We start from the raw sequence: 72,089 nt of genomic DNA, 5'->3' as shown, positions 1-72,089 counted from the left end.
AAAGTCAGCATGAAAATGTCTCCTAATTTGCATATTTTGTATGCAAATTTGTCTAATATACACATTTTTGCAGGCCATTTCCCCTTATTTTCACTAATATCTGCATTTTTGTGTGCACCTTCCCCTAATATACACATTTTGGTAAGCATTTTTAATTGGAAAATTGTATTGCAAAATTCAGAGAAGTGTGAATATCGAAAGATAGGTGCATTTTAATTCATATATTGGTATGGGAAGTGTGAATTAGGTAGGGTCACATTAAAATTTGAAGTGAATGAATTTCTTCCCCATCTCTAAATAAGGGAACCCTCCTACTACAGCCTTTTTTGTCTCCACATATCTAGGGATATACGAAAGTCACTTACCTTGAACGAAATTTGATTCGCGGTGGGGGGGAGGCGCTCCGTCCCTCCCCCTGAAATTCTGGCCGGGGGGGAGGCGCTCCGTCCCTCCACTCCTGAATCCTGGCCGGCCAGGCTGCAAATGGCGGCGGCCATAGCCGCCGCCATTTGCGTCCCTGCAGTCAGCCTTGATAGGCTACATAAATGTTTATGTAGCCTATCACGGCTGAGTAAAAAACAAACAAACAAACCGCGCGTACGCAAATGGCGGCGCCCATGGGCACCGCCATTTGCATTCCTTATTTTGGCACATCTAGTCTATGTAAACATTTACGTAGACTACAGCGAAAACAAGGGGAACGCAAATAGCGTAGACGCTACGCTATTTGCGTTCTCCTTATTTTTGCCGTAGTCTACGTAAATGTTTACGTAGACTAGATGTGCCAAAATAAGGAACACAAATGGCGGTGCCCATGGGCGCCGCCATTTGCATACGCGCGTGTGTGTGTTTTTTTACTCAGCCGTGATAGGCTACGTAAACATTTACGTAGCCTATCACGGTATTTTTTAAAAATCTAGCCGTGATAGGCTACGTAAATCTTTACGTAGCCTATCACGTTGTTGTTGTTGTTGTTTTAATGGAAATGGCGGTGGCAGCGGTCGGTCGGAAGACCGGCCGCCGCCGCACCGCCGCCGCACCGTCACCACACCACCGCCGCACCCGCCGCCACCAGGAGGATTCGCCCAAGTCCCGTCCCGGGGGGGGGGGTAGACTGTTTCGCCACCAATTTTGGGGGGCCGAATGTGCTGGCATTTGGCCTCCCCGAGATTCGTGGCGAAATTCTCTGATATCCCTACACATATCAGAGGACAAAATCATGTTCAGACTTACTGGACGCAGAGTGCAAAGAGAGCCATCCTCAATAAAAGAGGGTAGATGGCTGCCCTTGCACCTGTAACAAGAAGCAGTCCTTCCAGTGTCTTCTTTCTCACCTCTGTTGCCCCACAGTCCTAATTCGTTTTAATTCTTCTGTGCTCAGAAGGAAGTGAAAAGAAAGGGGGGGGGGAGGCACAAGGCCCATTGAATGTTTCAGTTGATAAAGCTGATTTCAGAAAAGGGAAGCAGCAGCCATGCAAAGGAGAAACAGTCTCTCTCAGAGTCCTCTTCTATAGCCCAAACTCCTCCAAAGTCGACACTGTCTCCTGCATACCTTTTCTGCTGAGGTTGAAAACATTTTACTGCAGAGCTGCACACAGCTAGTAGCATTGCCCTCCCCTCCCTCTCCCCAGCATCATTTAGGTGTAATTCTGCAGTGCTCATTATGAAAGGCCTGGGAATGATCAAGAACCCTACAAGCAGGGGAGTTCAAGGGGAGGAACCAGAGGAAAGTCCTAAGAAGTACCTAAGAAATAAAGAGATAAAGTAGCCAAAAACCTTGGCATAATTTGACCAGGAACATGGCAGGAATGCAGACCTAGGGATGCTGTCAGTGCAGCAAACTCCTTCTGCCTGGAGATTTTTGAGGTCTGGCAAGGTAACCAGTTCACAATTTGCACAAAAGTTGGAAACAGAGCTTAATCAGTACCAAGAAACTAACTTTCATATGGCCCTGGTGTCCAAAATAAACTTTGGTCTACACCATATCATATATATCTATGAGTGGGGGGACTGTCTCTATCTTTATAATCAAATTCTTTCTAATCAAAACCAGTGTTTTTGTGTAATGCTCTTTAATGCATGATGACCCCAAATGACAACTGTAAATAAGGAACTGTGAACCTCAGACTAAGCTTTGGGCTACCACAGAACAGGACATACACTCACATCTGTGTATGTAGCTGGAAGAAAAAGTAAGTGGACTGGAGTGGCGACTGTCGACCCTCTGGGGAATAAGAGAACATGAAGAGTTCTTGGACAGAATGGGGGAACTACAGCAGCAAAGGGAAGACCAGAAGCTTGAAGAGCAACAACAGCAAGTTGAGGCAGTGGGAAATGCTGAGGTGAAGAAAAATGGAGTCGAGGATACTCCTTGGAAAAGGGTGACAGTTAGGAGAAGAAGAACTAGACACCACTCTGCACCAGTGGAAGCAGTGGAGCTGTGGAACCGATTCCAGGTACTTGCGGATGAGACTGGAGGACAGCCTGCAGAGGAAGAATCACAGGGGAACCTACATGAGAGTGAGCAAGAGGCTGAAGGTCAGTCAAACAGAGGCGATGAAACCCAGGCCTACAACAAGAAGAAGAGTGGTAGTAGTGGGAGACTCCTTGCTGCGTGGGACCGAGACCCAAGAATGTGGCAAAGACCCATGGACTCGCCAGGTATGTTGTCTACTGGGAGGACGAATTAGAGACGTGACTGAAAGGTTGCCTGCACTCATAAAGCCCACTGACAGGTATCCCTTTCTTCTCATCCATGTGGAAACAAATGATACTGCCAAGCGGAGCTACTAAGAAATCACATCAGACTTTGAAGCTTTGGGAAGGAAACTCAAGAACTTTGGGGCCCAGATAGTTTTCTCATCCATCCTTCCAGTAGTTAGAAGAGGGATAGAAAGGGAACGAAAAATACTCCGGGTGAATGACTGGCTACGAAGGTGGTGCCGACAAGAGAGATTTGGATTCTGGGACCACGGGCTATACTTCCTGGAAGATGGGCTGTTGGCAAGGGATGGGTTGCACCTCACAAAGGCTGGGAAGAATGTGTTTGGCCACAACATGAAAGCCCTCCTTCATCAGGAGGGCTTTCAACTGAATCCTATGGGGAAGGGAGATGTAATGTTGGGGGTAACAACGGACATAGGCGCATGCACTGCAACGGAGAGAACAGCTCTGATAGTGCCCAATAATAGTCTTCAGACACATGTAGGAAGAAAGCCAGACAATGAAGCACATGGTCTTCGATGTCTATATACTAATGCCCAGAGTATGGGAAACAAACAGAACGAACTTGAACTCTTAATACAAGAGGGAAATTATGACTTAATAGGTATAACTGAGACTTGGTGGGATGACTCTCATGACTGGAATACAGCAATTGAAGGATATAACTTGTCCAAAAAGAACAGGAGGAACAGAAAGGTAGGTGGGGTTGCACTGTATGTGAAAAATACATATCTCTGCACAGAAATACAGGAGGATGAGCTTGGAAGCCCCATCGAGAGCATCTGGATCAAAATACATGGAGCAAAGAATAAAAGGAACCTGGTGGTCGTAGTCTACTACCAGCCACCCAATCAAGAGAAGACGAGGATGAAAGTTTTAAAAAGCAAAAAGCCAATGTTTTAAGGAAGCATGATGTATTAGTAATGGGGGACTTCAATTTCCCTGATATTTGTTGGGAGACAAATTCTGCACATCATGGCCCCTCCAGGAAATTCCTGACTTGTGTGGCGGATAACTTCCTCCTACAAAAAGTAGAGGAAGGAACTAGAGGATCGGCTATCCTTGACTTGATCCTAACCAACAGAGATGACTTAGTGGATAAAGTCGCAGTTACAGGAACTCTGGGGGAAAGCGACCATGTTGTACTTGAGTTCTTGGTTCTAAGGGAAGCAAAAGCCGAGTGTAGTCAAACGCGTACCCTGGATTTTAGGAAAGGTGATTTTAATAAACTCAGAACAATGATCAGTAAGATCCCATGGCAAGCGACGCTAACGAGAAAAGGAGTCCAGGATGGGTGGGAGCTTTTAAAAAAGGAAATTCTCAAGGCACAATTACAAACCATTCCAACAAGAAGAAAAGGTGGAAGACAACAGAAGAAGCCAATGTGGCTTCACAAAAAGCTTAGGGATGACCTGAAAACAAAAAAGCACACATATAGGAAATGGAAAGAAGGCCAAGTAACAAAAGGAAGAGTACAGGCAGGTAGCACAGAATTGCAAGGATGGTGTCAGGAAGGATAAAGCTGAGAACGAGCTGAGGTTAGCTAAAAACAACAAAAAGGCTTTCTCCAGCTACGTGCATAGTAAAAGGCAGAGGAAAGAAATGGTTGTTCAGCTATTAAATAAGGATGGCAATACGATAACAGATGACAAAGAAAAGGCAGAGGTGCTCAATTCCTACTTTGGCTCAGTCTTCTCCCAAAAGAGGGTCTATGACCCGCCCTGGCAAAGACGAAGTACAGGCTGAAGAGGCGGGATTGCAGCTTGAGATGGATAGGTATATGGTCAAGGAACACCTAATTACTTTGAATGAGTTCAGATCTCCAGGGACAGATGAACTGCATCCTCCTAGAGTAATAAAGGAACTGGCAGAAGAACTCTCAGAACCACTGTCTATTCTCTTTGAGAAATCATGGAGGACGGGAGAAGTGCCAGATGACTGGAGGAGGGCTAATGTTGTCCCTATCTTCAAAAAGGGTAAAAAGGAGGAACCTGGGAACTACAGACCAGTCAGTCTGACATCAATCCCTGGGAACATTCTGGAGCAGATGATAAAGCAATCCATCTGGAAGCACCTTGAAAACAATGCAGTGATTACTCGAAGTAGGGATGTACAAAAATCACTTACCTGTTCGCGGATTATGCTGATGGTGGGGGGGGAGGCATTCCGTCCCTCCCCCCGGAATCCTGGATGGGGGGGAGGCATTCCGTCCCTCCCCCCGGAATCCTGGATGGGGGGGGAGGCGCTCCGTTCCTCCCCCCCCCAGGAATCCTCCTTGGTCGGCTGTGTGTAAAAAAAAACAAAAAACCTGCAAATGGCGGCAGCAGCAGCCGGTCAGAAGACCAGCCTCCGCCACCGAAGCCGCCGCCAGAGCTGCTGCCGCCCGAAGATCCGCCCCAGGTAAGTCTCGTCCCGGGGGGATCCGCAGGGGGTTGGGGGTGGCAGGTCGTTCCGCCACAGATTTCGGGGGGCCGAATGCACTGGCATTCAGTCTCCCCGAGATCCGTGGCGGAATTCTCTGCCATCCGTAACTCGAAGCCAACATGGATTTGTCAAAAACAAGTCCTGCCAGATGAATCTGATCTCATTTTTTGATCAAGTAACCTCACTTGTGGACGGTGGGAATGCTGTAGAGATCATATACCTCGACTTCAGCAAAGCTTTCGACAAAGCGCCCCATGATATCCTGATGAGCAAACTAGCTCCAAGTGGGCTAGATGAAACAACGATCCGGTGGATCCATAGTTGGCTACAGAATCGGACCCAAAGAGTACTTATCAATGGGACCTTCTCAAACTGGGGAGAGGTAACAAGTGGGGTACCGCAGGGCTCAGTCCTGGGCCCAGTGCTCTTCAACATTTTTATGAATGACTTGGAGGAGGAGGTGCAGGGAATGCTGATCAAATTTGCAGATGACACAAAATTGGGCAGGATAGCTAATACTTTGGAAGACAGAAACAAAATTCCAAGTGATCTTGATAGACCGGAGCGTGGGGAAAAAACAACAGAATGACATTTAACAGGGATAAATGCCAAGTTCTGCACTTCGGAAAAAGAAACCAAATGCACACTTACAAGATGGGGGATACGTGGCTCAACAACACTACAAGTGAGAAGGCTCTTGGAATTGTTGTCGATCACAAGCTGAATATGAGCCAACAATGTGATGTGGTTGCAAAAAGGCAAGTGCTATTTTGGGCTGCATTAATATAAGCATAGCTTCCAAATCCCAGGAAGTACTAGTTCCCCTGTACTCAGCACTGGTTAGGCCTCATCTGGAGTACTGTGTCCAGTTCTGGGCACCACACTTTAAGGATGCAGACAAAGTGGAGAGGGTTCAGAGGAGGGCAACAAAGAAGATCAGGGGCCTTGAAACAAATCCCTATGAAGAGAGACTGAAGGAACTGGGCATGTTTAGCCTTGAGAAGAGAAGACTGAGGGGAGATAGGATAGCGCTCTTCAAGAACTTGAAAGGCTGTCACAGAGAGGAAGGCCAGGATCTTTTCTCAATCATCCCAGAGTGCAGGACACGGAATAATGGGCTCAAGTTACAGGAAGCCAGATTCCGGCTGAACATCAGGAAAAACGTCCTGACTGTTAGAGCAATACGACAATGGAACCAATTACCTGGGGATGTGGTGGGCTGTCCCACACTGGAGGCGTTCAAGACAAGGCTGGACAGCCATTTGTCAGGGATGCTCTGACTTGGATTCCTGCATTGAGCAAGGGGTTGGACTCGATGGCCTTGTAGGCCTTTTCCAACCCTACTACTATTCTATGATTCTATGATCTCCCACAGTGTCCTCTACAAGGGGCACCTATCTGTGTAAAACAGGCTCTCCCCTTAAGACATTCCCTCCAATGCATGGATGGCAGTTGGAACAGAGTGATGGGGATGTGATAGAGTGGGAGGGCCCAGCGAGCACAGCACTGCTGACCTCATCACATGATTGCAATCACAGGAGAGGGGAACACCGGAATAGGGCTACTCTTTCGAAACAAACTCCTACAAAAAGTTTATGGTAGTGAGTGCTGTGTGGACCATAATTATGGGTGTGCTACAGGCAGCCACCTACTAGCAAATGTCCATTACATCACATGTGACATTTCTTAGTTCTGCTGTGAGATTCCTAATTTGTGTTCTTAGGTTAGCCTAAGCCAGTCTCTCAAGGAGGAACTACTGGTGTGAAATTAGCTGGCTAAGACAGTGTTGAAATGCAGTTTCTCCCTGCCTATTCAGTGGCTGTTTGGGAGAAAGGGCTCCTGAAGTCACATGCACATCTAGAGCACAAAGACTAGGCCAAGAAAGACCCAGTGAGGGAGCAATCCTATGGCCCCTAGACAGCAGCTAGATGGCCATAGGGTATGGTGTTTTGTGGGAACCGACCCTGGAGCCCACGCTCCAAGGTCAGTTCCCGGAGAACCGACCTCTCCCCACTTCCACGCTGCCTTGGAGGCAGCACAGAACAGCCCCATCCTCCACGCTCACAAGAGGAGCACGGAGCGGCCAAAAAAGGGCGTGGCTGGGAGCGTTCCGGGGCAGGGAGGGCGGGTATGCCTGTACAACACATCCAATGTGTTCTACAGCAGCCTCCTCCCCTGCCCCCCCCCCCCGTGGCTAGGGATGTCGGAGAATTCCGCGACAGATCTCGGTGAGGCTGAATGCCAGTGCATTCAGCCCCCCGAAATCCATCACAGAACGGCCTGCCACCTCCCCGCCCCCCACGGATCCCTACGTAAAGACTTATGTAGCCTATCAAGTCTGGGGTTTTTTTTAAAAAAAAACCGCGTACGCAAAAACCGCGTAACCCACTATGCTATTTGCGTTCCCCTTTCTTTTCTTCATCTTAGTCTACGTAAATATTGATGTAGACTATGACAGCGAAAAATAAGGAATGCAAATGGCGGCGGCCGTAGCCACTGCCATTTGAGTATGCGTTTTGTTTTTTTTTACCCAGAGCCCTCCGCGGCCGGAAATCTGGCTGCGGATGGCCCTGGCCTGGGCCTGGCCGGCTGCTCCGCGGAGCCGCTGCGGAGCACAGCCGGCTGTCGAGAATTCCGGGGGGGAGGACCGGATTGCCTCCTCCCCCGTATCGAGGATTCCGGGGGGAGGGACGGAACGCCTCCCCCCCATGAACAGAATCCGCGAAAAGGTAAGTCACTTTCGTACATCCCTACCTGTGGCTAGACAGCCAAAATCGGCTGTCTAGCAGAAAATGCAGGGCAGGAGAAGCATGGAGGGAATGATCCCCTTCATATTTCTCCCGCCCTACTTTGGATAGGCGGTCGCCTATCTGGCTTGGATTGTGCCCTACGTGAACTTTCTCAAAGCACATGGGAAATTACTGGCCTTTCTAAGAGAAATGGTCTTCCTGCTATTTAAAGTACAAAGAGGCAATGGATAGTGTGATGGAATGGGATTTATATTCTTCACATTCCACCTGTGAGGGAAATTCCATTCCGGTCCCAAATTACTGGATCACAATGAATACAATCCTATCCTTTCGTTAGGGATCTGCAAATCAGCAAAACGTGAGCTCGCTGAAGTTCTCCAAATTCCATCTCAAAACTCATTCCAACTCAAATCCATATCAGATTGTGAGCTTTGTTTTTTTTTCTTTCACATGAAAATCCGTGCACATTTTTCATGCATATTTTTCCAACTGTATGCATCAATACATTTGGTCTGGTGGTGAAAAGAAAATCCGATGCTGTAAAGAACAGTATTGTTTAGGAACCTGGAATGTAAGATCAATGAATCAAGGTAAGCTGGAGGTGGTCAAACATGAGATGGCAAGACTGAACATTGACATCTTGGGAATCAGTGAACTAAAATGGACAGGCATGGGCGAATTTAATTCAGGTGACCATCATATCTACTACTGTGGGCAAGAATCCCTTAGAAGAAATGGAGTAGCACTCATAGTCAACAAAAGGGTGGGAAAAGCAGTACTGGGGTACAATCTCAAAAATGAAGACCTACAACACCTTCTAGAACTAACACCAAAAAAAGATGTCCTCTTCATCATAGGGGATTGGAATGCTAAAGTAGGAAGTCAAGAAATCACCGGGATAACAGGCAAGTATGGCCTTGGTGTACAAAATGAAGCAGGACAAAAGCTAATAGAGTTTTGCCAAGAGAACATGCTGATCATAGCAAACACTCTTTTCCAACAGCACAAGAGGTGACTCTACACATGGACATCACCAGATGGTCAATACTGAATTCAGATTGATTATGTCCTTTGCAGCCAAAGATGGAGAAGCTCTATGCAGTCAGTAAAAACAAGACCTGGAGCTGGCTATGGCTCAGATCATGAGCTGCTTCTTGCAAAATTTCGGCTGAAATTGAAGAACATAGGGAAAACCACTAAACCATTCCGGTATGACCTAAATCATATCCCTGATGAATATACAGTGGAGGTGAGGAATAGATTTCAGGGATTAGACCTGATAGACAGAGTGCCTGAGGAACTATGGACGGAGGTCCGTAACATTGTTCAGGAGGCAGCAATGAAATCCATCCCAAAGAAAAAGAAATGCAAGAAAGCCAAGTGGCTGTCTGAGGAGGCTTTACAAGTAGCTGAGGAAAGAAGGGAAGCGAAAAGCAAGGGAGAAAGGGGAAGATATATCCAACTGAATGCAGAGTTCCAGAGAATAGCAAGGAGAGACAAGAAGGCCTTCTTAAATGAACAATGCAAAGAAATCGAGGAAAACAACAGAATGGGAAAGACTAGAGATCTCTTCAAGAAAATTGGAGATCTCAAGGGAACGTTTTGTGCAAAGACGGGCATGATAAAGGACAAAGAAGGCAGGGACATAACAGAAGCAGATGAGATTAAGAAGAGGTGGCAAGAATACACAGAAGAACTATACAGGAAAGATCTTAATGTCCCTGATAGCCATGATAGTGCGGTCACTGAACTTGAGCCGGACATCCTCGAGAGTGAAGTCAAGTGGGCCTTAGGAAGCATGACTAACAACAAAGCTAGCGGAGATGACAGTATTCCAGCTGAGCTATTTAAAATCCTAAAAGATGATGCTGTTAAAGTGCTGCACTCAATAAGCCAACAAATTTGGAACACTCAACAGTGGCCGCAAGACTGGAAAAGGTCAGTTTACATTCCAATTCCAAAGAAGGGCAACGCCAAAGAGTGTTCAAACTACTGCACAATTGCGCTCATTTCACATGCCAGCAAGGTGATGCTCAAAATCCTACAAGCTAGGCTTCAGCAGTATGCGAACCGAGAACTACCAGAAGTACAAGCTGGGTTTCGAAGAGGCAGAGGAACTAGAGATCAAATCGCCAACGTTCGCTGGATCATGGAGAAAGCAAGAGAATTCCAGAAAAACGTCTATTTCTGCTTCATTGACTATGCTAAAGCCTTTGATTGTGTGGATCACAACAAACTGTGGCAAATTCTTAAAGTGATGGGAATACCAGACCACCTTACCTGTCTCCTGAGAAACCTGTACGAGGGTCAAGAAGCAACAGTAAGAACCAGACATGGAACAACCGATTGGTTCAAAACTGGGAAAGGAGTACGACAAGGCTGCATAGTGTTACCCTGCTTATTTAACTTGTATGCAGAGTACATAATGAGAAACGCTGGGTTGGATGAATCACAGGTCGGAATTAAGATTGCCGGGAGAATTATCAACAACCTCCGATATGCAGATGATACAACCCTAATGGCAGAAAGTGAAGAGGATCTCAAGAGCCTCTTGTTGAGGGTGAAAGAGGAGAGTGCAAAAGCTGGTTTGAAACTCAACATTAAAAAAATGAAGATCATGGCATCTGGCCCCATCACTTCCTGGCATATAGAAGGGGAAGAAATGGAAGCAGTGACAGATTTTATTTTCTTGGGCTCCAAGATCACCACAGACGGTGACTGTAGCCATGAAATTAAAAGACGCTTGCTCCTTGGGAGGAAAGCTATGGCAAACCTTGACAGCATAGTAAGAAGCAGAGACATCACCTTGCTGACAAAGGTCCGTCTAATCAAAGCTATGGTTTTCCCAGTAGTAATGTATGGCTGTGAGAGCTGGACTATAAGGAAGGCTGAGCGCTGAAGAATTGATGCTTTCGAACTGTGGTGCTGGAGAAGACTCTTACGAGTCCCCTGGACTGCAAGAAGGTCCAATCAGTCAATCCTAAAGGAAATCAACCCTGAGTGCTCATTGGAAGGACAGATACTGAAGCTGAAGCTCAAATATTTTGGCCACCTAATGCGAAGAGAAAACTCTCTGGGAAAGACCCTGATGCTGGGAAAGACTGAAGGCAAAAGGAGAAGGGGACGGCAGAGGATGAGATGGCTAGATAGCATCACCGATGCAATGAATATGAACTTGAGCACACTCCGGGAGAGAGCGCAGGACCGGAAGGCCTGGCGTGCTATGGTCCATGGGGTCACGAAGAGTCGGACATGACTGAACGACTGAACAACAACAATGCATCAATTGTGCACATCTTTGAAATGTACACATTCTTCTCCCATTGATTAAAGCATATTTGTGCACATTTTTCAAATATAGAACAGATTTTTTCGGTCTGCAAATCACATTGCAAGCTCAGGAATGTGAGGACTTCAACCACAGATTGAGTCCATGTTTGGTCTGGGTAAATCCTGGTAAAAAAACCTGAAAATAATTTCTCATACATCCCTACCTTTCGTTCACAAATAAAGTAAAATAAACTGGGCATATTACATGGTTTATGTGATTCCATTGCTTGGTATGTCACAAATGCCTCTTCCACCTATATGCACCATTTTTGAAATATACCAATTCCCCACCCCCACCTTTGGGGCCAGTGCAGTCTTCCTCTCTAGCACATACCTGAAATACGTCACTCTTAGCATCACTGTTAGCCCCATCTCCCATCATGTAGGGATATGAATATTTTTCCTGGTGTCCATCATTAATAGAACACTAAGGGTGCACAACCCTACGCATGTTTAGACAGAAAGAAATCCTATAACACCCAGCATTCCTTAGCTACCATGCTAGCTGGGGAATGCTGGGAGCTGTAGGATCTTTTTCAGTCTAAACATGCATAGGATTGCACCCTAAGTGTATTACCCTTGGAGCTGAGTGTCCAGAAAATCTCTAAGACAAGCCAGCGGTGTTTTAATTACCTGAAAAGATCCTAGGTTACCTCCGGTAGGAAGAGGCAACTACTTCCTTTCTACTGATAACTGCAATGTCCAGTGTGAGCAATCAGTGAAGGTTCAGATTGGATGCAACCAGCAAATGAGAAAAATTCTAGGATACTATCATGTGACTTCTCAAGTCCTGGCTCCCTTCATCTTTCTTCTTCCCTGATCTTTAAAATCTGTGGGTGCCACCGTGCTCTGTAACCTCTTTGGTTTACTGACAAATAAGATTGGCTGGGACACTTTTGGTGATTGTGACTACATCTTGGATCCTGCTTCATAGGATATCTGCAAGGCCCCTCTTTTACCTCTCCGCCATCAAATTAAGAGCCTTCAACCAATGAGTCACGATTTAGATATGATCCTATTTATTATGCTGCCTGCTTTCACTGTTTTAGACTATGTATGCAGTTTTATTGGCATTTATCTCTTAGTTTTTATACCCCCTGGACAATATTTTATTTGTGTACATCTATGTGTGTATCCTGTACATAGCTACTCAGAAGTAGTACAATGGAGCTTACTTCCAGGTAAGTGGGTATAGGATTGCCATTTAAGCAAGCTTCTTTCTTTGAAAGATGTCTTTTGATTTCAACTTTTATAATGTTTTATTGAGTAGTGAAGTATCACTTACTTTGTAACTATTAGAACTGTTTATATCTGTTACTAGATATTATCTTTGATTAGGTTATGTCTTCCTTCCTTTCTTATCATTTTATCAACCCATAGACTGATTGCAGCCCCCTTCATGAATATTTGTGCCCCTCCTCAAGGAATTTTAATTATCCACAGTTTGAAGCTCACTCCTGTGTGCGCGGCCTGTTTAAATTTCAAGCTGCTCAGTGCATTTGCTCTCAGTACCCAGCACGCTGTTAAAGGTGTGTGTGGGAAGAAACCTAGCGCCATTTTATACAAATAGCACCAGAGAGTGAGGGAGCGTAATCAACCTTGGGTAGCAGGGGGTGCATTGACCCACTCACCTGCTCCTTGACTAACAAGCTGAGGCAGAAATGGAAATGGCACCTAAGAGGAAGAGATCATGATGTACTTACTCCATGCTGCAGAGCACTTGTTGGCTCACCTCCAGCAGGAGCAGTGCAGACTGGCTGGTTCTCTTGTGCATCTGCCCCTCGCCTGATGCACTGTGGCTGAGCTCTGCCTAGACAGTGGCAGTGTTTGGATTATCAGATTTCAGTTTAATAAACTGAGACATGAACAAGACTTAGTCATGCATGCAGCCTTGGCTACGAAGTCTAGGAATTAGGAAATCTTTCATCAATTATAATTTCCTGTTAAGTGTGAACTGGAAAACTATGGTTAATGGCTGTGTAACAAGCCAGGATATGAAGCCATAGTTTAAAGTAGGCCTAACGTTCTGGCTTGTTCCAAAGCTTTGCAGCTTGAACCAAACAAGAAACTATAATTAAGGGAAAGATTGCTTGTTTGTTTGTTTCTGTTGTGAAGCGAGGAGCAAAGTGGCTGTGTGTGCGCCCACAAGGCTTGTTCATATCTCGGCTTGATTAAACATAGCTATGATCATCTAAACCAGCCTCTTTTACGGAGGATTAAAAAGTTCCAGGTTCTGCAGGGAGCACTTGGAGAATGAGGCTTCAATGTCAGGCAGATTCCCTCCTGCCCCACCCCCAAATGACAACACAACTTTGATTTCAATGCAAAATAAGGGATCTAAGCTAACTGATCCAGTTCCTGCCCTGCCCCCCCTCCATGTTTTTTTTTAAATTGCTTATGTGGGGAAACTAACTAGAAATCAAGTGTATCCTTAGTTGGTAGGTAGGTAGATATTAAGAGGAAATAACTAATGGTTTTGTGCACTGTGATTTGCACAAAAATTCTCTGTCCGCTTCTCAGTGAGAATATTTACTCAGCAGTAACACTTGCTTGTGCATAGTGCTGTTGAATGTCCAAAGCACTCTGCATAGTCTTGTAATTCTAGAAGGCTAAGGCTGAGAGGGAAAGAGGGTAGAGCAATCTTGCCTGAGGTCACTCAATGAGTTCATTGGAGAGGAAAGATTTGAATTCAGGACCTTCAGGTTTGTAGCTCTTCCTCCATAGTACACCAGTTTTCATTGTCCATGTGATTATAAATAGATCACCAGTTATATCCAGCTAGTTGGCTCCACCTTATATGTAGAAAAGACAGTCTAAGTTCCTATAATATGAAAATAAGGGAATTGATTTTATTCAGAAACCTCTCTCTCGTTCTCACTAAGGCTGCAATTTTATCTACACTTATTTGGGAGTAAATCCCACTGAATCTGGTAGGACTTACTTCTGAGTACACATGCATAGGATGGCCCTGTGTATGTGCTTGGGTGAAATATGTGACAAAATTCTATTCTGCAGTAAATTTGTGGCCCTTTTACATTAATTAAAGTATAAACATGGTTCTCAGAGGTTTTTGTGCAGAACAGGAGGTAAAGAGCATTAGGTTAGGCTGAAATTGCTGTTCATGTGATGGGGCCAAAGATGAATTTGACAAGCTCTTCTCCCTCATTGCCTAGTCTGGGTATTTGGGACACACTACCAGGCAAGCAGAAGGAGAGGAGCCATCATGACGACCAGGGTGGGATGACATAAACTAGGTTCCTCTGTTGCTCCGTCCAGACAGATTGCTATTCTCTATCTGACTGCTGACCCTGCCCAACTGCCCTGAGAGGCTACGGGATTGTGTGTGGGGTGGTCTATCTTACTTTGAAGCTCTTGAGAGCCTGACGCCTGGTAATAGCACATTGGGGTGTGCAGCTTAGCACAAACAACAGCTGTCTGCGTCTTTTCAAGTCTCACTAAGTCCTCCTGAGTACCTTGCAAAGCACTTTCAGTCCCACTGGTGTCTTTGCCCATGTACTGCCTGAATGAATGGATGTCTGCAGCATGTCTGTCCTGGCACAGTCTGTCCATCCTAGCCAAGAGAATGCCATGGCTGGCAGAAGCTGAGAGGACCAAGTCTCCATGGGCAGGCTGAGTGGGGAAATATATATTTCTACCACTGTTGCTGCTGTTTTGTTTTTTCCCCAAGATCAGTCTGCAATATTTTCTGGGATTTTCCCCCCTTCCTCTTGTCATTAAGCCAGTGCCTTGCAAATGATGATGCAGCCCCTATGTGGGCCGCAGAAAAGCACTTCGAGCGGGGCTGGAGTCGTGCTGGGTGGCTCTGATAGCAGAGCTAATGGGAGCGAATGGGATGCAGCGAACTGTTCTAATGATAGCAGCCAGGGAAGAGACAACAGTAAGAATAAATAAATGTTAACTATTTTCCTCTTCCAGACATTTGCATCTACTGCCATTAAGTTCATTTAAATAAGAAATAGAGGGGGAGAGGAATAGAGAGAGAACTAGAAGGGGGAAACTTGCTAACACTCTTAATAATGAGTGCCTAAAAATAAATTAGTATCTTGGGGTGCACTTAAGGCATTTTAAAAATAAGCGTGATCTCGCCCCTCCAGACACAGACATACCTCCTTTTCCTTTTTGAAAAGTGTTGGAGGGTTTTAATTTGGGCCGAGTAATTTTGGTGCGAACGCTTGGGCGCCTTTCGTTGGGAAATTGGGAGAAATGCAAACAAGAATTCACTTCATTAAACAGGGGCAAACACTAGAGAAATTGCACTTACTTATGGAAATGACTTTTAAACATGAACAGCATTTGCTTGCATCGCTTTGCGCAGGAATTTTTGAAAAAGATTATACATGTGAATAATTCACTGCAGGCCAATTAGATGATGGCTTCGTTCTTCCTCTCTTGCTTCTGTTCATCCGCTTGCTCTCCTTCTGCCTTTCATCTGAACTGTCTGTTCCCTCTTTGCAGTATTTTACACAAGAAATGAATAAGCATACCAAAAAAATCAAATAAAAAAAATGAAATACAAAACTCTGAGAAACTGTGACAAAGTTGAAGAAATAACAATTACACACAAGAAATTTTATTTTGAATGGTGATATGAATCTAATGTCACTGAAGAAGGAATCAAAAGGAAATTTTGGAGGCATTCAAGACGAGGCTGGACAGCCATCTGTCAGGGATGCTCTGACTTGGATTCCTGCATTGAGGAGGGGGCTGGACTCAATGGTCTTGTAGGCCCCTTCCAACCCTACTATTCTATGATTATATGACCTTTTCCAAGGGAGAGATGTGATTGCTTTCTAATGGCCTAACCATAAGTGGAAACCCAACACCACTCCTAAACAAACCTATTCAAAGAAGCCCTCTTGGATTCAATGGGATTTACTCCCTGCTAAGTCTGGTTAGGGTTGCCCCCTAAATGTAATCTGAATAATAGCTGGAGGGAGCATTCCTATGGCCGCTAGTCAGCGGTTAGATGGCCATAGGATGTGTTGGTTTCTGGGAACCGACCTTCCCCTACTCCCGTGCTGCCTCGCAGGCAGCTCAGAATGGCCCCACACACTGCGCTCAGAAGAGGAGCATGGAGTGGCGAAAACGAGGTATTCGGGGGGGGCGTTCCGGGGGGGGAGAGAAAATGCTGGTACAACATCCTATGTGTCTTCTGGAAGCTGCCTCCTCCGCTCTGCCTTCCCGCGGCTAGCCGCAAATGCAGGGCAGTTGAAGCGTGGAGGGGATGATCCCCTCTGTGCTTCTCCTGCCCTGCATTGGATAGGCAGTTGTCTCCAAGTTCAGAGGCAGCCTCCTATCCCCATAGGATTGCACCCTTAGAATCTTACTAGCAGTAGAATAGCTCAGCATATACTAGTTTTTGTCTTAGGGCTTCCTGGGTCAGAATAAGCACTGGAGAGAGGGAAGGGGTGCTCCTCAAGCTGCCACACAGACCAAACAGCTCTTTGCACTAAGGCATCTGCAAGAACCTGAAAATATGGGGTGGTTTAAGCACTTTCTCAATTGTTTGTCGTTAGCTTGGTATGAAAATGGAAAATTCTGGAGAAGGGTCTTCTGCTTGCCCAAGTTGAAAATGTTGTTATTAGTCATGCTTTTCTCCACATTCAGATGTCGGAAATTGTCTCAGATTTCCAAAAGCTCAGGAGGTGAAACACAGGCCCAAAATAAGGCGAATGAAAAAAAGAGAGAGAAAAGGTGAAATAAAATGTCATGGAAATTGAGGAATTATAGGAGCATAAAGATAAAAACACAAACCAAGGGAAATCTTCACTCAAAATTGTGACCAAACCATATAGAAATGCCAACGAAGGGGGATCTCTATACACAAGACACAAACCCTTCCATCCTTGTCCAAATTAGCTTTTTTCTGGACATATTTGTCATCCCTATTAAGCACTGGGAGAGGGGTTATTTATTTGCATTGAATAAATAACACTATCAACAATGCAAGTCTCATAATGTGATAAATAAGAAGGATGAATAACATCATTTTCCCATGACATTTCACTGGGCCAATCTACATTGTGTCCACTAGCGCAATGAAGTTAGTAGACTGTCGAGTTAAATGCAATCGCATTAAAACATGATTATTCACACTCACCCAGTTTCCCTGTTGCAGTACTTCATCGAATGCGCAAGCACGGTTCACACTCGAGCGCTGTGCTCTTTTCCTGCTCTTAAGGAAGGCAGCTCTCATTGGAGGAAACTTCCTGGAAACACTTCCTGTTTCTGATGATGCCCATCATCCCTCTCTTCCTCTATCCCTGTGTGGGTGTAGGGATGGTGTGAGCATCCATGGGGCTCGAAGCCTGATGATAAGTTGCTGGTCTGCCCCCCCAGACACCAGTTCCCTCAGCAAGAACAGGGGAAGAAGGCAGCGCCTCTCATCCCACCCCAATCATTGCTACAGCGGCAGTGGCGTGGGAGAGGCTGGTCTCCGTAAGTTTTCCTGGCCTTACAGAAAACAACCACCTTGTCCCTTGCCGCTGCCGCTGTGGCAGGTGGGGGTGGAGGGAAGAAGGAGGCACTTATCCTCTTCTCCCCCCTCCACCTGCCGGAGGCCAGGGTGGGGGCTGAGGGGTGGCTGCCGAGGCTGTTTTCCCCGTGCCAGCTCTTGACAGCTGGCGTGAGGAAGAGGGGTGGCGGCAGCACCCCAGCGCTCTCTCCCTGGCATACTCTAGAGAAGGCCAGAGCAAGAGACTGGAGGGTGCCTGCCGAGGCACTTTTCCCCATGCCAGCCCTTGACAACCGGCGTGGGGAACAGGGGCTGTGGCAGCACCCCAGTGCTCAGGTTTGGGAGGGTCTGCTTGCATCTTTGAAGACTGCCCTGTTTTTGTCCGCCACTCATGACATGACATTAATATTCTCTACAGACATTTGTATTGATGTTAGTCTGTGGGTAGTGATGACTGTCTGCCTGGATGTGTGTGGTGTCTTTCCATTCAGGACAGTGTGCTGCAAACATGGAGGGGACTGTAAAAAAAATTATGGTTGCTAGGGCTTGCCCAGGCAAGTGTACAGAGAAATCGGGCTGGAAAAGCTACAATTCTTTGAAGATTCGAAGATAACTCCTTAATTTAAAAAAAATCCAAAACCAAAGCAGGGGGTAGAAGGAGGTAAAAGTAGAGATGTATGAAAGTGACTTATCTTTTCGCGTATTCTGTTCATGATGGGGAGGGAGGCATTCCGTCCTTCCCCCCGGAATCCTCGAAGGGGGGGGAGGTGATCCGGTCCTCCCCCCCAGAATCCTCGACGGCCAGCTGTGCTCTGCGGCGGCTCCGCGGAGCAGCCGGCCAAGCCCAGGCCAGGGCCATCCGAAGCCGGATTTCTGGCCGCGGAGGGCTCTGGGTAAAAAAAACAAAAACAAAAAATGCGTATACAATGGTGGCGGCTACAGCCGCCGCCATTTGTGTTCCTCATTTTTCGTCAATATTTATGTAGACTAAGACGAAGAAAAGAAAGGGGAACGCAAATAGTGTAGTGTCAATATTCACGTAGACTAAGACGGCAAAAAATAAGGAACGCAAATGGCGGCGGCCATAGCCGCTGCCATTTGCATACGCATTTTTTTTTTTAACCCAGACGTGATAAGCTATGTAAGTCTTTACGTAGCCTATCACGTCTATGGGGGGAAAAAGAGAAAAAGACCAGACTGCAAATGGCGGTGGCGGCAGCCAGTCGGAAGACCAGCTGCTGCCGCCACCAAAGCCACCGTTGGAGCTGCCGCCATCTGGAACATCCACCCTAGGTAAGTCTCATCCCGGGGGGGATCCGCGGGGGGGGTGGCAGGCCGTTCCGCGATGAATTTCAGGGGCCGAATGCACTGGCATTCAGCCTCACCGAGATCCATCGTGGAATTCTCTGAAATCCCTAGGTAAAAGTTGGTGATAAAACTCTGAGTGATGAGGAAGCGATGCTATCAGTAGCCGGAAGACTGCATGGGGGCGTTGAGAGCTGTGATTAGACAGGAGGGAAATACAAACACCACCATATAAGGACAGGCATGGGAGGAAAACTCCACGTCCATATACGGTAATGAAAGCAGAAAAGCAGATCACATGAATGAAATCTATTCAGAAATCATGGAATATCAGGGTAATGAAAGCGATAACGGGACGGTGGGAAATTGCGGCTCCAAAACGAAACAGTGAGAGCATCATGTGAAACAAGGGGAACGAAAACTCATCAGAAACGTAAAAAAATGTGAGTGTAGATTGGCTAGGGGTGTAGAAAACCCCGCTTACCTGGCTCCACTGGGGTCCGCAGGTGGGGAGAGGCAATCTGTTTTTCCCCCCGGAATCCTCGACGAGGGGGGGGCATCCATTCCTCCCCCACAAAATCCTGCTTGCCCGTCTGTGCTCCATGGCCAGTCCCTGGAGCCGCCGACTGGGCCAACCCACAATATTTACGTAGGCTAAAACAACGAATCAAAAAGGAATGCAAATAGCGCCCACTATGCTATTTGCGTTCCCCTTTATTTTTGCTGTAATAGTCTACATAAATATTTACGTAGACTAAGATGGCGAAAAATAAGGAACACAAATGGCGGCCGCCGTAGCTGCTGCCATTTGCGTACGCTTTTTTTTTTAACCCAGACGTGATAGGCTACGTAAGTCTTTACATAGCCTATCACGTCTATGTAAAAAAAACACAAAAAGATGAGACTGCAAATGGTGGCGGTGGCAGCCAGTCGGAAGACCAGCCGCTGCCACCGCTGCCGTCCGGAACATCCGCCCCAGGTAAGTCTCGTCCCGGGGGGGATCTGTGGGGGGGCAGGGGGGTGGCAGGCCGTTCCACCACGGATTTCGGGGGGCTGAATGCCAGTGCATTCGGCCTCACTGAAATCCGTGGCAGAATTCTCCGCCATCCCTAGTAAAAAAACACTATTGAGTAAGCAGGTCTAGATCCCTTTGCTATGGCAAATTAGCGCCCAGTTTGAAATCTATTTACAAGCAACGTCTTGAAGTGAGTTGTGTCATGTCAGCTCCAGACACTTTTGGATGACACTGATTATTTAATCTGGTTTCTAGTCTGGCTTTGGGACACAAACTGCCTTGATTGCCCTCGTGGATGAATTACACACTGGGAACTGGATGGGGTGTGTGTGTGTGTGTGTGTGTGTGTAAGAGAGAGAGAGACAGACCTTATTGGTTTTCCTGGATCACTCAGTGGCTTTCTATAGCATTGACGATTGTATCCTTCTGGACTGTCCCACAGGGACAGGACTTGGAGGCTTGCTGTTGCAGTGGCTCCTGTCCTTTCTGGAGGGACAGCCCCAGAAGGTGGTGCTGGGGAAGTTTTGTTCCACCCCTCGACCATTTACATTTTGGATGTGCCAGTGTTCTGTCGTGTTCCCTGAATTTTTCAACATCTACATGACACTGCTGGGAGAAGGCATCTGTCAGGGTTGCCTCTGAGCTCAGTGTCTCAGATTCTGAAGAGGAATTGCAGGAGGTTGAGGAGGAAATTTCCCAGGCATGTCCAGAGATAGAGACACAGACTCCTCAGGCTTCAAAGGCCCAGCTGGATGGAGAGGGCCTCTCTTCACACACCCCTGTGAGAGATAGCAAACAAGGAGAGGTAAGGCTTAGAGGGCCTGAATTCTTAGACGCCAGGCACAGACGCAGAGCCAAGAGAGAGATGGCAGGGGCAGAGCTTAGGTGGTCTGCCCAGTTGGCCTGGCATGAACAGCGGTGCTTAGAGGCCTCACAAGAGAGAGGGAGATCCCCGACCCCCACCCCTTAAGTTAGGACAGTAGCCCGCCTTTTCTTCAAACAGTGGGCAACTTTTGTAGCTTTCCTTTGAACTCCCTGAAGGTGTTTGTTTTGTAGACTGTGAGTCACTGACCATTTGCATCTGTATGACGCATTGAAGTAGTGGAGTAAAAGCTGAGAACTGAAGCCTCATGTATGTGTTTTGATTTGTGTTCTGAAGTTTACAGCAGGGGCAAAACGGAATCCTGACAGCGTCGGCAGGGTTGGGCTGAGGTGTCATCAATATGTGGATGGTCTACCTCTCTTCCACCATCTCATCCCAGGGAGGCAGTTGAAACCCTGGGTGGGTGTCTGGTGACAGTCTTGTAAGTGATGAGGGCTAACAAGCTGAACATTAATCTGGATAAGACAGAAGTATGGCAGAATGGGAAATTCTGGACGGAGGTGTAGATCTGACTCTGCATGGGGTCCCACTCTCCCTGAAGTGCCAGGTACGCAGCTTGGGAGTGCTCCTGGACTCGGCACTTTCTATGGAGGTACAGGTGGTATCAGCTGCCAGGAGTGCCTTTTGCCAGCTTAGGTGGGTTCTAGAGAAAGCTGACCTAGCCACAGTGACCCATGCCTTCGGTACATCCCGGTTAGATTACTGCAGTGTGCTCTACCTGGGACTGCCCTTGAACTGCCATTTGCGTCCCTGCTTTAGCCATGATAGGCTACGTAAATATTTATGTAGCCTATCACGGGCTTGCGTAGGGATGCAAATGGTGTCCCCTACGCAGGACACCATTTGCGTCCGCACCAGCCTGGCAGCGGCTGGAGGTAGGGATGTACGAAATTCACTTACCTTTTCACGGAATTTTTCGCGGTGGGGGGGAGGTGCTCCGTCCCTCCCCCCGGAATCCTCGACGGGGGGGAGGTGATCCGGTCCTCCCCCCCGGAATCCTGCCCGGCTGGCTCTGCTCTGCAGCAGCTCTGCAGAGCGGCCGGCCAGGGCCGTCCGCAGCCGGATTTCCGGCCGTGGACAGGCTGCTGCGAATTCAAATGGCAGCCGCCGTAGCGGCCGCCATTTGCGTCCAGCCGGGCTGCCGTGATAGGCTACGTAAGTATTCACGTAGCCTATCACGGCAAGCCAATCAGAAAAAAAATGGTGTATGCAAATGGCGGTGGCTACAGCGGCTGCCATTTGCGTTCCTTATTTTTCGCCATTTTAGTCTATATAAATGTTTACATAGGCTATTACGGCGGGGGGGGGAAGGAACGCAAATAGCGCCCACTACGCTATTTGCATTCCCCTTCTTTTTCGTCGTAATAGCCTATGTAAATATTTACGTAGATTAAAACGGCGAAAAATAGGGAACGCAAATGGCGGCCGCCGTAGCTGCTGCCATTTGCGTACACTTTTTTTTATTATTACGTAGCCCATCACGGCAAAGACCAGGATGCAAATGGCAGCCACGGTAGCCGGTCAAAAGACCAGCCGCCGCCGCCAGAGCTGCCGCCAGAGCCGCCGCCGTCTGAAACATCTGCCCCACGTAAGCTTCGTCCCGGGGGGAATCCGCAGGGGGGGCAGGGGGCAGGCCATTCTGCCATGGATTTTGGGGGCACTACTCACTGAAATCCATGGTGGAATTCTCCGCCATCCCTAGCTGAAGGCCCCGCTGCGGGTTGGCCACAGAGCGGAGAACAGAGAATGGAACTGTGGCCGCGCAGCGAAGCTGGCCGGGCAGGATTCCGGGGGGAGGAACAGATCGCCTCCCCCCACCTGCGGAACCTGGCGGAGCCAGGTAAGCAGGGTTTTGTACACCCCTAAAAGGGATTGGGAGGAAGGAGGGGAAGGAAAGCAAATACACCAATGACTGATGTATAGGACCAGGTTGGTCTCCCCCCTGCGATGATGTTCATCCTGGGAGGCAGGAGGTGCAGCCCCCCCCCCCAGTGGCCCTCGGTTCTATAGCCAATGGATGAGGCCAGAGTCTGCAGTCCCAAGGAACTCTCAGTTGGAGCTGTTTTTTTTTCTTGCAGGGAGGGGAGGAGTGTGCTGGTAAAGGACCAGGTTGGTCTCCCCCCTGCGATGATGTTCCAGCTACACACGCTTAGGCCTAGCTGCAGTAGGTTATGTGGGCGTTGCACTGAAGGCTTCATAGAAAAGACAGTGGTAAAAGTTGGTGCCCTACCACTGAGTCATGGACTCTTCCCTTAGTAGAGACAGGATGTTCTCCCTAGCAAACTGTGATCTCCATCCTTGAGTTAGATGATAATGTACACAGGCAGAAAGTGTGTATGTGTTCCCTTGTTCCAAGCTTTTGAATGCCTAGAGCTACAATCAGTAGTTCCTTAGGAATGATCCTATGGTGTCTAGACAGTGTCTGAGGGGGCACAGGATAGTTTGAATTCCCAGATCCAAGGTTGGAGACAGTGCTCCAAACTCAGAGCTGGGAATCGGAGCTCCCTCCCCTCCTCTCCCCTCTCCCAGACAGTGTGGAAAGAACCATGCTGGCTGCTTGAAGTCGGAAATGCGACCTCAGAGAAAGGAATAGGGGGCTTTTCAGTGGGCAGGGAGGGGAGGAGACTGGGGAGGCCAGGATACGAGCTACCCTGAGGCTTCCCCAGCCTCCTTCCCTCCCCCTCCGTGATCACAGAATCATAGAATAGTAGGGTTGGATGCTTTTACTTGATGGGCAAAAAGGCCTGTCTAGTGAAAATGCAGGGCGGGAGGGCGGGGGTCACCTCTGTCACTCCAACTCCCCTGCATAGGATGACCATAAGCCTCCAAGTTCAGAGGCTTACCATCATCATAATAGAATTGTGCCCTTAGTCATATTTGATCACAAACAAGATGGTGGCTCTCTCCTGAAGACAGTAGAACAGTCACTCAGATTCATTACTGGGATGTGCACGTTGAAAGTAAAATGTTTGGATTTTTTATTTTTATTTTTTGCAGATTCTGGACAGAAAGGAAGTGAAATGATGTTCCTTCCCTGTGCAGATCTGCCCCTAACCAAGTGGCTTTGGAACTCCTTAATGTATTGACTCTGTCTCATTCTTTTCCAAGGCCTCCTGTCAGATCGACATCTCTTAGTGCTAAAATTTTCCTAAGGCTGAAGTAAGACCACCTTAGCAACTTCTGTTAGGCTTTCAGAGGCATCTGTCAGAGTTGTGCTGTGGCTCTCCATGAGTCAGAATTGCTGCTGCCATTAGGGATGGCGGAGAATTTCTCCACGAATCTTGGGGAGGCCGAATGCCAACGCATTCGGCCCCCTGAAATTGGCGGTGAAATTCTCGGCCCCCCCGCCCCCCCCGGGATGGGACTTACCACCTGCGAATGTCCCTCTCGGCAGCGGGTCCCGGCGGCGGTTCGGCGGGGGCGGCGGCCGGTCTTCCGACCGGCTGCCGCCGCCGCCATTACAAAATAAAGTAAAAAAAAACACGTGATAGGCTACGTAACGATTTACGTAGCCTATCACGACTAGATTTCCAAAGTCAGCCGTGATAGGCTACGTAAATCGTTACGTAGCCTATCACGGCTGACTTTGGAAATCTAGCCGTGATAGGCTATGTAAATCGTTACGTAGCCTATCACGGGTGTGGTTCCCCCCCCCACTTTTGTATTTCGCGGCCGGGGAGACGGGGCGCTTCTCCCCGGCCTGAATTTCGGCCGGGCGAGGCGGGGCGCCTCCCCCCCCAGCCTGAATTTTGGCCGGGCGAGGCGGGACGCCTCCCCCCCCGGCCTGAACTTCGGAGGAAGAACCGAAGCGCCTCCCCCCCACCGCAAAGCAAGCTGCGGGACCAGGTTAGTGCCTTTCGTACATCCCTAGCTGCCATGAAACTGATCAGCATCTTTCATTTTTCAGATGTACGAGTGATTCTGATGCTGGAACAGATAGGGAAATAGGAATCTGCCTTATACTGAATCAGATCTTTGGTCCATCTAGCCCAGTATTGTCAACACTGGCTGGCAGCAGCTGTCCAGAGTTTCCAGCACTTCCTGGAGATGCCGGGGATTGAACCTGGGAATTTCTTCATACAAAGGATGTGCTCTCCACTGAGGTACAGTCCCTCCCAGATAGGTTAAACTTTTTTTCAATAGAGGCAGTGCCGATTCCAGGTTTTTGAGGGCCCTTGGGCAAGACACCCTCAATAGGCTTCCTCAGTCAGTGAGTCTACCTTTTCACCAACATTGTTACCAGCTTCTATTGCTGATCCTCCTCTTTCCCATCATTGCTACCACTTGCTTGCTTGACAGGTAGAGAGTGAGTGAGCAAATAGGTGGTGGCATCTACTGCTCCTCCTTCTCACCAGAACTGTTGTCTGGGCCAGAGCATGCTGCATGAGGCACGTTAACAAGCAAGTTGCAATGATGAAGAGAAGAAGTGACTCCAGGGGGCTCTTGTCAGTGGTCCCCTGCTGGGGTGGGTCCTCAGCAGGTGCCCAACCATCCCTACCCTTGACGCCAATCCTAAATAGAAGATACACTAGTTTTGTTTCTTGATGAACCTTTGAACTGGAGAGATATTCCTATGAGTGCATCCATATGAAGTATTACTTGAAGGTAATCCAATACCTGTAAAACAAGGGAACTGAGTGTTTAGATTTCAATTTATAAGCTTCCCTGAAAATAATTACATTGAAAGGCAGGATAAAACTATGTTAAATAAAACAAGTAAAACCCCAGTTCCACATATACATGTATTGGCCCCTACAACCACACTGCAAAAAGGCATAGCAGGCCCTTTGAACACTCAGGTGCACTGGCAGTATGAACAGCATGGTAGACAGCAACTCTGGGGTGGGGGTCTCTTGCCAGACTTGGGGTTTAGCAATACAACACCAGAAAGGAGAACAATGGAAGCTTCCAGAGAGATATCTTTACAGTGCATGGTTCTCTTTACATTGCAGCAGGGATGAGGAATTTCAAGCCCAGAGGCCAAATTTGACCCTCCTAGGACCCCAATCTGGCCCTCGTAGGTTCCCTGTATGGCCACCCCTCGCCCTGTTTCCTCCAACCACCTCTTGGCTTTTGCGCAGTTTTCCACCATTCTAAAAGGTTTAAATAAGAACATAAGAAGATCCATGCTGAATCAGACCAAGTGTCCATCTAGTCCAGCATTCTGTTCACACTGTGGCCAACCAGCTGCTGACCAGGAACCCACAAGCAGGGCATGAGCACAACAGCACCCTCCCACCCATGTTCCCCAGCAACTTGTGTACATAGGCTCACTGCCTCTAGTACTGGAGGTAGCACATAGCCATCACGACTAGTAGCCACTGACAGCCTTTTCCTCCAGAAATTTGTCAACCCCCCTTTTAAAGCCATCCAAATTGGTGGCCATCACTACATCCTGTGGTACCAGCAAGTTCCCTAGTTTAACTGTGTGAAGAAGTCCTTCCTTTAATCTGTCCTGAATCTCCCACCAATCAGCTTCATGGGAAGACCCCGGGTTCTAGTATTTTGAGAGAGGGAGAAAAATGTCTCCCTGTCCACATTCTCCACACCGTGCATAATTTTGTACACCTCTATCATGTCTCCCCTCACCCTCCTTTCTTCCAAGCTAAACAATCCCAGCTGTTGTAACCTTCCCTCATAGGGGAGATGCTCCAGCCCCTTGATCACGTTAGTTGCCCTTTTCTTTTCTTGTTTGTAGTTGCGTCACCGAAGCTTAGTTACTGGTAGTAAGAGCTTTAAGCTACAATAGGCTGACTTTTTTTGGTATTTCTGCCCCCCCCCCTTTGCATTCAGCTTTACTTTCACCACTAGAGCTTTTCTAAAACTGAATTGGGCCCTCAGGTTGAAGGAGGTTCCCCACCCCTGCATTACGGGATATCTGTAATGCACAATGATTTAACACAGAAACAGTATTTGCTAGGTGACCCTACAATTTGTGAGCTTACGTTCTGAAAAATCTATATAGCAAATTTTACTTGTAATTAAATGATGGCTAATTCTGAACAAGTCTCATTGGTAGTAATCATAGTATTTGTAATAGAACTAACATGATCTGAGGTCATATGATGCAGCCATGTAGTTGAAGCTAAACAGCTTTGGGTCTAGTCAGTGCCTGGATGGGATCAGCTTTGAACTCCATATTCACTGCTTTACATTTTGTGATGGAAGACAGGGTAGAATATAAATGTACAAAATGAAAAAATGAGCTTCTTGTAACTGCAGCATGTTTATAGACCGTACAATGGCTTACCTTAGTGGAGGAGCATATCTGCATGTACACGTGAAAGGAAAAGGAACACCAGCTTAATAGAAGATAGTTCCATCAAGGCCTACCAGCTCCACACCCTCAGCCATCCAGAGGTCTCCTACTCCCTGAAATGACTTTGCCTGTCTTCCCTTTTTAATCCTTACGCCTGGAACTGCCTCCCAAAATATCTCTGCGATAGCACCTGCTCACTTACTTCAAATCCCTCCTCAAACGTCACCTTTCTGTGAAGCCTTTGGCAAACCTCCTAATCCCCAAGGCTTGCCTAATTAAGCGTTAGTATTTGTAACCGCAATAATCAGATATGATTTTCCTGTTTAAGTTTGCCTCCCTCTCCTTCCTCTGTTGTCCCCCTTGTATTGATTTCTAAGATCAGGACCTGTCCTCTCATACTTTGTAAAGTGCCAGTTTAATTGGATGTTTCTATATGAATGACTGAATGAATGAACTAATGAATTAATTACACTAAATGGAACTTCCATGTTCAGGGGCAGTATACTCCTGAGCACCAGATACTGGGAACATACAATAGGTATGAACCTATTGAGAACAATCTTCATGTTCTCCCCCAGATGCATCTAGTAGAACTTGGGGGAATCAGTGCATGGAGGATCCTGCCTGGAATGCCTGGATGCTTTCCTTCCTTTCTGTAAATGTGCCACAGTGGAGTCCTCTGCTCCTCACCTTCAGAAATTACTTCTCTCTTCCCCCGCCCTACTTCTTTCTCACCGGAAAGGTTACAGAACAGAAAGAGTTAAAAAAAAAGACACACCTATACCCCATATGGGGAGCTGCATGACCAACCTAAGCATGGCTTTGGTGGGTGTCAGGCAGAGTTTTAGGGCAGATGCATGTATGTATACGTGTGTATTTCTGAAATACCAATGTACCCTCAGCCCCAGGATTCCTGCTTGCTACAATGTTTATGACATTCATTCCCCGCCCCCTCCTTGCCCTCCCTAGTTTCTAATAATTTAGGCAGTTGAGACAAGGACTAGTAATAGAGAGATGGAGATGGGACTCAAAGGGCAATAATTTAGAACCAGATTCCTGCACTGTTATGGCCTGCAAAGCCATTCTTGGGAAATGACTTCCGCCCTCCCCACCCGTGCCCTGGCCACCCTATTCTGCAATAACAATAACAGAAATGCCTGCAGGATGCATTTCTGCTTGGTATGTGTGCGTGAGGGAGGGGAAGGATATTCTCTGCACCCCTCTTCTCCATTCCTCTGCACTCTCAAGCTCAATTGCTGCCCCCTCCCCTGAGTACAGAATTTTAAAATAAAAAATAAAATAAAAATAAAAATAATGAAAGGGGTAATAATAGAGGAGGTAATGGAACATTCTCCAACTGGGCACATGTCAGAAGCCATTATATGTGCAGTGGATTTGCATAATTCAAGAAGCATCAAATTAAATTTGCATAATTCCTTTGATTACACTTGTTATTAAATGTAAGTGACATTGATTTACAAAATGGCCCAATATAAGGTTAATAGCAAATGTCACCTTCCAGCAGGGTGAAGAGGGTGCATGTGTGGTGGTGTTGGGGAGGGGAGGCAGGGAGGCAGGGGGGCTGGCAATTGATTCCTTAAAGGGCTCTGCCCTCCGTTCTACATTTCTCAAAGCTGGTGTGTGGAGGCTTTCCAGTTTCATGTGGACAAGATGTAATTAGGTTCACCCGCCACGTGGAGTTAATGCCATGATTTTATTCTGATTATTAAGCTGCTGCAGGCATTAGAAAGCCTGGTGGGGCAGTGGAATGAGGGGGGGCCCAAACTCATGAGGCCATTGGACACCCACAAACCCATCACGAATTTGCTTAAAATACGTTAAAGTCTCATGAATAGTTTCACATCGCGTAAAGGTTTTCCTGTTGATTAGCCCAAACTTCCCCTGCACTCACTGACCTGGTTCACATGACATGGTTGTGGGTTATTTAACCCATGGGTGCCACTTTGCATATCCAACCCCCACTTGGGGGTTGGCGTGTTGTGCAAACCCGGTGAGTGTGGGTTATGCATTGTTGTTAAACAATGCTCACATAACCCATGGGGTTATGCAAGGGTTGTTTAATCTTCACATAGCCCCGTGCTCACCAAGTTCACATGACACAACAACTCCTGAGCAGGGGTTGGATATGCAAAATGGTGGCCACGCACACACCACATGCACTGCAGCCTCATTGTGGTGGGTTAAATAACCCACAGTGGGCTGTCCTGTCATGTGAACTGACCCAATGTCACGTATGGTATGTGTGTGTTCAGGCAGTAGCTGTGTTAATTGTTGCTCGCCTGTGTATGCTCATATGCAATCATAGAATCAGTCATAGAATAGTAAGGTTGGAAGGGGCCTACAAAGCCATGGAGTCCAACCCCCTGCTCAATGCAGGAATCCAGGTCAGAGCATCCCTGACAAATGGCTGTCCAGCCTCGTCTTGAATGCCTCCAGTGTGGGAGAGCCCACCACCTCCCTAGGGAATGGGTTCCATTGTCGTATTGCTGTAACAGTCAGGATGTTTTTCCTGATGTTCAGCTGGAATCTGGCTTCCTGTCACTTGAGCCCATTATTCTGTGTCCTGCATTCTGGGATGATCAAGAAGAGATCCTGGCCTTCTTCTCTGTGACAACCTTTCAAGTACTTGAAGTGCGCTATCATATCTCCCCTCAGTCTTCTCTTCTCAAAGCTAAACATACCCAGTTCTTTCAGTCTCTCTTCACAGGGCTTCCTTCTGAAAGTGTGGTGCCCAGAACTGGACACAGTACTCCAGATGAGGCCTAACCAGTGCTGAGTAGAGGGGAACTAGTACTTTCTGGGATTTGGAAGCTATGCTTCTATTAATGCAGCCCAAAATAGCATTTGCCTTTTTTGCAGCCACATCACATTGCTGTTCATATTCAGCTTGTAATCTACAACAATTCCAAGATCCTTCTTGCTTGTAGTGTTGTTGAACCACGTATCCCCCATCTTGTAACTGTGCCTTCGGTTTCTTTTTCCTAGGTGCAGAACTTGGCATTTATCCCTATTAAATGTCATTCTGTTGTTTTCTGCCCAGCGCTCCAGTCCATCCAGATCACTTTGAATTTTGTTTCTGTCTTCCAGGGTATTAACTATCCCACCCACTTTTGTGTCATCTGCAAATATGATCAGCATTCCCTGCACCTCATTAATAAAAATGTTGAAGAGCACTGGACTGAGCCCTGTGGTACCCCGCTTGTTACTGCTCCCCGATCGTGGCCCTTTGTTCTTTTTTACTCTAGTGTAAATGTGTTTCTATGTGTTATGTTGATTTCCTTGTTTCCTTCTCTTTGGCTTCACATAACATAGTGATTAGTGATCATTTCTTACTATTTTTGCTGACCAATTGTCAGTGGTGGGGTGGGGCATGGTTCCCTGAGAGCTGCAGAAGAAGCCAAAGGCATGTCACATGTCAGTAGTTTGTTTGAGGCAACAAGAGCAAGATAGTTACTACATAACCTTTTAATTTTATAGGAAACTGCCTTACACAGCCACACTTTTGGTCCATCTAGCTCAGAACTGTCTGAAGTGACTGGCACTGGCTCTCCAGAATGTCAGACAGTGGTCATTCACAGCCCGATCTGGAGGAAATTGGGGACTAAACCTGGGACTTTTTGTGTGCAACGTATATGCTCTGTCACTGACCTATAGTCCTTCTCCATTTCAGCGCACAGAATACACCACAGTTGTTTGCCAAGTAGTGCTGAGTTTTGTGATCATGGAATTTGGTGTGAGAAGGGACTGTTGAAGGGACTGTTGATACACAGGCACTGAAGTCTGCAGTGTTTTAGTGATTTGCTTCCATGCTATTTCTCTGTCCCATGTAGGTATATTGGGGGATTTTGCAGAAGGGGAGGTCACAGGCAGAACAAGCGATTATAAAACTAGGGGATCCTGGTGAGAGGGTCTCTAGTGATAAACATGAAAAGGGATTCTAATGCAGTTGTGCGCAACAAGCTCAGCCACCGCACTGGGGGCTCTTCCAGATAGTGCTCCATAATTATTTTCTGGTGAACCATGATCAGTAAAAAGACAGTGGTGTGGCTGCCTAATTTGGAGAGCTTGCAGTGTTTTGTGGAGGTGTGGCTGTGTGATGTGTAAGGTGAAGTTTCGGGGGGGGGGGGTGTTCATGGCTTCAGGCTGGCCAGACAGTTGCACTTCTCCCTTGCCCAGGAAACTGATCACACCTCTCCCTGCTGCTGCAATTTCCTTCATACTCCCCACCCCAACACACATGCTTCTGTTTTAGCAACAAAATTAAGGGTGGTGTGTGTGTGAGGCAACTAGTAATATTTATACAGACGTGTTTTTGTTTCCTTGTTTCTTCTTCTCCAGAATTGCACAATTCTGAAAGCCTGAAGGTTCCTTGCTGTGCTTTTATTCCTGTGTAAGCGCATGTGGCCCCAGATCAGGACCACAGCATTCCAGGGGGAGAGGGTTAAACCTTTCCTCCCACCACCAATTTTTCCCTGAAATTCTTCCCCTGCCCCACCATCCAGGAGGATTTTTTAAAAAATGACTTGAGTGGATACTTGTTTTTCTTTCTTTGTGTGGAATGTCAGGGGAAAAACTGGTAGTGGATGTGGGGAAAGTTTAACCCTCCATTCCCAGAACACCATGGTTCCGATCTGAATTAGGGTGGTGTGCACTTACACAAGAGTAAAAGTACAGTAGTGAAACTTTGGACTTTCAGAATTGTGCAATTGCACAATTCTGGAGAAGAAGAGACAAACAAAACAAAGACCACCTTAGCACAAAGAACATAGTAGGTGGGAGCAGCTAAAGGAAGGAAGGGCTTTGCCTACATGAGCTGGTTCACATGATCAGCAAGCAGTTAAATAGCCACGGTGGTTTGTTAATTACGCTGTACATGCTGGTCATGTGGCGGGGGATTTGCATAATTACCCTTGGCACTGCACCTTGTCGTGTTGTGCGAATCTGGCCAGTGTGGCTTGTTACCCATGGCATACCCACCCAGAACCCATGGGCTGTTGTAGGGTTCTGAGGTGGCTTGTTAAGCATAGCAACAAGCCACCCAGGCCAGGTTCACATGACAAAGGAAGCTGCACTGCTGAGGTTAATTTTGCTAATCCCCCCAGCATGTGACCCGCACGTACAGTATAGTTAACAAGCCACCATGGTTCTTAACTGCCTGCTAATCATGCAAACTCAATCCGTATCACAGCTTACTGGTATGGACAGAAAGTTGCGGCAGGTAGCATCAATTTTCCCTAACAGAGTGGGCTGTACGTGGAAATTCCACTTGCACTTTACAGTGGAAGTCCAGTGATTGGTGGTGCTAGGAGCCCTCCATTTGGAAGAGCCTTTAATTGCCAGTTCATTATTGCCTGGTGCTTTTGGCTTGACAAGAGCTTTTCAAATGCAGCTATAATTGCAAGGTACCACTGAGAAAGAACAGTGAGGGAGAGATGGAATGCTTTTCTTATGTGGGTGACTAAATTTGAGAAGCATATTTTATACATTTTGGGTACTGTTTCTTATGTTGATATAATTTAATTTATATTTTTGCTGGCCTGATCCAACTCTAGTCGCACTTAGTTATGCATGACAAGTAGGGATGGGTGAACTCACCATATCTGCTCACCAGACTCCTGCCGGCTGCCTGACCCTGCTTGCCATGTGCGGCGAGGTGCTGTATGGTCAGCAGGCACCTGGTGATTGGCGTGCAGCCGCCCGCTCCCTCACCAAGCTGCCATTTTGCCTGTAGTGTTGCGTAAATGGCCGTTTTACGGCTACCATTTGTGTAAATGGATATTTACGGAAAAGGCCACAGCGCTATTTTTATGCAAAATGGCAACTTGGTGAGGGAGCGGGCGACCACCAGCTTGCCCGACTCAGTGTGTGCTGAGTCAGGCAAGCATGGGGATCCATGGACTGGCATCTGGGGAGCTGAGCCGGTGGGAAATCACCAAGCTTCGAGCCCCAAGTGGACACCTGGGCCATCCCTAATGACAAGATGGTGACTGATGCACAAACATTCAGTTAATCGAAAGTAATGGAGTGAAGATGTAATGTGGAGCTGCATCTGATTTCCTCTTATGGTCCCTGGGAACCTGCTTCTCTGCATATGGATCTCTTTCTCTGGATCAGGGTTGATCCACATCAGGGTTGCTTTCTGGAGTCTTCCATTTTTTCACCCAGAATTTCATGCTTTTTCCTCCATATCATCAAACCCAGAGGGCTGTTTTAAAATAAATAAACAAGGGTGCAGAACCTCAGGCCAAGGAGCCAAATCTGGCCCTCTGGGGGTCCCCAAAAGGCTATGCCCCCTTTTCCTGGTGTGACCCCCTTTCCCTGAACCACTGATCATTTGGTGGTTTTCTGGCTTTTGTGCAGTTTTTTTCCTATTCTAAAAGCTTGAAATGCCTCTCCTACAGTTTAGTTACCAGCAGTAAGATCTTGCTTTAAGCGAAAATATACTGGTATGTTTGCCCTGCCCCTTTTGCCTTCGATGCTGCCCACCACTGGAATGCAGCCCCCAGAAGCTTCTCCGAAATGGAATTTGGCCATCAGGCTGGAAAAGGTTCTGCACACCTGTATTATAAGAACATAACTGCTTCTTTTTCTTGCCCATCCATCTCCGCATTACATTAGTACCTGTGGGAGTTACCCCCTCTACATCCCACCCCTGCTTATAAATCTGCTTCACAAGCCTCCTTCCGCTTTATTCTGCTGCAAAATCCAGTGGGCGCAGGGTCCGCTTATTTACAAAAAGTAAGTACATTAACAACATTCAAAGGAATTAACAGCTATTTGGTTAAAACTATAGCAGAGGCTCAGCAGAAGAGGGAGAGACAGAGCCATAAATGAAGCAACAGATGCAGACTGCATTGGGAAGAATAGAGAAGGGAAGTTGATAGCTAATAAGGACATGAGAGTGGGGCCTAATTAGGGTGGAGACAGAGATCAGAATGTAAATAGCTTGGCCCATGGATATTCAGATAGCTGATTCAAAGTTAATGGGGGGGGGGAGAAGAGGAGGAGGAGGAGACTGGATTGCAAATATTACCTATTCCAAAGTGAAGAAGTTAGAATGGGCCTCTTCCTCAAAGGTCTGCTGTGATCTGGGAATCTTGAGGACCAGAATACTACAATTGCTTGGGAAGTTCCTTATCATGTATAAATCTGCTAGGTACCCTAGCTCACAAACACTCTACTGGGAGATCAGGATGTGATGGGGAACTGAGGGCTGTTTTTGCATTTGTAGGTTCCCTTCAGTCCTGTAAGGCATGGAACTCAAAAACAAAACAAAAACCTGGGTTCTCCTTGAACCTTCCAAGCTTGTACAAAAACTAGAGGCAAAACAGTGGGAAGTGAAGCTCCCCCCACTAAACAGGAAAGAGTCTCTTAACAACAAACTTGAGGAGGGAAATGAACTGTGCCAACTGCAATAAAACAAATAACTGCAAGGAGCTCCTTTTTAAAACTTTGGTTTGGGGCATGGGTTTTTCCTTAGGATCAAAAGACAAGCAGAGGGGATGTAGGTGAAACGGGGAAGGTTTGGTTTACCTGCCATAAGTGTTTTGTGCAAAAATTCAGAGTACAAAAGAGGGTGGTGCATATATTTGGGGTGTAGGTCCATAACCTAAACAACATAAGGAGAGCCATGCTAGATCAGACCAAGGGTCCATCTAGTCCAGCATTCTGTTCACACAGTAGCCAACTAGCTGTCGACCAGGAACTCACAAGGAGGGCATGAGCTCAAGAGCACCCTCCCACCCATGTTCCCCAGCAACTGGTGTACAGGTTCACTGCCTCTGGTACTAAAGGTAGCACATAGCCATCAGGAATAGTAGCCATTGATAGCCTTTTCCTCCAGGAATTTGTCCAATCTTGATAGTTGTGTGCTAATGTGTTTACTGCATTGAGCTTATATGGCATACGGAGGTTGCCCATCCAGCCTGGGGAAGCTTTGGCTCCTTCTGTGAGCCTCTACTCCCCTTCCCAAGCACCCCTGTGCTGGGGGCTACAAGGGGCTCTGGGAGGAAGCAGGGAGAGGAATCCCCTTTTTAGCTCTGTCTGTGACTGGACTTCCAGTCTTCCACAGACTTCCAGTCTGTGACTGGAAATAACAAGGAAATTCCCCTGTGTGCCACTCTGTCCTGGGCAGTAGTCCATATTCCAGAAAATGGCTCAGAGTCAGAACAGCAACTTTCAAGTGAGCCAAATCTACCAAATTCACCAGCCACACATATGGGGGGTGGGGATGCAATGAACCACAGCAACCATGCTGGTCAATAGTTCATATTCTGGAAAACAGCCTGGAATGGCAACTTCCAAGTGAGCCAAATCAACCCAATTCACTATTACTTTTACAAAAATATGGAAAATATTAGCCCTTGGACCATTTCAAGGTTCTAAGTTTTCAAACCATGGCCCAAGACATGGTATGAAGGCATATGAGGCAGCCACCTAAGCAGGTCTGGGTCTGGTGAGTGCTTGGAGGGGAGACCATCTGGGAACCACATGTAGCCACCTTGAGTTCTACAGTGGAAGAAAGGTGGGATATAAGTGTAATAACAAACAAACCTGAACTTTCTCCCCCAGCCCACTCAGACATCCCCAAAGTTCTCATACCCACCTTTGTCAGGAAAATAGGTCTGATGAAAGTAGGGGGGAACATTCAGGGCTGCCCTAATGTATTAATAAATTCTAGAACTTCATCTTTTGTCACATCTATTTGACTATATTGTTCAGATACCCGCCCTTAAAAGAAATGGCTTCAGCTGGGGGTATCTGTCCTCCATCTTCCACAGAGAAAACAGATGCATACTTATTCAGCTTCTCTGCAATATTGCTATTCTCCTTTTATTCCTTTGTTGTTTAATGGTGCAACTGCCCGCTTCAGAAATATTTAAAGAATTTTATATTGTTGGATTGAATGTTTTTGTCGCTATCCTCACATTTGTCTTTTGCTTGTCTTAGGGTGTCTCTACATTAGGCAAAAAAACTGCAAAAAAACACATCCTTTCCGGAGCGTCCTGCTTTCGGTTTCTTTGCAGGATTAGGAAGGGCTTCTTTACACAGCAGCCATGTGGTTTGAACTGAGGGAGTGCCTTCCTCCCTCCCTGACATGTGTGCAAAGGGGGGGGGTTCTTGTTTTTGTAGCTTAACTTCTACTGTACTGTTTTCTTGTAGCCCCCAGAAAACCTCTGACTTACTTCTGTGTAGACATAACATGTAAGATTGTGCCATATGTTTGCAACCCTTGGCACACTAATGTGGGAGTAAACCCCATTGAACTCAGTGGGACTTACTTCTGAGTAGACATAAGATTGCCTTGCAAGTCTGCAACCCTTGGCACACTTAGTTGGGAATAAGCCCCACTGAACTTAATAGGGTGCTCTGAAACAACAGAGGACATTGCTTCTGAGCTTGGTGGGGTGGGGGATCAGATGTATCTCCCTTCATTGCAGGGAGGCATTTTACCCTCTTCTCCCTCCAGTTGAGAAATGTGGAGGCAGGAGACGCTATCAGCAGGCAATTCTTGCCCTTGTGCCTATCAAATCTGCTCAGGTCTCCTTCCGTGCAACCCCACTCCCATCCTCAATGCCTTTGTCATCCTGACCACGCCCCAACAACTGAAAACAAACGCCCACAGCAGGCAGACACAGACGTTTCTTCTGCTACTGGAGAATTTCACGGGGAGGTTATGGCACTCCTGTTCTATGGGCTGGAAAAAATACCATTTTTTTTGCATTTGGGGAAAACTAGGGATGTACGAAAGTCACTTACCTTTTCGCGGAATTGATTCGTGGTGTGGGGGGAGGCGCTCCATCCCTCCCCCCGGAATCCTCGATGGGAGGGGAGGTGATCCGGTCCTCCTCCCCAGAATCCTGCCCGGCCGGCTCTGCTCCGCAGCTTGGCCAGGGCCATCCGCAGCTGGAGTTCCGGCCACGGACGGGCTGCTGCAGACACAAATGCATTTGCATCCAGCCATGCTGCCGTGATAGGCTATGTAAGTATTTACGTAGCCTATAACGGCTGGGCAAAACAACAACAACAACGGTGTACGCAAATGGCGGCGGCTACGGCGGCCGCCATTTGCATTCCCTATTTTTCGCCGTTTTATCTTACGTAAATATTTACATAGGCTATTACGGTGAAAAAAGGGGGGATGCAAATAGTGTAGTGGCCACTATTTGCGTTCCTTTATTTTTGGCCGTAATAGCTTATGTAAATATTTACGTAGGCTAAAACGGCGGGGAAAAAAGGAACGCAAATGGAGCCCACTACGCTATTTGCGTTCCCCTTTTTTTCGCCGCAATAGCCTACGTAAATATTTGCCTAGGCTAAAATAGCGAAAAATAGGGAACGCAAATGGCAGCTGCCGTAGCTGTCGCCATTTGCGTATGCATTTTTTTTTGCTTGGCTTGCCGTGATAGGCTATGTATTTACGTAGCCTATCACGGCAAAGACCAGGATACAAATGGCGGGCGCGGCAGCCAGTCGAAAGACCAGCCACCGCCACCATATGGAACATCCGCCCCAGGTAAGCTTCGTCCCGGGGGGAATCTGTGGGGGGGCGGGGGTTGGCAGGCCATTCCGCCACAGATTTCGGGGAACTGACTGAAATCCGTGGCGCAATTCTCCACCATCCCTAGGGAAAACATGAGATAGGCTGGGGGAAATTGAGGGAGGCGCCTTGGACAATAACAGCGTCATGTAAAGAGCCTTCAAACTTCTGAGAGAGGGCCATTTCAATCTCAGGATAAAAGCTCCATGTGATGAACCCCTTAGGGCTTCATCACACGGAGCTTTTATCCTACAATTGAGATGGCTCCTTCACAGAAGTTTGCGGGCTCTTTACATGATGCCCGTGACCCTGCCGTGACCCTTCTGCATTCAATGCCCTTTGTTCCATTTTTAAATAGATTGCAGATAATGAGCTATCAAATTATCCCATTGTGTTCAGCTTCAGTTTCCTCCATGAAAAGAGTTAAAGTGGCAAGAAGAGAAGCGAGATCAATGAAAGATAATGGAAGATTCAGATAGGGGGAGAGGGGTTGGGGGAAAGGAAGCACAAGTAAAAGGAGTCAGTGGTGATCCTGCATTTAAAACGGAAGCAGAAAGCCCCATTTTAAATGCAGGATTTTAGGCTAGTGTAGAGATGCCCTTAATGTCAGGTTACATTTGTTTTGCCAGTGCTTTTGTTCTTTTTGTTTGCCTTATGTGGGCAAGGCTTCCATTTTCAGAAGGACGTTTTACTGCCTTTTATAGCTTCCTTGTCTCTGCTTGTTAACTATGCTGGAGCCTCTTGATGTTCTTGTTATTTTTATTTATTTAATTATATTTATGAATTGCTTGAAAAAATTTGTAAGTGATATACTAAACAAGTCTTCATACAGAAGACAAAAGTAACTTCCTAGGAATGCCTTTTGGAAAAGGGTATGTTGTCAGTATGCACCAAAAATTAGGGATGGACCAAAGTCACTTACCTGATCCCGAAGCTTGCTTCGTGGTGGGGGGGAGGCGCTCCGTCCCTCCCCCCGAAATTCGGGGGGGGAGGCGCCCCATCCCTCCCTGCTGAAATTCTGGCCGGGGGGGAGTGCCCCGTCTCTCCGGCCGCGAAACCCCTTCTCCTGCCGGGACGCAAATGTCGGCGGCCGTTTGCATCCCTGGCCTGCAGACCTTGGGGAAAAAAAAAAGTGCGTACGCAAATGGCGGTGCCCATGGGCGCCGCCATTTGCGTTCCTTATTTTGGCCCGGGTAGTCTACGTAAATATTTACGTAGACTACGGTGAAAATAAGGGCAATGCTATTTGTGTTGCCCTTATTTTCACCGTAGTCTACATAAATATTTACGTAGACTACCCGGGCCAAAATAAGAAACGCAAATGGCGGTGCCCATGGGTGCCGCCATTTGCGTATGCACTTCCCCCCCCCTCCAAAGTCAGCTGTGATAGGCTACGTAAACATTTACGTAGGCTATCACAGTGTTTTTTGAAAATCTAGCCGTGATAGGCTACGTAAATCTTTATGTAGCCTATCACGGCTGATAAAAAAAAAACACATGCGTGTACACAAATGGCGGTGCCCATGGCCGCCACCATTTGCGTTCCTTATTTTGGCACATCTTAGTCTTACATAAACATTTATGTAGACTAAGAGGGTGAAAATAAAGGGAACGCAAATAGCGTAGCGTCTAGGCTATTTGCGTTCCCCTTATTTTCGCCGTCTTAGTTTATGTAAATGTTTACGTAGACTAAGACGTGCCAAAATAAGGAACGCAAATGGCGGCGGCCATGGCCGCTGCCATTTGCATACACGCGTTGTTGTTGTTGTTTTTTAAGTCAGCCGTGATAGGCTACATAAAGATTTACATAGCCCATCATGGTGTTTTTTTAAAATCAAGCCGTGATAGGCTACGTAAATCTTTACGTAGCCTATCACGTTTTTTTGTTTTGTTTTTTAAACCTGGAAATGGCGGCAGCGGCAGCCGGTCGGAAGACCGGCCACCACAGCCGCCGCTACCGAACCGCCGCCGGAGCCGCCGCCGCCAGGAAGATCCGCCCCAGGTAAGTCCTGTCCCGGTGGGGTGGCAGGGGGGTGGTGGGCCGTTCCGCCACCATTTTCGGGGGGCCAAATGCGCTGGCATTCGGCCTCCCCGAGATCCGTGGCAGAACTTTCGTACATCCCTACTCATATGTGCTGCATAAAGGTGTTGTGATCCAAACATGAACTTAGGATGGTTGAAGTCATCCATTATTACAGAACTTCCTGTGTTGCCTGTCTCCCTGCTTTTTTATCCATCTCAAGATCATGTTCAGAGATTTGGGCCCAATCTGCATAAAGAATTTACTGCGGTGCTACTGCACCTAGGGATGGACGAAAGGGAATTACCTGGTCCCGCAGCTTGCTTCGCGGTGGGGGGGAGGCGCTTCGGTTCTCCCCCTGAAGTTCAGGCGAGGGGTGGGAGGCGCCTCGCCCGGCCAAAATTCAGGCTGGGGAGGAGGCACCCCATCCCTCACCGCTGAAATTCAGGCCGGGGAGGAGAGCCCCGTCTACCCGGCCGCGAAAAAAAAAAGTAAGAAAAAAAAAAAACACCCGTGATAGGCTACGTAACGATTTACGTAGCCTATCACGGCTAGATTTCCAAAGTCAGCCGTGATAGGCTACGTAAATCGTCACGTAGCCTATCACGGCTGACTTTGAAAAAAAAAAAAAGCGCCTATGCAAATAAGGCTATTTGCGTTGCCCTTATTTTCGCCATAGTCTATGTAAATCTTTACGTAGACTAGACGTGCCAAACTAAGGAACGCAAATGGCGGCGCCCCATGGGCGTACGTGCTTTTTTTTTTTCTTCCAAAGTCACCTGTGATAGGCTACGTGACGATTTACGTAGCCTATCACAGCTGACTTTGGAAATCTAGCCGTGATAGGCTACGTAAATTGTTACGTAGCCTATCACGGGTGTGTGTTGTTGTTTTTTTAACTTTCCTTTTTTATTTTGCAGTGGCGGCGGCGGCAGCCGGTCAGAAGACCGGCCGCCGCCACTGCCCCCGCCGAAATGCCGCCAGGACCCGCCGCTGAGAGGGACATTCACACGAGGCAAGTCCCATCCCGGGGCGGGGGGGCGGGGGGCCGGCGGAGAATTTCACCACCAATTTCGGGGGGCCAAATGCGTTGGCATTCGGCTTCCCGGAGATTCGTGGAGAGATTCTCCACCATCCCTAACTGCACCTCACACTTGGGCATGACACATGATTATACACCCAATCTGTATCAGTCCTGGGTTTCTTGCAGTAAAAACTGTGTTTTCAGAAAAGTCCTTTTGTGATGGATTTTCCCTTTATTGTGACTTCCCTGTGTTTTGGGACTCACTGTGTTCTAAACTTGTGGTACTACTCCAGAGGAAGGAGAAGTGGCTTCAGCACTGCTAGGAGGAACGGAAAGTTGCATCAGCAAAGGGTGGCCCTGAGAGGAATGGGTTAACTCCTGTCTTGGAAGAGATGAGTTAACCCATTCCTTTCTGCTTCGCTCTCCCATTGACTAAGATGTTGGTTTTTTAAATTGTGTTTGCTAATGCATACCGGCAAAGGTGTGAATGTAGGGATGTGCAAACTCACCCCCATCTGGGTTCTCTGGATGCCCACCCAGCCCCTGTCCCCACTTGCTGGTCCTCAGACCATGCTCAAGCCCCTCCCATGCTTGGCAAGCAGCCAGCACTCACCGCAGTCACCTCATTGAGTTCTGCGGTCGCCATTTAAAAAAAAAAAAATGGCGATCGCAAAAATGCGCATGTTTCCGTATGCACAAAAATGTGCATTTTTGCCAATGTGCATATTTGTATGCATGAAAGTGCACCTTTTTGCGAATGCACATATTTGTTGTGCAAAATATTCACATTTGCAAAAATGCACATTTTCGCATGCGCGAATGCACACATTTGCAAAAATGTGCATTTTGTGCATGCGCAAATATGCACATTTTTGCGATTGCCTTTTTTTTTTAATGGTGACTGCAGAGCTTGACAAGGCTGCCGCGGTGAGTGCAGGCCGTTTGCTGAGCGGGGGCAGGGGGCAAGCAGGTGCAGGGGCTCAGTGAGCAGGGCTCGGGGGTGTGGATGGGGTGGTTCCACTGGATTCCCAGACTGAATCAGGCACCCGCACCATCCCTAGTGAATAGCGCACACACATTTCTGCTGGCTTCTCTCCTGCTCTCTCTCTCTCTCTGCCCTGCCCAGTAAACTGAAGAGTGAAGGCAATGCTGCTGCCCCTCCTCCTTACCTTTGTAAAAAATAAAGTTTGGAATGACTTTTCAAATCTTCCCAATTCTCTCCTTTGCCCTTTTCATTTCTTTTAGGGATGTACGAAAGTCACTTACCTTTTCGCAGCTTGGCTTCGCGGTGGGGGGGAGGTGTTTCGCTTCTCCCCCCGAAGTTCAGGCGAGGGGGGGGAGGCGTTCTGCCTCGCTCGGCCGAAATTCAGGCCGGGGGGGGAGGCGCCCCGCCTCGCCTGGCCGAAATTCAGGCCGGGGAGAAGAGCCCCGTCTCCCCGGCCGCGAAACAAAAAGTAAAAAAAAAAAAAAGACCCCGTGATAGGCTACGTGACGATTTACGTAGCCTATCATGGCTAGATTTCCAAAGTCAGCTGTGATAGGCTACGTAAATCGTCACGTAGCCTATCACGGCTGACTTTGAAGGGAAAAAAAAAGCGCGTACACAAATGGCGGCACCCATGGGGCGCCGCCATTTGTGTTCCTCATTTTGGCACGTCTAGTCTACGTAAAGATTTATGTAGACTATGGCGAAAATAAGGGCAACGCAAATAGCGTTCCCTTATTTTCGCCATAGTCTACGTAAATCTTTACGTAGACTAGACGTGCCAAACTAAGGAACGCAAATGGCAGCGCCCCATGGGCGCCGCCATTTGCGTATGTGCTTTTTTTCCCCCAAAGTCAGCCGTGATAGGCTACATGACGATTTATGTAGCCTATCACGGCTGACTTTGGAAATCTAGCTGTGATAGGCTACGTAAATCGTTACGTAGCCTATCACGGGTGTTGTTTGTTTTTTTTAACTTTAGGGGGGGTTGCAATGGCGGCGGCAGCCGGTCGGGAGATCGGCCACCGCCCCCACCCGCGACGAAACACCGCTGAATGGCCGCCGGGACCCACCACCGAGAGGGACATTCGCCGAAGGTTAGTCCCATCCCAGGGGGGGCGGGGGGCCGGCGGAGAATTTCCCAACCAACTTCAGGGGGCCGAATGCATCAGCGCTCGGCCTCCCGAAGATTCGGGGAGAAATTCTCCGCCATCCCTAATTTCTTTGCCTCAAGGAACAACTACCTGAAAACCCTCCCATATACATGCCTGTCACATTCTCTTCAATGAGGCCTACTCCTGAGAAAGTGAACAGGTTGCTTTTGGGATGACTTCAAAAAGAACAACTCCACTCCTTTGCACCTGCGCATAAGCCTAATGAGTGTAAAAAGAAAAAAAAAGGGGAAGAAAACTTGATGTCCCAAGACCCCGCCTACATATCCAAATTAATGTGGTTTAAGATTACATTTGCTTCTGAAAAGTGAGATTTATATCAAGTCTGCACCACATTAATTGGCCACGTGAGGTGAGCCACCAGAGGAGTAGATGCAAATTCAAGAAAATGTGTTTTTGAACTGCATCAGTGTCAGAAGACACTTTCATGTAGATTGGGCCCTGGTCTAGGCAGCTATTATGTTCCCAGTGCTAAATTATATTTTTGGGCTAAATAAATCATTGGGCTAAATTACATTTTGTATTTTTAGTCAGAGCAATTCTGTGGGGAAATTTATTCATCTTAAGTTTTCAAATTTCATTATTGTGGGAGAGACGTCCTGGTTCATAGCTCACAGTTTCTGAGCAACTACTAGAGTTAAATCACAGAAAGCCATACTGGGGTTTATCACCACTCAATTCATCTAGGAAGGTGTTGCAATTCTCAGAAGCCCCTGCCAACAGCCAGGAATGGTGAAGTCTAACACATCCGGAGGTCTATTTCTGCCCACCCCTATTGTAATGTGAACAAGGAACCACTAGGGAGGCTTTTGCTTTTCTGTTTCTAGTTTGTCCCTTTTGGATTCCTGTAGAGTCTGCTGGATCAGTTCAGAGCGTGGCAGTTAAGGCTGATGATGAGGGTTATGCTGAATAAGGCTTCTTCTGTTACTGGGAGACTTTCAGTGTCCCTGTGTATATGCTGTTAACAGCAGAGTTGCAGCAGGAAGTAAAATGTCAGAACTTCAGCTTCTGAAATTAGCCTTGTACAGGTGGACACATGCAGGAACTAATAGGAATGCATGGCCTAGCCCACCTGCTATATGCAGTCATGCATGCTAGCCACAGCCCCCAGCTGATGTGTGAGTGTGATCAGTTTCAGCCAGAAGGATGCACAGGAATGCTGCAGGCCCAGGTGCAGCAGCTGACATGTGTATTGGGGTTAGGGATGTAAGAACCCACCCTAGCTTGGCTTCTCCGGGCGCTCGCTGAAGCGGCGCCCCCGCTCGCACCCCCCTGGACCCGTGCTCAGGCCACCCACAAGCTCAGCAAGTTCCCCAGGCTCACTGCAATCCCGTTCGGTGAGTGCCCGCCATTTTCGCGCCTTTGATTGCTACATAAAACAGGAAGTTAAAAAAATGCGCATATTTAAATATGTGCAGTTTGGAGCTGGGAAAGCTAAATAAGCACCATATTAGAGGTATATTCCTCTAATCTAATATACAGATGCTCTGACTTGGATTCCTGCATTGAGCGGTTGGACTCGATGGCCTTGTAGGCCCCTTCCAACCCTACTATTCTATGATTCTATGAGTTGGGAGAAGGTGCCTGGAAGCAAACTGGCTAGGGTGGCCACTAGAATATGCAGCACCAAAGAGCAGGACAAAAGACAGCACATATTTGCATATATTTGCGTATACTAATTTAGAGATGCAAATTTGGAAATTACTGTTATAATTTAAATAGAAATACAATACATCTTGCCATAGTAAGGAAGACTATGACAGGGTGACCTCTGTGCTTGGTCAGTCTGCTGTCTGGGTGCCAACTGTTGGTGGGCAACTTCAAGGCCCCTGCTGCTGCTCTCCCTCCTGATGGTTCTTTCTCTTTAAACCAGACTTGGACTGGACAGCACTGCAAACAGGGGATACTTTCAGAGGACTGTCCTTTGTTAAGTAGGACTGTTAACACCAGTCATCAGCATCAGCAGCAAAGCCCAGAAGCCCTCACAGCTGCTCCTTGCTAGCCAGCTCTATTATTCTCTCTGCCTAGACTCAGAACTGCCCCCTTTCCTTCTCAGGTCAGAGTCCAAGTCCTTTTCCATTCTCACACAGAGAGGTGGATATAGCATCCCTAGCTGGCCTTCATTACCCACTAATCGGCATTCACTGTTAGTGGCCAAGCCATACCAAAGCTTTGAGTACCAAAACAGGGTGTCCCAGAATAATAGGGATACATGTACCACAGTTCTCCAAGTGGTGAGAAGCTCCAAGGGTGGTGCTGCAGGGGCTTGGCTTCTTTTTGGAGGAGATCACTAAAGACTTAGGAAGCTTTGAAATATTTCACTTATTTGCAAATATACAAGTAGAGCACAGACCTACTGCTGCACATCATATTCCCTGTGAGAGAAACCTGTACCCTCCAGACGCCTTCGGCTCAAAGCTCACAGGTCAGCTCTCTCTCTCACTCAAAACTAAATTGCCATTTCTTTCTCACACAGACCTTAAGACCCAACCCCATATAAGGAGACGGGAGAAGAAGGGTCACCTTTCCCAAATGGTTGTCACATTCTGGGGATGGTCAAGAAACCATCCTCTAAACAATTTCCCCAGAGACATTTCCTGAACTTCCTGGGCTGTTAAAATGCTATTTCACTAGCAAAGAATATGACAGGGCTGATAGGGCTCGGCATTTATAATACAAGTATGGGTTTAGATAGACAGGAAATATTCCAGTGTAAATGCTACAAAAATTAGGGATGGCGGAGAATTTCTCCCCGAAACTTCGGGGGGCCGAGCGCCAACGTGTTCGGCCCCCCGAACAAGTTTCGGGGAGAAATTCTCCGCACCCCCCCCGGGACGGGACTTACCTTTGCCGAATGTCCCTCCCGGCAGTGGGTCCGGCCGGCGGTTCGGCGGGTGTTCGTGCGGGGCGGGAGCGGCAGCCGGTCTTTCGACAGGCTGCCGCCGCCACCATTCCAAAAAAAGAAAAAAAAAACGCCCCCATGATAGGCTACGTGACGATTAACGTAGCCTATCACGGCTAGATTTCCAAAGTCAGCCGTGATAGGCTACGTAAATCGTCACGTAGCCTATCACGGGTGACTTAAAAAAAAAAAAAAAGCGCGTAAGGGTAATGGCGGCCCCCATAGGGAGCCGCCATTCCCGTTCCTTATTTGGTCGCTGTAGTCTACGTAAAGATTTACGTAGACTACGGCGAAAATAAGGGCAACGCTACGGCGAAAATATGGGCAACTACAGCGAAAATAAGGGCAACGGCCTGAACTTTGCGGGGGGAGCAGCGAAGCACCTCCCCCCCACTGCGAACAAGCTTCCACAACAGGTAAGTGACTTTCATCCACCCCTAACAAAAATGAATGGATTTTCATGTACCCTCAGCTTTGCCAGGTTTGAGCTCAGTGACCATAACAATACACACTGCAGTTTTACTGGACTGTTAATTTAATAAACAAACTACAATTAGGGATGTACGAAAGTCACTTACCTTGAACGAAATTTGATTTGTGGTGGGGGAGGCGCTCCGTCCCTCCACCCCCGAATCCTGGCCGGTCGGGCCGCAAATGGCGGCGGCTGTAGCCGACGCCGTTTGCGTCCCTGCAGTCAGCCGTGATAGGCTACGTAAATGTTCACGTAGCCTATCACGGCTGAGTAAAAACAAAAAACTGCGCGTACGCAAATGGCGGCGCCCATGGGCACCGCCATTCGCGTTCCTTATTTTGGCACATCTAGTCTACGTAAACATTTATGTAGACTACGGCGAAAATAAGGGGAACGCAAATAGCGTAGTGTCTACGCTATTTGCGTTCCCCTTATTTTCGCCGTAGTCTACGTAAATGTTTACGTAGACTAGACGTGCCAAAATAAGGAACGCAAATGGTGGCGCCCATGGGCGCCACCATTTGCGTATTCGCGGTTTTTGTTTTTTTACTCAGCCACAATAGGCTACGTAAACATTTACGTAGCCTATCACAGTATTTTTTAAAAATCTAGCCGTGATAGGCTACGTAAATCTTTACGTAGCCTATCACATTTTTTTTTAATTGGAAATGGTGGCGGTGGCAGCCAGTCGGCAGACCGGCTGCCGCAGCTGCTGCCACCGAACCACCGCCGCTGCTGCCAGGAGGATTCGCCCAAGGTAAGTCCCATCCCAGGGGGGGCGGGGGGGCAGACCGTTTCGCCAATTTTGGGGGGCCGAATGCGCTGGCATTCGGCCTCTCCAAGATTCGTGGCGAGATTCTCTGACATCCCTAACTGCAATACACTCTTGCAACAGGACAAGCTGTGGAAACGGCCCAGTGATGAGCTCTGAGCTTTTCTACATGGGGCTGTTAATCAGCTGTATCTATTTTCGGTTTCGTTGCAGAATTAATATCCAAGCACTACACAAGCGTTTCCTTTCCTGCTTTTCCAGTACACAGCCTCTAGGTGGCACTGTGGTATAGCAGAATAGCACAAATACACAAGTAGAAACAGTGCTTTCTTTTGCTTTCACAATTAAACACCACATTTTCCCTGCTCTAAAAAACTCACCAAAAGTGCTGGTTAGACACAGAAGTAAAACTAGAGGGTCACGACATTGTCTAAAAACCCCATAAACAACCATGAGTAGTGAATGACAAGTGCACAATAAATGCCTCAAGTAGAAAAGCCCACATTGCAGAGGTGGTAGCAAGTCATTGGTGGATTATAGCAAATGGCTGTAATACAGACAGCCGATTGCAGGCGTGCATAGGTTTATGCACTTATTTAGCCTTTGCTGTTCCCCAGTACATATTACCATGCCCTTTGCAAGCTAAATACTGGGAAATTTAAAAAGCACAACTTGTTCCACAGCATGGGTGGTGGTGAGATGTCTATGATATTGTAAGTGCTCTGCTGGAAAATGCCTACTGCACAGGTGTCCCTTACATACAAGTATTCTTCTGGATTTAAACTATGCTCAGAAGCTCCAGATTCCTGGCATATAGAAGGGGAAGAAATGGAAGCAGTGACAGATTTTATTTTCTTGGGCTCCAAGATCTCTGCAGACTGTGACTGTAGCCATGAAATTAGAAGACACTTGCTCCTTGGGAGGAAAGCTATGGCAAACCTAGTCAGCATAGTAAGAAGCAGAGACATCACCTTGCCGACAAAGGTTCATATAATCAAAGCTATGATTTTCCCAGTAGCAACGTATGGCTGTGAGAGCTGGACTATAAGGAAGGCTGAGCGCCGAAGAATTGATGCTTTCGAACTGTGGTGCTGGAGAAGACTCTTACGAGTCCCTGACTGCAAGGAGGTCAAATCAGTCCATACTAAAGGAAATCAACCCTGACTGCTCATTGGAAGGACAGATAATGAAGCTGAAGCTCAAATATTTTGGCCACCTAACGCGAAGAGAAAACTCCCTGGAAAAGACCGTGATGCTGGGAAAGATTGAAGGCAAAAGGAGAAGGGGACGGCAGAGGATGAGATGGCTAGATAGCATCACCGATGCAATGAATATGAACTTGAGCACACTCCAGGAGAGAGCGGAGGACAGGAAGGCCTGGCGTGCTATGGTCCATGGGCCACGAAGAGTCGGACACGACTTAACGACTAAACAACAACAGAAGATCCGGAACAATGTTTGATTTTTTAAAAAATGTTGACATTTTAGATGATGATTTTTACAGACCCAATATAGTATTTTATTTGTAGGCTTAGTACAGTAAAGCATTTGTCTGAACAGAACATTAAATAAATAAATAAATAAATAATAAAAAAAACCCCAATTAGCTTGTTTCTGTTACCTGGAGGTGTCTGCTTGTAGCATGTGGTGGACCTGATTGCAGGTGGCCCTGCCTTTTGGAGAGAGGGATAACATCAATGGCCTTTCCACATATAGATATCTCTTCAACTTTTCACCCACAACCTTTTTGAAGATGGCCACCTTAAAAAAGTATTGAACTCCATACGTTGCAGGAAATAATGGAAGCTGAGAGATCTATTAACAATCATAATTGTTTGTGGAAGCCAGATTCCGACTGAACATCAGGAAAAACTTCCTGAGTGTCAGAGCAATACGGCAATGGAACCAATTACCTGGGGAGGTGGTGGGCTCTCCCACACTGGAGGCCTTCAAGACGAGGCTGGACAGCCATTTGTCAGGGATGCTCTGACTTGGATTCCTGCATTGAGCAGGGGGTTGGACTCGATGGCCTTGTAGGCCCCTTCCAACCCTACTATTCTATGATTCTATGATTCTATGATAATTACAGAGAGGTTATTTTCCATTTTGCACTTTAAGATGGGCCCCCTTTTTAGAGCGGTCATGAAGAACTGGAGATTATTTCATTTCTTCTCATCTGCTACTAATCTCTGGGAAGGCAGTCTGCTTGTCTTGGAAGGGTAAGGCTTTACTTTTAAAGCATCTGGTTTATGGCTCACTGGAGGGTGTGTTCATCTTGTATTTGCTGCTCCCTCTTCCCCAATTGGTGGGAAAGGGCAGGCTTCTCAGGGTCATTTAGCTTTTCTCAGAGGGGAGAAAGTACTTGTTAAGAGATCTTTAAACAGTTACAACCAACAACCTGAAAAGGAATGGCTGGGAAGTACAGTCTCAATTAGCTCTAATGTCAAAGTTGCCAGCTTCCCCTTTCACCCCAGTTCTTGTGCCTTTAACAGCTGTCTGGAATGCAGAAATTTAGAAAGGGAAGCTTTTACTGACATAGAGGTGAAGTAATGGGAAAAGCTTCCCCTGATAAATTTCAATATGTCACAGAATCATAGAATCATAGAACAGTAGGGTTGGAAGGGGTCTACAAGGCCATCGAGTCCAACCCCCTGCTCAAGTCAGGATTCTGACCATGTCAGAAAAAAATAGTTGGCAGCTCTTAATTAATTTATTTTTTTAATTGCAGGTCTTCAAGTCAACCAAAGTTTCTTATGTACATTTATGGACTGGTTCTCAAGACAACTTCATCTCAACTTGATTCATATCTGCTGTTCCTCCATTTGCTTTCCAGAGAACTCTGCATTTTCCAGCCAAACAGGTTTACAAGGTCTTTGACTTCAGGCTGCTTCCAAGTTAATGTTTTATCAACATGGATCTTAAGAGCCAAGTGTCAAGCTTTTCATAGATATATAATGCTTTGGTCTAACTTGATGATTCTAAGTAAAATTTACATAAAAATGGCAAGCTGTGTGACACTTGCACAAACCTTGAGATAAAAAATAACACCGGCAATAGCCCTTTGTGAAATCTCAGCTTACTTGACTTGACTTGCTTTAATCAGTGACTGTTTCCCTAAAGGTGTCTGATCTTAAATATGATTCATGGCAAAACTCATTTGCTCCAAATTTTTAGCTGAAAAGTAGACCCAAACTAGACCCAAGTCAGCCACAGTCATACAAAAAAATAATAAAATCTATGTACATTCTACAGAAGCTTCTGAACCATTTCCCAGGATTCAACAAGTTAGGTTTGTGGACAGGTCAGCTTGACCCAACCTGAAAAGGGGGCTGTGAACAATTCCAGAGATTTCCCCAGAGTTGTAGCTCTTTACACTCTGCCCACCCCTCCTCCTTCTCCTGCGTAAAAGTTATTGTCATATTCCATGGAGGTTCAGGTAGGCAGATGAATGGAAAGCGTTCCTCTCCATTACTAGCTGCACTTGACTGGAGTCTCATTACATTACGATGGTGCTTTAGCAGGCGAATGGGCCTCGCGTCTGGGTTCCGAGCACCCCTCATACCTCCCTGATAACGTAAATTACCCTCCGCCTCATTGCTTCAAATGATCAAACATCAAATTGCAAGTAAAAAGGTGGGGGGGGGAGAAAGGGGGGAGAAACAAGAAAAGCTGAAGAGAACTGTAGGTTGAATCTTGACAGTCAGCACTGGGGATGCGTTCATGCCTCTTAAATGCTTGCTAAAGATGAATCCATCGAAGGCTTGAAGCACAGTAATTTTGCTGACATTAAAGCACACCTGTAAAACCCAAACAAAGCTTTGTAACTCACAGCTCAGCCATCACAGGCTGAATCTCATGTCTTTTGTAGATGCAGGCAGGCGAGGTTGTAACTGATCTTTCTCAATCACAGGCAAAACTACTAAAGATAGATTTTGTCAATTGTTGTTGTTAGAAAAAGTGGCTACCATTCCCTAAATGAAAAATCCCCCAGCCATGCTGAAAACTCTTCCTGTCTGATCCAAGCTGGAAATAAGGTGTTGGGCTGCAGAGGAGGGGGACTGGGCAATTGTCTGCATGCATATATGTGGAGGGAGGGGGGAGAGCTGGTCAATTCCACATCAAGAAATATGGATCTAAGGAGGGTAACGAGGCGCAGTAGAAAGAAGAGGCTGTATGTCTTTTCTCAGTATTTAAACGTGTGCTTAATGTGGTGCTCAGTGAAATGGCTAATCTGATAATGCAAAGAATGTTTGCTGTAGTATTCTGTGAAATGTTTACCACAGTATTTCATGGGGACTGTGTTTGGTAAAAACAGGAATCACTCTAGCGTACAGGAAAATGTTCATTGCACAATACAGTGGGAATATTAAGAGGTTTATTTAGAGGTGTATTTAGTGCAATATGAAAAAGAGTTAAGCACCGGCCATTTGATTAATATTTTTAGGGTGTGGTTTAATGCACATGCAAATGAATAAGCAAAGTTACTGAGAGCTGGACATTGGAGCAGATCCTTGGCTGACTCCTTCTTGTATGTTAATATTACACGTTTGCTTAAGTACTTTGTTGAATTGAATAGGACTCATGGTTAAACAATCCAGCTAGGTGAGTAATTCATAATTCATTATACCATTTATCCAACAGCTTTTGCCTCCTCTCCGCTTGTTGATTGTCTCCGATGCAGTTCCCTCACATCAACTCGTTCAGAATCATTCACTGGATAATTTCTGCCATGAAAAATTCTTCATCTGTAGCTTATTGCTATAAATACAAACTAGATACCTGGGGGTGAATACTCCAATAACATAAATTGGTATATCACCAGCTTCACCGGACTTATGCTGACTTAGAGCAACTGATCTTCAAATGTGGAGGTGACTTTAATTGGATTGAATATGAAGGTCTCATGACAATATTCTGTTTTGTGACTGGATAAAGATAAGCACTGTGGTTGGGGGTGGGAAATAATGGTGGTGCAGACATTGGTTGATTCCCATGAAATATTCTTGTGGAAAAAACTTGTATTTATGCTAGCATATGCTGGATCACTTGGTTTACTTAAAAGTTGACTTTTAAGTAAACTTTGGAGTCCAGTGAAGTCTGCAAGGCTGCAGTTCCACAGACAAATCTCTGGCTACTTTTTGTCTTTGGATTTTTGCATAAATAAGTGGCCATGGCTACGAACACACGTTTCTTGTAACTGGGAAAAGGTATCTGTCTCTCTATGGGGGAGTATCCTATCTTTCTGTGGGCAGTTTTTGTTTGGCCATTTCTAAAGCTAATTCCATATATAGGTAAAGGGGAAAAAAGCATCTTTGTTGTTATTTCCTTTGATGCTTGGTGTTTATGTTCACCTGTTTTCTCAGAATAACCCCCTTTTCAGGATGTAACACGTTATTCATAAGCTCTGGTCTGCATTGCATCTTAAGACCATTTGGCCCGACACGACTTAGATATGTTTTAGGTTGGAGGGCAGATTGTGATTTTGTGAGATGGCCTTGTGTTTTAAATAAAATAAGTGCATGGACTTCATATTTTAGCTCCTGTGTTGTTAAGGCTGCATATTTTTAGTTATGTGGATATAAATAGGCGACGGCATGAGGTGCCAATCTGAATGTTTGTTAGCCTGTGTGTGCTTCCTCTGAATCTAAGCAAGATGCATATTGGCTCAACTGGATCTGTCCTTAGACCTGTGATAGTCACCAAAAGAGCCCTAATCATCCAGTGGTTTATTCCTGACATACGAAATCACTCTGAATTTATGAGCAAGTCTTCAGGATCTGACCTGAGATCCAGAACTGACAAGAGGGTCAAGAGAGGTCTGCGTCTGTCTTGTTCTTCAGCCTGGGTATTCTTGCTGTACCTTGCCTATTTGCAGGAGGTTGAAATGAAAGGTTTGAGCATCTTACTCAGTATGTTTCACAGCCTCTTCCATGTTAGGGATATCTCTAGTTTTGGGATCTGACTCCAAGATCAAGCAATGAATTCCAAAACCACTTGCAGAGTCTCATACTTCACATATCAGTCTCAGAGTGAACTAAAGGTGCGGATTTGCCTGACACCGGATCATAGACATAGACATAGGGTTGGAAGGGGTCTACAAGGCCATCGAGTCCATCCTCCTGCTCAGGGCAGGAAGCCTGATTCCGAGGCAGTCTTCCATCCAAGTACTAACCAGGGCTGACCCTGCTTAGCTTCCGAGATGTGGGACTGACTGGTTGAAATAGTTTGTGTCTTTACATTAGCCTTCCCCAAATTGATGCCCTTCGGATGTTTTGCACTACAACTCCCAGCATCCCTGACATAGGGATGGGGCTGATGGGAATTGAAGTCCAAAATATCTGGAGGGCACCAGGTTGGGGAAGGCTGCTTTACATTGTAATATGACAAGCAAGTATGAGTTTTACTGTGGCATTGAAGTATTTGAGGTCAAGTGCAACTGCAGCACAGCTGTGGTCAACAGTGTTGCCAACAGAAGAAATTGACCTGGCCTGCTCAACAGCAGGTTGAGGTGCAAAAATCAGCAGGTGATGCTTTTCACAAAAAGGAGAGAAATAATTGCTACAGATTACAGTGCAGTTAAAGGATCTAGTTCAAAAGTTGGCATGCATCTAGCTTTGGTTCAGTCTAATGACTACCATAGATCAGGGGTGGGCACTGGGCAGAAGGTAGATCTACCCAACGTTTTGAACAACACCCAGACGCCCCTGCTAGCATGGCCAATGGTTAGGAATGCTGGGAGCTAAATTAAAAAAAAAATCTGGGAATCAACTTTCTGCCCACCCCTGCCATAGGCAACCTACAGCTTGTACATAGAAAAGACTGGCCATTTCCCTTTGCAAAGTTGGTCCATGAACAATACATATGAAATGTCTTTTCAGAGCTAGTTAAAAGTGTTCCATGTGTTTAAAATATAATACAGGTTTCAGCCATGATTTTATGGGAAGAAAAAAATATTTCCCAGTTTTAATGGAAAAAGTATGCTAAAATACAGAAATATTTTGGAGGAAAATCTAGACTATTATTCCCCCCAAGCAGAATGCCCCAAAGGATTTTTTAAATAATGAAAAATGAAAATGAAAAATATACTCTCCCTCCCCCAGGCACCATTTTGTTTGTCTTTAGAATATGCAGACTGTAGCCTTGATAGTTTTAAAAATAATGAGCATTTTTATAGCACACTTTTGTCTATCATATAAATTCAGGTCTTACAAGATATGGTTATTAAAGATTCTGTGGCATGTTTTGAAACAGGAGGGCTGTTCTAACAGCAGCACCTTGGCTATATTCCAGCATGAATAATTACATTCTCTTGGTCTCTACTATCTTTCAGTTCAACTGGAAAAATGAGTTTTTGCTTTCCACTCCCAGATTTCCCTCCCTTCCTAGTGTTTTGGCTACGGAGTGACTGCCACTATTCTACTCCAGAAGTAGGTGCTTTTCGCTGATGAAGGAAGAAAATAAAATATTGATAGTAATGATGTGTTGTGTGATTAAAGTTCTCATTTCAGTGTCAAATTTGGAGGGCTTTAGAGTCCAACTATTTGGAAAAAGCAATTTGAATTATTTTTGTCTTGATGAATTTATGCTGTTTCAGTTTGCCACTCTCATTAAGGCAATGACATATTCACAAATATGGGCTCTCCATCCATCCTGTCCCATCCTAATACTCTGATCACCCAATGTAGTGATGTGGTCTCTAGCCTTGCTCCTCAAGTTAAACAACTAGGACATGGAAAGACAAACAAAGCTGCTCCAAGGCAGAATTATCCCTGTTTCTTAAAGATATAGAAGTCATGTCAAAGTTGAATTGTCGCAGATCTAGGTTCAAACTACTACATGTGATGGCAGAAGATTTCTTTTTTAAACCCAGGACTGCTCCAATCACTGATGAAGCAAGGTAGTTCTAGTGTCAGATTTGTAGAGCAAAAGGGGGGCATGTAGATGAGGAGGGCTGAACCCTTCCTATGCCCACTGCTTACCTACCTGTGGCCTCTACGTTGATGAATGCGTCTCCCACTTGAGCTCATTTCCAATACTGCTCAGCTAGTCAGAAATGACTTGCTTAAAGCCACCTACTGAGCTTCATGGCTGAATAATGATTTCAGCCTAGGTTTCCCCACCACCAGCCACAACACTCTAGTCACTAGACTAATGGTTGCTAAGCCATGGCCAGAGGAATAGGAACATACCTGCAAGCTGGCTGGTGACAGGGAGGTGAATTGCAGTTTTCTGATGAATCATAGAGGGGTAGCAGAGTTACTTTGCTGTAACAAAAACAGCAAAGAACACCTGTAGAACTTGCATTCTATGAACTATTATAGCATGAACTTTTGTGGAATAGAGCAATGGTGCATCTTATGAAGTGGCCTCTAGTCCCTGACAGCTTATGTCATAATAAATCTGTTAGATTTTAAAGTGCCACAAGTTTCCTGATGGGACATCAGTTCGTTGATTCAAGGTCTAACTTGACCCCTTGCTCTATTAACCAGCAAGACATTTCACATTTCTGTATCTGGAAATGTAAGATAGAAAGGTAGCGAATGTACCTTTGATGCTCTACTGGTTCTGGGGTACCTTTGATGTTCCTAGTGTAGGTAGAAGGAACTACAGCAGTTTGCTACAGGACTCTCATATTTGGGGACTTTCTCTTGGTAAGCAAAGAATCCAGTCTCCCATAGATATACAACATTTTCATTCTCAAGTAACAGAGGGGTATGCTCTGAAGAAACTATAGCATTTCTTCATACTCGCTGAAAACAGGGAAGCTCCAGCATTCCACATTGCTAGGGAAGAGAGAGACTACTGTGATTCTGGGGAGAACATACAGAATGGCTTTGGTCAGCAGAAGGGATAATAAGTTGGTGGGCTTGACCTGTGCATTTTTACATCAGATCGATGTTTCCCTTAGCATTTTAATGCACCCCATTGGTGTTCTAAAACTCTAATGATGCAGTCTGTGAGAAGCTGTCATTTATTACCCACAGATGGGGTGATAATTATTGACAAGATTGTAACTAATAATTAAACCCATTTGCTCCTTTTAAACAAGTTGGTGTGAATTATTTCCAGGGAGTTCTGTAGCAGCAGGTTTGTGGTCGTTCTTGTCTTGTGGCTAGAATTCTAATGCAGGCTATGTAAGTTGGGAGAATTAAGTGGATGCTCTTATGAAAGAGGCAATGTCCTGGTTTCCCCACTACTTATAGGCTACTCTTTGAACTTTCCACCAATCCCTCTGTTGTAGATTGGAAACCTTCTGGGTAGGTGTTCTTTTAATCTTCTGTATGGTGTCAAGCAAATGTTAAGCAGGAGGGTGCTCATCTAAAGTAATCTCACTTCAAGTCAATGAGTCCATATTGTAGTAAGCATGGGAGAATCAGAGCTTCTGGAAGAGATGCATAAAAACATATAGTATGTATAATAATCTTTGGTAGATAGGCCCAAATTTTGCAAGGCCTATACTACAGCTAAATTAGTGGTGTCTTGAAAACATCTGGGATCACCTCATATCCCAACAAAAGAAACCTTCAGCATAGCAGACTTACTTTGATGGTTTCTTTCTTGTTATCTTATATGGTAGCAGGGAAGGATAGGCTAGTCACTTGGCCAAATATAGACTGGGAGTGGGTGGGATCTTCATGATAACGGAATGTGAAGCGCAGTGATTATCCAGATTTTCATGAAATCATCTTTTCATGACCATGGCACACAAAGCAAGAAAAGCCGAGTATGCACTACCTAAAACCCTGCTTTTCTTGCTTCATGTGCCCCAGATGGGCCAAAGCTGATTTCATTGTGAAAAACATCATCAACCCTGTAGGTGCTGCTCAGTGAATGAGAGAGCCCATCCACACTCCCCTGCTCAGGGAAGTTTACTTGAAGTGCTGAATGAAGCCCCTGTTGTTTACCCCACACCTCTCCCCTCTCATCTAGACTTTGGGTGAATCCTCATCCTGAATCCCGAGAAAAAGCAAACCACACAGCATGATTCCCATGAAGGCTTACTTGAAAGTAAGTCTCATTGAACCCAGTGGAGCTTACTCCCCTGCTTGAAACTGCAGGGGAGTGAGATTTACTTCTTACTGGGGAGCTAAACTTACTTCTGAGTAAACATGCACACAAGGGTGGGGGGTTTGTGAAGATTCTTCACAGAATCTCTCATCCAGCATTGAGATATGTGAAAGATTAAAAATTAAAACTGTCCTTTTATGGATGGTGAAAACAGTAGGGATGGCAGAGAATTCCGCCATGGATCTCGGGGAGATCCCCCGAAATCTGTGGCGGAACGGCTTGCCGCCCCCCCGCGGATCCCCCCGGGACGAGACTTACCTGGGGCGGATCTTCCGGGCGGTGGCGGTGGCAGCTGGTCTTCCGACCGGCTGCCACCGCCGCCATTTGCAGTTTTTTTGGGTTTTTTTACACACATGTGATAGGCTACGTACGTTTTTATATAGCCTAAAATATCTGGGTAAAAAAAAAAAAAACGTACACAAATGGCGGCAGCTACGGCTTTTTTTTTTTTTAACCCAGACGTTTTAGGCTACGTAAAAACTTACGTTATAAGGATGTACAGAAGTCTCTTACCTGTATCGAAATTTGATTCACGGTGGGGGGGGAGGCGCTCCGTCCCTCCCCCCAAAATTCTGGCCGGGGGGGAGGCTCTCCGTCCCTCCCCCCCGAAATTCTGGCCGGTGGGGAGGCGCTCCATCCCTCCCCCCAAAAATTCTGGCCGGGGGGGGAGGCGCTCTGTTCCTCCACCCCTGAATCCTGGCCGGCCGGGCCGCAAATGGCGGCGGCCGTAGCCGATGCCGTTTGAGTCCCTGCAGTCAGCTGTGATAGGCTACGTAAATGTTTACGTAGCCTATCACAGCTGAGTGAAAAAAACAAACAAACCGCGTGTATGCAAATGGCGGTGCCCATGGGCGCCGCCATTTGCGTTCCTTATTTTGGCACGTCTAGTCTACGTAAACATTTACGTAGACTACGGCGAAAATAAGGGGAACGCAAATAGCGTAGCGTCTACGCTATTTGCGTTCCACTTATTTTCACCGTAGTCTACGTAAATGTTTATGTAGACTAAACGTGCCAAAATAAGGAACGCAACTGGCGGCACCCATGGGCACCGCCATTTGCGTACACGCGGTTTTTTGTTTCTTGTTTTCACTCAGCCGTGATAGGCTACGTAAACATTTACATAGCCTATCACGGTATTTTTTTTAAAATCTAGCCGTGATAGGCTACGTAAATCTTTATGCCTATCACGTTTTGTTGTTGGTTTTTTTTTACTGGAAACGGTGGGAGCAGCAGCCGGCCGGAAGACCCGCTGCCGCAGCCGCTGCCGCCGAACTGCTGCCGAACTGCTGCCGAACTGCCGCCGAACCAGAGCCGCCGCCGCCAGGAGGATTCGCCCAAGGTAAGTCCCATCCCGGGGGGGGCCAGGGGGGCAGACCGTTTCACCACCAATTTCGGGGGGCCGAATGTGCTGGCATTCGGCCTCCCCGAGATTCGTGGCGAAATTCTCTGACATCCCTACATACATAGCCTAAAACGACTGGGTTAAAAAAAAAAAAGGCTTATGCAAATGGCGGCGGCTATGGCCGCCACCATTTGCGTTCCTTATTTTGGGCCATCTTAGTCTATGTAAATAATTACATAGACTAAGACGGCGAAAATAAGAGGAACGCAAATAGCGTCCACTACGCTATTTGCGGTCCCCTTATTTTCGCCGTCTTAGTCTACATAATTATTTTCGTAGATTAAGATGTCAAAAATAAGGAACGCAAATAGCGGCGGCCGTAGCCACTGCCATTTGCGTATGCGTTGTTGTTGTTTTTTCCCAGGGCCCTCCGCAGCCGGAAATCCAGCTGTGGAGGGCTCTGGCCTGGCTGGGCCTGGCCGGCTGCTCTGCGGAGCTGCAGCGGAGCACAGCCAGCCGCGGAGGATTCCAGGGGGGAGGAACGCAGCGCCTCCCCCCCCGTCCAGGATTCCGGGGGGAGGAACGGAGCACCTCCCCCCCCATCCAGGATTCCGGGGGGAAGGACGGAACGCCTCCCCACCACCACCATAAACATAATCCGCGAACAGGTAAGTGATTTTCGTACATCCCTAGAAAACAGCTTGCATTCTATGAATGAGTCAAGCCACTATCCTGACACATTGGAATTGCAAGACTGCATCTTTAAGAAGGGACAAAACCACATTCTATGAATAAGCTGCTATCTTGATCCATCGAAATAACAAAGCTGCGCAGCAGTGCGGCTCTGATGTTCTCAATGGGAAAAAAGATGCTACAGAATCTCAAGGGAAAGGTGCCTTTTTTCCCTTTTTCTTTTTAAGGAGATGGAGCCAGCATGTATTTCAGTGTGCAGCAGTAGCTGAGGGGAGAAGAGCCTGGAGTAGGTGGTTCTCCTCAGGCACCCCAAGGGGTTACCCAAGTTCATTCTGAGGAGGTGGATATAGGTGGGGAGTTACTTAACGCTTGACTGCCAGTTTTTTATTTTTTAAAAACCTGCCTCCTCTGTCTGTTAAAGGATGCGCCAATCTCTCCTCACCCCCATCTCTCTCCCCCCCTTTTTTCCTGCTCTTTTCCTAAGCAGACAGTGGGAGGGTTTCTGGCTCCTAGCAAACCCAGAAGCTTTTAGGAATGAGAATGGCAGGTTAGATACTGCTGGCGACAGTAGTACCAATGGGGAAAAAGAGTAAATGGGGAAGGGGGAAGGGGCGGCCCCACCCCTTGACCATCTCACTGCTAAGTCACAGCCATGTCACAGAGGCATGCACAGGATTTAATGCGGAGGGATGGGACATACTGCAGGAGAACTGCCTGGGAGCTGCTGTAAGTAAAAAAATACGGAGTAAAAGGACTTTTAGAAAATGTGGCTTTTCAAAAGGGATGCAGCTGGTTGGCTGCAAATTGGCCATGACATCATGTGTCCCTAGCATCTTTAAGCCAAGGCAGCAGCAGAGAAAACCTCCCATGTAGATAGGCCCTAATTCAATAAACAAAACTTTTCTGTTTAACATGTTGTGCTTTCCATGTTCACCCAAGGTCCAAAATGCCAGGAAATCATGGCTGTTATGGGCCACACCCTTAACAGATGTGTTATCTAGGCAATATGCATATGGTATGGTATCCGATGCTGTGGTTAGTTCCAGCTTCATCACTACTTTGGAGTAGGGATGTACGAAACTCCCCTTACCTGGCTCCGCCAGGTTCTGCTGGGGGGGGAGAGGCGCTCCGTCCCTCCCCCCGGAATCCTCACCTGGGGGGGATGTGCTCTGTGCCTCCCCCCTGGAATCCTGGCCGGCTGGCCGGCTCCACTCCGCAGGGATTCCGTAGAGCCACCAGCCGGCTCAACCAGCAGCCGGACATCTGGCCGCTGGCTAGCAGGGATGCAAATGGCGGCGGCCATAGCCACTGCCGTTTGCATCCCTCTAGTCAGCCATGATAGGCTACGTAAAGTCTTATGTAGCCTATCACGTCTGGCTTTAAAAAAAAAAAAAGCGTGTACGCAAATGGCGGCAACTACGGCCGCCGCCATTTGCATTCCTTATTTTTGGCCGTCTTAGTCTACGTAAATATTTACGTAGACTAAGACGGTGAAAATAAGGGGGAACGCAAATAGTGTCTGCTACGATAGCGTCCGCCGTGATTTGCCTACGCATTTTTTTTTTTAAGCCAGACGTGATAGGCTAAATAAGTCTTTACGTAGCCTATCACATCTTGTAAAAAAAAAAAAAAAAACCCAACAAGACTGGAAATGGCGGCGGCAGCCGGTCGGAAGACCAGCTGCTGCCGCTGCCGCAGCCACCGCCGCCCGGAAGATCCACCCGAGGTAAGTCTCGTCCCAGGGGGGAACCACAGGGGGGCGGGGGGGTGGCAGGCCGTTCCGCCACAGATTTCGGGGGGCCGAATTAGGGATGGCGGAGAATTTCTCCACGAATCTTCGGGAGGCCAAGCGCCAAGGCATTCGGCCCCCCGAAAGTGTTGGCGAAATTCTCCGCCAGCCCCCCGCCCCCCCCGGGATGGGACTTACCTTCAGCGAATGTCCCTCTCGGCGGTGGGTCCCGGCGGCGGTTCATCGGCGGTTCGTCGGGGGCAGGGGCGGCGCCCGGTCTCCCGACCAGCTGTCGCCGCCACCATTGCAAAATAAAAAAGTAAAAACAAAAACACACACCCGTGATAGGCTACGTGACGATTTATGTAGCCTATCATGGCTAGATTTCCAAAGTCAGCCGTGATAGGCTACGTAAATCGTCACGTAGCCTATCACGGGTGACTTTGGGGGGAAAAAAAAAAGCGCGTACGCAAATGTCAGCGGCCCATGGGCACCGCCATTTGCGTTCCTTATTTTGGCACGTCTAGTCTACGTAAAGATTTACGTAGACTACGGCGAAAATAAGGGCAACGCAAATAGCGTTCCCTTATTTTCGCCGTAGTCTACGTAAATCTTTACATAGACTAGACGTGCCAAAATAAGGAACGCAAATGGCGGCGCCCATGGGCCGCCGCCATTTGCGTATGCGCTTTTTTTTTCCAAAGTCACCCGTGATAGGCTACGTGACGACTTACATAGCCTATCACAGCTGACCTTGGAAATCTAGCCGTGATAGGCTACGTTAATTGTTATGTAGCCTATCACGGTTTTGGTTTTTTTTTTACTTTTTCTTTCGCGGCCGGGGAGATGGGGCACTTCTCCCCGGCCTGAATTTCGGCCGGGCGAGGCGGGGCGCCTCCCCCCCGGCCTGAATTTCGGCTGGGCAAGGCAGGACGCCTCCCGCCCTCGCCTGAACTTCGGGGGGAGAAGCGAAGCGCCTCCCCCCCACCGTGAATCACCCCCGCGAAAAGGTAAGTGACTTTCGTACATCTCTAGGCCGAATGCACTGGCATTCGGCCTCACCGAGATCCGTGGCAGAATTCTCTGCCATCCCTACTTTGGAGCTGGATGGCTGTCAGGGGCATACTGGTGGGCCTAGGTCCCAGATTTGCCCTTTTGCTGGAATAATAGACACATTGAGTCTATGCAACTGAAGCTATCATGCAACTGAAGGTACCATTTCATGTTACAAAGGAAATGGCCACCTCAAAGTCAGGATTTGAAGTTTTACCCCATTATTTTATATTAATGAAACATAATGTTTAATAAACACTTTTTTGGCATTATCTGAGGCTGATGAACCTCTTTGTCTGGTGCAAGTGTTACCTTGTGTATTTTACTTAATCAAGACTTTTTTAAATGGCTGAAAACAATACTGTAGGTCCCAAATATTATGGCGGAAGTTTTGCTAGCTACCGTACCATTATAGAAAGATAATCACTGCCCAGATCAAGGACATACACTAAAAAGTGGCTTAATGTATCTAGAGATGACAATCCCACAGTAGCTGCTACAGATGTGGCCTTCTTAATCAAGTGACAGCAGAGTGATACAGAAATAACAATGTGCTGGACAAATGTCAATCAAAGAAATGACAGAGGTAATCCTAAGGTGACAAAAACTGGTTACACCCCTAGTGGTCCAGATATACTGACATGTGGCACCAACATTTGATCAGCATTATGATATGCTTACAGCTCATGAGGCATTGTTCTGTAAACTCATGGAGCTGAAGTGGTCAAAGGAAGAATACTCCACTTTCCTTGGTGGTCTACTCTGCAGATAACCTCCAACTTTCTGAAAGTCATAGGAAGACATATCCAGTCTTCTGGACTACAAGAGGCATAGATTTAAAGCAAAGTGATGGGGCCTAGCAGAGCAGGTAATGTCTAGGAAGTCCCATGTAAATGGGCTTAGAACACACAAGATGACCTTACACGAGCTACATTCAAATCTGATCTCATTTTTTGATCAAGTAACCTCCCCTGTAGACTGTGGGGATGCTGTGGACATAATATACATCACCTTCAGCAAAGCTTTCGACAAAGTGCCCCATGATGTCCAAAAGGAACGCAAATAGTGCCCACTACACTATTTGCATTCCCCTTTTTTTTCGCCTTAATAGCCTATGTAAATATTTACTTAGGCTAAAATGGCGAAAAATAGGGAACGCAAATGAGGGCCACTGTAGCCGCCGCCATTTGCGTACGCTGTGGTTTTTTTCGTTTTTTTTTTCTTGCTGTGATAGGCTATGTAAATACTTATGTAGCCTATCATGGCAAACACCAGACGGAAATGGCGGCTGTGGCAACCGGTCGAAAGTCAAAATTTGCCTCGGCAAATTTGTGTACACGCATTGTTGTTGTTTTAAGTCAGATGTGATAGGCTACATAAACATTTACGTAGACTATCACGGCTGACTGCAGGGATGCAAATGGAGGCGGCTACGGCCGCCGCCATTTGTGTCCCTGCTAGCCAGTGGCCGAATGTCCGGCTGCTGGCGGAGCCGGCTGGCAGCTCCGCAGAATCCCTGCCGGAGCACAGCCAGCCGGCGAGGATTCCGGGGGGCGGGACGGAGCGCCTCCCCCCCCCATCAATATAATCCGCAAAAGGTAAGTGACTTTCGTACATCCCTACTCATGGACCAGCATGGCTATCTTTTCTTTTTCATGTGGATGATGTGTTCTCCTCTCCTTCCTCCCTTTGTGTGTTGTGATCTGAAAGTGCTGTTGAGCGGTGTGGCAGGAGGAATGCCTGGGGACCAATGCCTGGAGGAATGCCTGGAGGTTTGAAGCAGTGGGGATGCTGCTGCCTGTGTCACTAGAGACCATGGAGTTGGGGAGCTATGTGTTGTGATCAGGGAGGCGTCCTGGGGTGTGTACTAATTAGTATGAGTACATTGACTCCCTGAATATGTGTGCGTGAGTGTGTCATGTGGCAGTCACCACCACCACAGCCTCTAATTGATGGGCACTGGCATTGTTTCTATGGATGGTGAGGTGTGGCTCCTGTTTTTGCACCCTTTTCTGAGTGGCATTTGACCACCCACTCATGGATTTGGACACCCACTTCCACAGTATAATTGCTGTATAGGATTGCTTGGCCAGTATCCTCTATGTACTTGTAATAAGGCAGAAATAGAAAAGGTGTTGTTGTTTTTTTTCCAGAATCCAACTGAAGACCCCGTGTTTGAAAATAAATTATTTCCAAATTCCTTTAATTTCTTTTAGTATATATTCTGAGGTTTATGGTGATAAGCACACAAATGCCATTTTTACATTTTTAACAAGTGGGGTGGGGGAGAGAGAGAGAGACAGAGAGAATGCTCATAATAGGAAATGCTGTATGTCTTTCTTTCCTCTCTGACTGATACCTCTGATATTTTATATGTTTGTTAGTTGTTGTGAGATTTGATATAAATTTATCTTTATATCTGATTTTACAGTTCATTTTGAATTTGTCTGATTTTGAGACTTCATTATATTCTTTTATGTTTGAGGTTCTGATTTATTTGTAGACTCACCTTTTTATTTTTGTCCTGCTTAATGTGCTTTTGTATGATGGCCAATGGCTAAACACTTAATGAAATGACTGACTGAATTTCATTCCATTTCTATTACTCTAGTTCATGAGGTCATCCAATTCATGCTGAATAACTTCCAGAACCTTCTCTGCATCAACAACGCTTCCTAATGGGTAAACTGATGTATTTGATTGGATCAGATTGGACTGATATAGGTGCCTGAAGACTTTTAATTTTCATAGGATTCCTCCTAAGGCAGAATAGATGATAATATTTTGTCAGATGAAGTGTTCTGTGAAAGTCAAAAGCTTGCATATTCCTACACTGACCTAAATTGCCTTTAACAGAATGTCTCAAGCCCTTTTCAGGTGTTCTAAATTAGGGGAGAGTATATATGCAAGGAGAGGGAATATTCTGGATTACGTGGAGAGCCCGCCCTCTTCACAAAGTCACCTTCCATGTATACGGAAGTGACAACAGAAGGGGTGGGGCCAGTGCACTCCCTCTTCTCACGTGTTTACTCTCGCCTAATTTAGACTGCCTGAACAGGGATTCAGTGTCTCTTACTACATAAAATGGTCACACAGAGAAGGATCAGGACATGATGCAAAAAGAATGTCCTATTACGCCTATGTGAATGAAGAGGAGTGGAGTAAACATGATAGGGCAGGGGTCCTGAAGCTTTTTGGACCTGTGGGTACATTTGAGAATTCGAGAAACTGCTGTGGGCACCACCACAAAATGTCTAATCAGTAGATCACCACTTTGGTGTCTAACTGTTGAGTCTATGGATCTTAGACCACATCTTATTCAGCAAAAATGTTTGTTTTGTGTCTATTGGACACTACATTGTCTCCATAATAAGGTGTTCTCTAATTTGGCTAATTTCTGGCAATGAAATGAAGCTAATACTTCTTTTAAAAATATGTTTTGGCAATGTCCAGTAGTTGCTTCTTTTGGGGAAGAGGTTATTACACAGATAAATTTTGTACTGGAACAGTCTTTAATATCACTGATATAACCCTCTTTTAAATCATTTATCTGCTTCATCAGAATTAACAAATCGTCAGCGTAAATGGATTCTCTGGCCCCTTTGACAGCTAAAAGACTGATATTACAACAGTGGAAGGATGAACGGCCACCTCCTAAATGAGGATTGAGGACCTTACAGCACTTACAACATTTGAATGGGTGGCATATAGACGCCACCCATATTTTATATTGTTTTATGCTTCACTTTGTGGTTTTAATTTTTGTGAACCACCCAGAGAGCTTTGCCTATTTGGCAGTATAGAAATAAATAAATAAATAAATAAAATAGACGTCACCTTATTTGGATATTTGGATCGCTTTTGTTGATGCCTACGTATAATTGCTAGAAAGCTGTATGCATTTCATATGTATTCATTACTAGAGATATATACACATTCATGTATGCATATAAAAAAAACAGAAAATAAAATAAAGTTTTGTAGGTGCCCACAGGCACCATGGCACCTGTGGGGACTGCGTTTGGGACCCCTGTAATAGGGAGTCCACAGAGATCCTGAGAGACTTGGAGAAGCAACGATAAGAAAGGAAAGATGAGTGTGGCAGAAGGGAGCAAGGGAGGGCAGGGCGAGAAAGTTCCAGGCTGGGAATAGTTTGGAATGTGTTTAGTTGTCTTAATGTTGACACCTGAAGTTCTTTGATGCAGTATGTTGCTTCTCTAAAGGAGGCTTCTTCTCTTCCAATTAAGTTGCTTGTCCTCTCACTTGCAGACTGATCTTCAAAGCATAGGACAGGTAGGGTAGGAGTCATCTTAATCTAATCACAAACAATGGCTTGACTACATTAGGTTTCTCTCCTCGAAAGCCGCTCTAGGAATGCATACATCCTCCAAATTTTGAAAGCCAGCCAGGTAATAAACCTCCTCTCCAGCAGGTGATCTGCATGTAGAACCAGACTACAGCAGAAAATAGCACTGGCTTGGGAATCCTTCATGAGGATAAAGTGCAAGCTGAAGTGTAAGCATTCCAACTTGGAGCTTTTCTACATGAGGCATTTGTTGTGCACTTGTCATGCCCTACTCATGGTTACTTACAGGTTGTTTAGATGACAATGTGACCCTCCAGTTTTGCTTCTGTTTGTAAACAGCACTTCCCATGAGCATTTTCGAGCAGGAAAACTGAGGTATTATTTCTGATGGTGAAAGAAAGTGTGATTTCCTCTTGTGTATTTGTGCGATTTTACTATCCCACAGTGCCACATAGAGGTTATGAGGTAGAAAAGCAGGAAAGGAAATGTTCCTTGTGTAGTGCTCAGATCTCAATTCTGCAGCAAATCTGAAAGTAGAAGTAGTGGATTAACAGCCTTAACAGATGCTTTGGAGTGGAGAGGGTGTAACCCGCATTGGAACATCCAAGGTTGCTTCATAATCGGTTTGGATTGTGTGTTCTCTCAACAGCTGCCCTGCTCATTACTGGGGTGGGGGTGGGGGCAGTATAAATCCTTTGGGACCAGGACAGTGATCACTGGCCACATGTTGAATCTAGTATCATGCTTGGGCCTGTACAAGGTACATGTGCACACTGCATTATTGTTTCCTGCTCCCCTGAGTCTAGGACCAAAGGGCAGGGCTTTCAGGTGAAGGAGTGTGACTTCTAGGTAGGGATGGCGGAGAATTCCGCCATGGATCTCAGTGAGGCCGAATGCCAGTGCATTCGGCCCCCCGAAATCCGTGGCGGAACAAAGCCCCTGCCCCCCCAACCCACGAAAGGTGCGCGGAACGGAGCCCCCAACCCACGAAAGGCGTGCAAAATGGAGCACTTACCTGCTGCCGTCCACGCTGACTTGCGAATGGTGGCCGCCCTGCGGCCGCCATTCGCTTCCTGATAATAGCCGTGATAGGCTACGTAAATACTTATGTAGGGACGCCTAATACTAATGCAGGGACGCCTTTTGCGTCCCTGTGGAGGCCGTGATAGGCTACGTAAGTATTTACGTAGCCTATCACGGCAAGCAAAAAACAAAAAACAGTGCGTACGCAAATGGCGGCGGCTACGGCGGCCGCCATTTGCATTCCCTATTTTTCGCCGTTTTATCCTACGTAAATATTTACATAGGCTATTACGGCGAAAAAAAGGGGGAACGCAAATAGCGTAGTGGGCACTATTTGCATTTCCCTTTTTTTTACCGCCGTAATAGCCTACGTAAATATTTACATAAGATAAAATGGCGAAAAACAGGGAATGCAAATGGCTGCCGCCGTGGCTGCCGCCATTTGCATACGCTGTTTTTTTGGGGGGGGCTGCCGTGATAGGCTTCATAAATACTTACGTAGCCTATCACGGCAGCCTGGCTGGATGCAAATGGCGGCCGCTACGGCAGCTGCCATTTGCGTCCGCAGCAGCCCGTCTGCGGCCGGAACTCCAGCTGCAGATGGCCCTGGCCGGCTGCTCCGCAGAGCCACTGCAGAGCAGAGCCGGCCGGGCAGGATTCTGGGGGGAGGACCGGATCGCCTCCCTCCCTGTCGAGGATTCCAGGGGGAGGGACGGAGCGCCTCCCCCCCACTGCGAATCAATTCCGCAAAAAGGTAAGTGACTTTCGTACATCCCTACTTCTAGGTAGAGCTGAGTTGCAGCAGTTCTTAGAAATCCACACCCTGTTCACCACTGCGCTATGTAGTTCTATTGCTATCTGTTTCTAAAGTGCTGTGGGCAACAGAGAGGAGAACCACTAGCTTTGCTATAGAGAGCTATGCTTTTATATCACTGGGGACTCACAGCAGTGTGTGCCAGTCATAGAGCAGAAGACCTATGTTCAGCACACTAGCGACGGGTGAATTGGTAGAGGGGGAGGGAATGCTCTTGATTGTGTATATTTCTAGGGAGGGTGTAAATCTAATCTCTGTGCCAGCCAGGGTCCATTACAAGTGGAGGGGAGTGTTGCATTTGCATTTATTCCCCCCTCTTCAAGCACAGACCCATTCACTGCACCGTTTAGTGTGTGAAGGAAGCTACACAATAGTTTTGCAGAGACAGTGGGTAATGCTAATATGGCCAAGGGCACTATTCATGTTGCTTTGTGCAGCCTGGGAGAAGATAACAGATAGATCAAGCTTTCACATACAATACAGCTTTCAGCTTTATCTACTTTTGCCATATTCCATATACTCCTTAAATCATAAACTCCTGATTTGCCCCCTGATCCACTCCAGAAAGGCATATGGACATCAGAGAAGCTACTTGTCAATTACACCATCGTAACAGAAAGAAGGACTCAAGGCTCTGGGTTTCTGAAAAACTGTAAACAAGCAGTAGCTGTGATTTCTGCAGCTTTTTTTCCTATAGAAATGAACTCATTTTGTCCAGTTTAAGAGGTGGGCACCTCATAAGCAATACCCTCAGCCATTATCATCCCCAGCATATGATTATGATTTTAAAATGGTACAAGGCAGCCATACACATTTACAGCACAGTCCAAAACTGAGACATAATTAATCCACTAAAGAAAATGGATTTAAACATGTCCTCATTCTGCATTATATTGTGGGCCCTTTATCTGCACTTCCCGAACATAGACATGAACTGGAACACAGTTTGCTGCTAAAACCTGTATATTTCCTTAGGCTGGAAAAAGAACGCATACCAAAAATGTGTACATTTTTGCAAAATGCGTATACTTTTTAAAAATGTGCCCACAAATTGTATATGTGCAAAAATGCACACAAAAACAATATTCAATGGGGGGAAATGCATACATTTGCAAAATTTACACAGAAATGCAAGCATTTATGCATTTTTGGAAAACAAATTATATTGAAAAATGCAATTTTTAAAAAAATGCACAAATTTTGTGCAGACTAAAAAAATAAATTTGCAATCCAATGTAGAATTGATATGCACTGAATTTACCACTGGAAAATTGGAACCTGAGCGAAAACAAGCTTGACAGATTTGCCCATTTGTACTGATTCAACTGTGCACATATGTAGTACCCAGAGCCACAATTACAGAGCCTTATTAGAAGAGCAGTAACCATGCTGTGGTTATGGTTAACATGTTGTGGGAGAGAACAAACCCATCCCTTTTCCTCTCCCCAAAAGATTATTCATGCAGTTCCTGCTTTTCTAATAGGCCTCTGTGCATGCAGCTGGATCAAAGGATGGGGAGGATTCCACACGTAGCACCCACTTGCTCACGTGGTTCTCAACCAGTTCGGGAAATACAATAAAAATAGCAATAACCAGTGGTAGCATTTAAAAATGCTGCTGATATTCAAACAAATTATCTCTACCAATTCTCCCTTGCTCAGACCAGACAAACATGTCTTTAATAGAGGTAAAATATGATGCACAAAAGAAAGTAGGCTTGCTATATTCCCACTTCAAACCTTTCAATTGTCATTTGTGAGCAGCCAAATATCTTGCCTCTGTCTGAAACAAACCCCAGAGCTGAAAGGCAAACAAGATGCAGGACAGAGGGAATGCTGGCTGAGGAGAAAGAGGGGAGGGAGCAAGGGAGCGTAGGTTGAAGCTTGTTTCAGCCTCTGCCCTGGAAAAGAAGGGCTGGAGAAGGAAGTGTGTGTGCGAGGGAAGGCGCTCAGCCTGACTCCAGCAGCAGGAGGGCCCTGCGGAGCCCTAAGAGGTTCTCTGTTTCAGCACTAGATTCCCTGGCACCAGTATTTGGACGCTGCAGGGAAAGGCCTAGCCTCTGTCTATCCCCATCTTTATCCTTACCCGTGTGTTCAGTTTGCATCACAATTTTCTGACTTTAGCCTAGACTGCAAATGAAATTATCAGATTAAATGGGGACCATCTTTGAACTGCCTCATATTTTATTTTGTGTTGTTAATGGGGGTGGCATTTAAACTGTACCAATTCTGACTTAAACTTTCACTCACGATATTTCTCAAGACTGAGAGTTCTGCCATGTGTAACAACATTTGAGTTGTTCCAGGCAGCTTCCGCTAGAGTGGGTTCTCTCAAATACCACATAACTATGAACACAGGAAACTGTGTTACCCTGAGTCAGACCCCTGGTCCGTCGAGCCCAGTCTTGCTGACGCTGACTGCAGTGGGTCTCTGTTTCAGGCAGGATATTTCCTAGCCCTACCTGGAGATGCCAAGGGTTGAACCTGAGACTTTCGGCATGCCAAGCATGTACTCTCTGAGCTATGCCCCTCCATAACAACCTTCCTTCCCTAACTAACAACACCAGAACTTTCCCATAGCAACAGTATTGCAGAAGTGGGCAATCTATGGCCCTCCAGATGTTTTCACCTACAGCTCCCACCATCCCTCACCATTGGCTATGCTGGCTGGGGTGATGGGAGCTATAGACCAAAACATCTGGAGGGCCACAAATTGCCCACCCCTACTCTACTGGGTAGTTTCCCAAGTATAAGAAGTGACAGCAGACATATAACGTTACCAATTAGCCTGGCACAGACATCTCTTTCTTTATCCATGGAAGGCTCATGATCTTCGGAAGGGACTCTGGATTTAAACCTAAATGATGCCCCCCAGGACCTAGTGGAAGTTGTGAGCGTTGTCAAACCACTTGGAAACATTGACCACAGTGCTATCAGATTTAATATATATTTAAGTGGAAAATTGCTAAGGAAGTCCAACACAGTCGCATTTGACTTCAAAAGAGGAAGCTTCTCTAAAATGAGGGAACTGTTAAAGGGGAAGCTGGAAGGTGGAATCAAGAAGGTTAAATCTCTCCAAAATGCTTGGGGGTAGGGCCAGACCTGTCATTAGCCAGCCTGATACACCCACATCAAAGAGCGGCAAATTGCACCGCTCTCTCCCCCTCTGTCCACCAGCCCAGAGGGCCCACTGTTTTTACTGGGGCCACTGCCCACCCACCCTCCCTGCTTGGCTGGCCAACCAACCCAGCTCTCTGCTCGCACCTGCCCGGCCACTGCTCCCGCCTTGTGTCCCAGCTGTGGGGATCCTGCGAGAGGTCAGCTGAACTATCACAAGAAGCTGGGCCATGCAACCTCCCACAATGGTTTGGCCAACCTCCCCCAGGAGTGCTGCGGCTGAGGCACAAGGCAAGAATGGCAGCCAGGCGGGCAGGAGCGAGAGGAGAGATGGGTCAGCTGGCCAGCCAGCCAAGCAGGTAGGGTGCATGGGTGAGTAGGGTCCATGTTTACAATCATTGCTAGCAATCCTCACTTCAGTCCCTTCTGCTTTATGAAGGGCTGAACTTCCTACAAGTACATTACAAAGAGTTGTATATAAAATGATGTTAAACTATTGGTTACAATTTATCTTTAGTGAGCATTTATACACTCTTAGGATAGCCTTTGAGGAAATGAACAATTATTCTTGGAAGGGGTTTGTTTCATCCTCAGTGGTGACCATTCTGAGAGAGAGAGAGAGAGAGAGAGAGAGAGAGAGAGAGAATTTGGGGGTGAATTTTGCCAAAATGTTTCTGAGGGCAGGGACTGACAGACATATCCTTATGGACAGAGGGATTATGCCAGTTTCTAAAACAGAATTCCCATTACACTCCTTTTGTTCTACCTTGTTATTTAAATGATTTGCAGAGACAAAGATAGGATGGCCTTTACTAAAGCTTAGTTAAATTTGATGCTTTCAGCTATGTTAGAAGGAAGATACAGGAATA

The 72,089-nt window shown here is 46.6% G+C and overlaps 1 long non-coding RNA gene across 1 annotated transcript; it reads left to right on the top strand.

Moving 5' to 3' along the window:
- The first annotated feature begins 43,776 nt into the window (after positions 1 to 43,776).
- Positions 43,777 to 54,127, top strand: LOC146350516 (uncharacterized). The gene is made up of 3 exons (XR_014789307.1): positions 43,777 to 44,264; positions 49,802 to 49,942; positions 51,715 to 54,127. It is a non-coding gene; the product is annotated as an uncharacterized LOC146350516 (long non-coding RNA).
- The last annotated feature ends 17,962 nt before the right edge of the window (positions 54,128 to 72,089 follow it).

The sequence above is a fragment of the Heloderma suspectum genome, chromosome 3 (genome assembly GCF_057233095.1).
Source record: "Heloderma suspectum isolate Gila_16-S chromosome 3, 16-S_ref, whole genome shotgun sequence".
In the NCBI taxonomy this organism is placed as follows: Eukaryota; Metazoa; Chordata; class Lepidosauria; order Squamata; family Helodermatidae; genus Heloderma; species Heloderma suspectum.
The sequence above is the reverse complement of the archived record's forward strand: the minus strand, read 5'-3'. Positions and strand labels throughout refer to the sequence as shown.